This window comes from Balaenoptera borealis (genome assembly GCF_965194805.1).
Source record: "Balaenoptera borealis genome assembly, chromosome: 9".
NCBI classification, from domain to species: Eukaryota; Metazoa; Chordata; class Mammalia; order Artiodactyla; family Balaenopteridae; genus Balaenoptera; species Balaenoptera borealis.
Genome location: NC_138873.1, coordinates 15,723,983 through 15,796,071, shown reverse-complemented (window position 1 = coordinate 15,796,071; position 72,089 = coordinate 15,723,983). Strand labels below are relative to the sequence as shown.

The following is a 72,089-nucleotide window of genomic DNA, read 5'->3' as shown; positions in this document are numbered from 1 at the left end:
GGCCACGCTGAGTGAGCGTGTCTGGGGACGGGACGGAGCCTCCTGAAGTCTGGAGTGTGAGACATTCATGGTCATCCTTCCCCCAACCCTTGAAGGTGGGTCTGGGCTTTGGCCTGGCTGCTGGAGCCAAGTGGAAATGGGCCTGGGTGAGGAACGGGACTTTGCTCACAAGGTTGAGGTGCCAGGTGGATTCGAAGGGAAAGTTTGGCCACAGAGAAGATGCAAGTGAGCTGGAGCCTGGAAATATCCCGGGAGTCAAGAGCACTGGGGCAGGAAGGTGCTTTTGGAGCCTCTGTGCCAAGCCCAGGGGTGAAGAGGCAGCTGTGCGGGCACCCGGCCCACTGGGGAAAATGACTTCATTTTACCCGTGAGAATCACAGGGCTTGTTAAGAATCGATGAAAGGGCAACTTCTGCAATGCTTTTAGGATTATGCAATCCACTCATTTGGATTATTTTTTAACTGATGACCAGTTGATGCCCCCGGTCCCTTAATAATGTTTGGATAAAAGCGCTTCTACCATATGAATTGAGAATCAGGATCTACGGCTCTAAAATTTTTTCCAAAGAGCAAATAACCAATTTCTGTGTGCATGGCGCCTTTAAATATTTGCATTAAGCTGTGCAGAGTTAGGGGATTCCTGCAGGCCATGACCTTGTGGACTGTCTCGCAGGAAGAGGCTGCAGCTACAACAATGACGAGAAGAACTGCTGCCGCTCCAGCCTTGCCCTAATGGCCGGTCGCTAAGCCGGCTGCCAGGGGTGCAGGGCTCAGAGGGGCGGGGCTGGCTCGGCCCTGATTCCCGTCCACTAGGACCCACCAGCCACGCTGTGAAGGGAGATAAGCCAGTGTGAGCTGCCGTGTTATTATGCTACCCAGGCCCGCCTGATGGGTATATATGCATGACATCATGCTGCCTCACTTCTTCCAGCCCCGCTCCCTTCTGAGCACTGATGTGCAAAAGGGCTAGTTCTTTGATCCTGGATTTTTTTTTTTTTTCCCCACAATACAAATGTAGACAAGAAGGAGGGAACAGTACGCATATGTTATGTAGGTTCTTTGGAATATATGATATAGTTCACAATTTTAAAAATGTTTAAAGAGGGAAAGATGAGGGTCATGGGATGTTTACAGAGATCCCCGAGAGCAGGTTTCTCATCTTGCTCTCTGGGGGCTGCCTTCTGGGGGGGGCTCCAGCCTCAGCGTCCCCCTGTGAAATGAGGGGCTGGGCTGGATGACTTCTGAGGGCATCCCCTCCTCAGCTCTAGCCTCCTGTGAGTCTACACTCCTGGCCCCCTTTCCATAATGGGCATGCTTTTTTTTTTTTTTTCTTTTTGGCTGCGTTTTCAATTTAATCCTGAATAACACTTAGGTTTCTTCTAACAGGATCAACTGCTCAAAAGTGAGAAAGGCATCTCATTTTTTGGTCTTTCATGAGCTGTGTTCGTATAAAAGGTGCGGGGCGGGTGGGTTTGGGGGACATGGACACCCCGTGGTGGTCTTCTGGTGGTGGTTACTGTCAGGGGTCCAAGACCCTGTCCCTCTAAACCCGCCATTGCTTCCTTATCCACAGGAGGACGGCACTTCCGAAACCCATAACTCACCTGGGAAGGATTCACAGGGTCTTTAGGACTTCACTTTCCTGTCCTGAAGCCTAATGCACAGCTAGAAGTTTCCCTTCTAGAAGAAGATAAACTCTATAGCCTAACTTTATGCTTTGGCATTGTATCAATACTAAACTCAAATTTCTACCTCAAACTGAATTTAGAAAAGAAAGTATTTAAATTCCCATAAAATCTTTTTTGTTTTCAACAACAATGTAAACAAATTCAATCCTGTTTTACCTTAGGCCCTGACATTAAGCATGAAGTGGTTCAAAATGAAACCCTGCAGCCAGGAAGGGTGATGGACAAACACCTTTATTCAGGGAGAGCCACTGTGTGCAGATTTCTGTCTCCAGAAGGATTTATTGCTTAGTTTGGACCCAACCTGGAAGAGACCCACCAACAAGAGAGGTGTTTAAGAGTGCCTTATCCTGGCAAACAGAACAAGAGGAAGCTGGTTTAAGAAAGCAGCTGTTCAGATTAGAAGGGATAATTGAAGGATCATGCCCTTGTAAGAGACACCATCTCCTAGAGGTAGTTTCTGCTGGATTTATAGCAGAATTTCTTAAAAGAATCATCCATATTTGATGTTTCCAGCTCTTCATCTCCCATTCTCTTCTCAATCCCTATCAGGTTTTCACCTGCACCTCTCTGTAGACACCACCCTTGACATTGTCGTCCTGCACCATTTTTATCTGACCAAGTCCGGTGGATAGTTCTCAATCCACATTCACTTGACCTCTTAACAGCATCAAACCAGTTGATTACATCTCCTTAAACACTTGACTTCCAGGCCACCACACTTACATTATTTTCCTTTGATCTCTCTGGTCTCTTTTTCCTAGTCTTTGCCGGAATGCTCTTGAACTCAGTCCTCAGCCTTTCCAAGGCCTTTCAACCATTGCCATGGGCTTAAATGTCATATATATTGGTGGTCCCCAAGCTTACATCTGTAATTCTGACTTCTTCCTTGACCTTAGATAACTGCCAACTTGACTTCACTTCTTGGATGTCTAACAGGCATCTCAAGTTGAACATGGCAAAACCAGAACTCTCTATTCCTTTCCTCATATTCACCCTTACCCCAGCCTTCTCCATCCCCCCATAGTGCAGGCATTGCTCTCAAAAGGGATTAAAAGTGATGTGAAAACATTTCATGGATCTTTGCGTGTAGATTTCTATTTCTATTCCTGAAATTTCTATTTCCTTGTTGGTAAAAGAGTCAAAAGATGGTCTAGTTCAGAGAAAGGAGTTATTCCTAATTTTAGGAAACTCTAAAACACAGATGCCCAATTAGTATATATTTAATGAATGAATGAGAAGTAGGGAATTAAATGCCACCGAAGGGCTTCAGTGCTTCGTTTATCTGGGTAGAGTTTTACCAAAATGTCAGTTTTCAGACATTTAAGAACCTCTCTCTCTGGGTTGGTTCTGTGGATACTTCTCTGCCTGAACTCCTGTCCCTGAACACAGACATCAACAACTGGTCTGTAAAACTCTGATACTGAATAGCAGCTTAAATTTAAAATTATAGGTAGACTGCATTAGGCCCAGCATACACCAGTTTTAGCTTTATTAATCCAAAACCTTTAAAATTGACCACTTGGTTCTGTTGTCTTTCACATGACTTGAAAATGACTTCTGATGAATGTTTGGAAAAGAGTGGAGATTGTATGCCGTCAGTTTCCCCCTCCTCACAAAATTGCTTTAAAGAGACAAGTCATATGTGGAAAGATCAATTTATGTCACCTCTAGATAAGCTTAAGAAATAACATGGACAATATCAATGTCAGACAGATATTCTCTTTTTGTTTTTAATTTTTCAATTACTTGCATCCTTAATGTCATCTTCCTTGGGGCACAATCTTTTTAAACAACCCAAAACAGATCTTAATAATAAAAATAACTGATGATGACAGAAGGAGGCAGAGAAACCAATAATGAAGGAGTGGTGTGAAGTCATTAAGGTGTGAAATCATTGATTTGCCTGTAAATAAAACTCTCATTGTATGCTAGAGACCTACAGGTTCCTTTCTGACAAAGAAGAAAGGGCTGGTGACCCATGAGTCAGGCTCCGTTGACAATACATGAGGGAGGAAGTCAACTGCTTTCTTCAGTTGGGCCCACCTGGAACTAATGAGAGGCCAGAGCCAGACCGGAAGTGAAGAGGAAGAGCCAAGGACATTTATACCTATATACATAGTATGTGTGCACGTGTGTATACATACTTTTATACTATGTACATAGTAAGTGTGTGTACATGTGTATACATGCTTTCACATTGATATACATAGTAGGTATATATATGTGTGTGTATATATATAAATAAATATATACACACACATACACACACATACACATAGTTTTAAACTTCAGAAACATTACAGATTAAACAGGGTTTTTGAGCACCATCTAGGAGCAAGTCATCAGTTATTCCAAGAAGTGCCACACATACAGGAGACAACTCAATATATTGTGAGCTTTATCTTAAAACTTGGAATTATATCATGGTAGCATCTCCGGGGCCACTGGGCTGAAAAGAAGCAAAAGGGGACGTGAGATATGGCTTTGGGCTGGGGCTGGTGGATAAGACCACTGAGTCATAACTGGGGCCTTTCTCTTTCCTACTCCATCCTGAGTAGAGGAGTCTTAAAAGAGAAGGAGGAAGAAAAGTCCTATTTCCAGGAAAAGAAATCATTGTTAGTTCCTACACTGATAGACCTTATCTCAGAGAAGAACATGGCCTGGGCTGTCAGAACTGGTGGTGTGACTGTACGTGTGTCACCTCACCTCCCTGGGCCTCAGTTTCCTTGTGAGTAAACGGAAGGGGTGCTCACCCGGTAACTGTGCCCTCTCCCCTCATCTGTGGAAAACCAGTTTTGTTCTGGCCCCTGCTTTCAGCCCCAGAGCATGAATCTCATTGGTCTGAACCAAGTGTAGAAATTCCCCTTTTCCAGCCTTTGGTTTAGGGGTGTGTATGTCTTAAACTGTTTCCCCAGAAAAAGGATATGTTGGAGTCTTGACCCCCGGTACCTCAGAATGTGACCTATTGGAGATCGGGCCTTTACCGTGGGAATCAAGTGAAAATGAGGTCAGGAGGGTGGGCTCCAGTACAGTGTGACTACTGTCCTCATAAAAAGGGGGACATCTGGACACAGAGACAGACATGCAACAGAGGGAAGACAATGGGAAGAGACAGAGGCAGAAGACAGCTGTGGACAAGCCGAGGAGAGAGGCCTGGGATGGATTCTCCCTCACAGCCCTCAGAAGGAACCAACTTTGTTGACACCTTGATTTCAGACTACCGGCCTCCAGAACCGTGAGATACTACAGTGCTCTTGTTTAAGCCACTCAGTGTGTGGCCCTTTGTGATGGCAGCCCTAGGACGTGAATACAGCATGTTCTGGTCCATGCGCTCAACAAGGAAATTTACCCCCTCATAATAAAAAGAAAGGACTGTGAGAAGTCGCTTTCCCTTCTTGATGCCTTGCTCTTGATGTGTGAAGCCTTGGGACTCAGAGCTCTGGAGCCATTCTACGATGTGTCAGACACGCCCTGGGCAAAGATTCTCACAAGGATGAGAGAGTAAGTAGAGTGACAGAGCCTGGGGTGTGTAGGACACCAATCTAACCCCATGTCATCTACTTCCAGGCTTATGCTTTATGATATAATTATGTATCTTTATTGCATGAGCCCGTCTTAGATATTAGGAAACAGTTATTTAAGTGCCAACACAATATGATTCTAATTGTTTATCCTCGGATGCCCCCAAAGCTGATCTTTGTATCTCTCTCGGTAAGTTATGACTAAAAAGAAAAAAGAAGTTATTAGTTTTAATTGTACTTTTCCTGATAACAGAGGTCATTTTTAAATTTTTTCCTAACGTGATGTAAGACTACACACAAGAGGCATTAAAGTCAGAGTGCCATATCATTCATTTCCATTTTCATTTTTAAATGAGGCATACAGGATACTAAATGTAAGAAATTGAAACTTGCACTTTCCAGTAGCATTTAAAATGCCATTGACCCTAGAAACGAATCACTTGACAGTGAAGAGAGGTTGTGGGGATTGAATTAACTTTCACATTTGGATCTGAGTAGAAGATTCTAGTGCAAAGGGCCGTGAAGCCTGCATGGACCATCTAGGTGCTGCTAAAGGCTCTGACAATCTCAGCAGCATGCCATCCTCTGAGGGGGCTCATCCAGGTGGGCAGGCGGGGCCAGGAAGCAAAAGGAGCACAGACCTGGGAGGGGAGCCAAAACGACATGGAGAAAAGTGCTAGGTACCAAGAGTGCCACTTGAAGAGAAGCTGGGGAAGGGAGAGGGGGAAACTGAGTCTGAAGTGGTGAGATGAATACAGTCAGGGTAGCAGTGCTGGAGCCAATGGACAGGGCATCACTGTCTCATCCTCATATGTTTCTCACTACATAGACCGGGGGAAGTGGTGGTGAATTAAAGGAAAGTATAGAACTGGACTCATCACATGGTAGGTTGCTCTGATGCTGTTCCATGAGGGATAATCCTTCGGCACGCGATTTCCCTTGCCACCATCCAGCACAATGAGTAGACACTGTTCCCTGTGAGGAGATATGAGCAGCACTGGGGAAACTTTTTTTTTCCCTAAAGACGTCTCCTGAGTCTCCATCCAGGTTCCTGAAATCCACCCATACCAAGCCCTTTCTCTGACTGTTATTCCATACAGGTACTCAACTTCCGCTTCTGGTAATACGGCGGACTATGTTATTTGGATCAATCTTTCTGCTGACAACTAAAAATTCTGGATAAAAAGATTTTAAACCATCTCCTTAAAACTATCAAAGCATCAAGACAATAGCAAGGAATAATCAGGCCAAAGTCGTATTGAAAGCTGAAACCTGGAAAGGCCAAGGAGAAGCACCAAAGTTGCTTTTGTTCTAAGAGCATTTGCCAACCTAGGTGAACTTGAACTTCTAATTTGACATGGGGCATGGAGGATGGAAAAGATTCATCCACGTTGCCTCTGTTTCAGTCCTTTGTTCTTTTTTATTGCTGAATAGTATTCCAGTGTACGGATGTGTGACAGATAGATGATACACTCACCAGTTCGTGGACATTTGGGTTGTTTCCTGTTTTTGGCAATTAAAAAGCAAGCCACCATTGACAATCATGTACAGATTTTTGTGTGAATATAAGTTTTCATTTCACTTGGATGTATATGTAGGAGTGTGATTGCTGGGTTGTATAGGAAGTGTATGTTTAACTTTACAAGAAACTGCTGAGGGCCTGTGCCATTCTGCATCCACAGTATATGAGAGTTCCAGTTGCTTCACATACTCACCAGCAGTTAATGTCAGTTCTGTCTTGGTTTGATTTGATTTTTTGCCCTTCTAATATAGTAGTGCCTCATTGTGGTTTAAATTTGCATTTACCTAATGACTGATGATATTGAGCACCTTTTCATAGACTTATTTATCATTTGTATATCTTCTTTGATGAAGTGTCTACTCAAAGCATTTGCTATTTTTTTTAATTGAGCTTTTTGCTTAGTATTGAGTTTTAAGATTCTTTATTCTGGACACAAGTTCTTTAGCAGATCTGTGATTTTGCAAATATTTCCCCCCATATTTGGCTTGTCTTCTTTTTTTTTCATTTTTTAAAACAGTGTCTTCTTAAAGATCAGAACATTTTAATTTTGATGAAGTTCAATTTATCAATTTATGGGACATGTATGTTGTATTAGATCGAGTCCCTTCTGAACCGGTTTCATGATTCAGTGGCTGGTAGCTCCCAGGCTTTCATGCAGTTTCAGTCCTCCCTTTCCACTTACAGCACTTTCCCAAATAAATGAAAAGTAACTCATCTAAGAAATCCCACTGAGTAACTCAGAATCTATTGCATGTATAGCATCTTCATCTGTCAAAGTCTTGACAGAGACTTGGGAAGAGTAGAACAAGAAGCAGCAAAGTCACAATAGGCCCTTTGTAAAGAATAAATCTTTTTTTTATTACTTCACCCATTCTAATGTCAGTAATAAAAATGAGATAGCATGCACAATTTAGGGGACAAAATTGAACTGTAATCTAAAATAAGGAGAGCTTAGAAGAGAAGTGCTGGGTAGCCAATAATGTCGCTCACAAAGAGAAAATCACTCTGTAATGTTGATCTTTGAAGATTCACTTTAGCACCTCAACCTCCCTACCTAGCAAGAAGGGCATGGGTCTTTAAAGACATGAACGCTGATGCAGAGGAAATCGATTAGTAAATCACTCATCTGAATATCTGCTCATTTTGTTGGTCTTCTACTTTTCAAGTTCAACCATTATTTTTGTAAGGGTAACAATTTAGTCCACAAAGATTTTGCTTGTTCAACATTGTCACTTAGGATTATATCATTATTCCTAATAAATCCTAAAATTATTTTTTAACAATAAAAACTCTAATAATTCATATTGAGCTATTTATTTATTTTTTTCTAATTAGCTGTGATCATTAAATATGGTCTTGATTGTTTTAATGTATAAGGTATAATTCTTGTTATCCTCTTAAAGGGTCATCCCAGTATTTTGGTTAAAATTTTTTAGTTTGGGAATATTTTTTATCTCCTTTTAAAATCTGCTAACAACTCATTACATGTCAAAATAACACTGGACCTAGAATCTAATGAAAAATTCCATCTGATTTTAGAGCCCAGTGAAACAAAGATTAATACATAATAGGTATATAACAAGCAGGATTTAATTCTTTAATTAATCATTCCAGAAATATTTCCCAAGCACCTACAGAGGTCAAATACTGTTCTAGTTGCTGGAGGTGTAATAATGAACAGTAACTGAGGTTTTCCCTATAATCTGGAGCTTGTGGTCTGGTGTGAATACAAGCATTAAACAATAATCTCATCAGTAAATGTATAATTACAAAATGTGATAAGTGCTATAAATGATAGTTAAGTTATGACATGAGAGATCTCCTGGGAGTAGGGAAGGTTTTTCTAAGAAAATAATGTTTGGGTTGAGATCTGAATAAGAGTAAAGATTAACAGGAAAGGGGTAGTAAGGCAGGTGAACATTTCAGGCAGAAGTAACAATATATGCAAAGGTCCTGTGGCATGTTCAAAGAAGGCTCAAGATTCTGGAGCAAAGAAAGTGTAGTAGAGACTTAGGTAAAGTGAGGCCATGCAGGACCTTTTAGGTCACGTGAAAGATTTTACTTTAAGAGCAATGGGAGGTCACGTGTCAAGCCAAGAAGGGGAAGTTAGTGAGTGGGTATGATGAGCTTTTTCACTTTGACTGCGGCATGAAGAATGTTACTGAAGACAGGTAAGCATAGATTAAGGAGAACCAGTTAAGAGGCCATTGAAATAACTCCAGTGAGAGGAGATGGTGGCTTGGATTGAAGTGGTGGCTGTGGAGACCAAGGGGTATAGAGAGATCTATGAGAACCGTATAGATGGATAAAAATTGGGAGTTGAGGGGCAGGGAAGCCCTAGGCTTCTGCTTGTAGAACCAGATGGAAGAGAGTGTCAGTCAATCAGGCAAGAAACCCTGCAAGAAGAACAGGCTGATGCAGAAGATCATGAGGTCATCTTTAACACAGTTTTGGTCCTGTTGGGTGTGAAGTCACCCTAAAGGAGCTCTTGAATAAGCAGGCAGACCCATAGGTCTGGAGTGAGAAGAGGGGTTGAGCCTGGAGATACAAATTTGGGAGACCCTGGAGTATTATCATTGAAAACACAGGCAGGCATGGGATCACTGTGGGACATGAACCAGGTGAGAAGAGTGGATGTAGGCAGTGCCTTGGGGAACTCAAGATGTTAATGGCCATGAAGGGAAGATAAGCTCACAGAGGAAGGGGGTCAGCCAGAGCCTCCAGAAACAATCAGGAGCCTTACGGCAACGTGTAGTCCACTGCATTAATGCTGCTGAGAAGTCAAAAAGCTGAAACATGTTCATGGAACTTAATGACCTGGAGGTTTTTGTGGCTGGTTTTAATAGGATGATGAGGGAAACAAACAATCAGATGGTTGGGTGGTGAGCAGGGGGTGGGCAAATGGAGACGGTGGGTGAAGACAGGTCCTGTGAAGTTTGGCTCTGAACCAGAGAAAGAAGATGGGGTTGGCTGAAGGGATACATGTGGTCAAGGTTAAAATAATCAGTAAATCATATATATAATGACAGGTGAAGATATAGAAAGAATATTGTGTGTAATTTAATACCTGAAATATGTTTTATAAAATAATTCAAGTTCATGCCTCAAAATGCATACAAGTCTGCTTCTATTTCAGAGGTTTTAAAACCTATTTTTCAGGAAGCTGAATCCTTTTGTTAACTGAAGTTCCGCCTATAATCGCAGTCTGTAAAACAGATAAAAGCAGATATGGTCCTTACGACACCTGCATGAAACACTAGGTTCCTCTCAGTCCAAACTGATGCCCTTTGCAAAGGTGTGCATTTGCAAAAGTAACACCTGTTACTAACTGGGTATTCAACAATGACTTACTTTTGAAATGGATTCTTTGAGGCACCCTGCAAAGATACATAAAATACAAAAGAATCACAGCAAAGTTGGCTGCCAGAATAACATACTCAGATCTGTGCCAGCTGGTTCTGTACGGCTGCTAGACAGGTGAGAATTTTATCTCTAAGCCTCCCAATAGACGAAGCAAAGAGGTATGCAAGATGACTCACAAGAATCACAGTGTCCTTAAGGTAAGGTGCCCGGCTGTTGAGAGAAGTAACTTTTTATGATAATGAGACCGGAGAAAAATGTCTCCTGTGAATTCTCATATAGGAAGAACCAAGATGTAATGGACAACATCATCAACAATGTCTTCTTCGTTAGATACAGTGACAAATTTTGTGCACCTGTTTCTTATGTTTCTCCAGAGGCCAACGGGATAACACCAAAGTGCAGTTGAATAAAAGCAATGTTTGTGGGGTTAAGGGAGTGTGGCAGAGAGAGCAAAGCCATTTCTGAACATCCAAAGCACAGCCCTTTATTAATGTTGCTAATCTCCCCCTTCCCCCTTTCTGCCGCTTAACACACGTGCTTACCTCCTCTAGAAAAAAAAGAATAAAATAATTTCTTTATGATTTTTCATTCTTACAAAGGTAATGCATATTCAGTCAAAAGTATAAATAATTCTGAAATATAAGCACAAAATGTATAATTTCCAGAAATCCCATCCCTCAAAGATAATCACTGATTTCAGTTTAAGTGTATTCTCTTGAGATGTTTCATACATTCACAGCACTAATTTACATACATATTTACCAAATAGGATCATACCCGATTTAATGTATAGAATCTCATCTTTTAGTGATTATGGATTAGCTCATCATATGAATATAAACTAATCAATCCCCTACTGATGGATATTTACATGTTTCTATTTTTCTCACTATTAAAAATAAAGCTTCTGTGAATTTTTATAGGCCTAATTTCACAAAGTTCTTTTCAGGCTTCTCAGGAGTCCCTATCCAAACTTCCTCCTGCTAGCGGGACCTGATGTGAGCTCATTTGTTTTCTCTCTTTACCTTCAAAGTTATCTTGTGCTTCATTTTTGAAGGCCCTGGCCTCTCTCTGATGACTCATAGCTTAGAAGAAAACAATTTCCTGCTGAACGTCACTGAGTACAGCTTGGAACTTTCTTTCCCAGTTAATACATTTCCATTGCAGTAGTGTCCTTCTAGAAACGAGACGTCCTCCACAGACGTGAACTTTTTGAAAGTTATAGTCAGGTGGGCAGGGGAGGTGTAGGCCAGCTGCATAGAAACCGGGTCAGTTTTGTAAGTGTTCATACACACACACAGCTGGTGTATCTGGAAGGCTGCCTAACACAGTGCTGAAGGGTTAAGACTCCTGAAACAAGCTGCCTGGGTTTGGATCCTGGCTCCAGCAATAACTGTGTGTGACTTTGGGCAACTTATTCAGCCTTTCTTTGCCTCAGTTTCCTCATCTCTAAATTAGCTAATTAGAGCCTTATGAAGACTAAATGCATCAACAACTATAATGAACTTCGAACAGCACTGGCACAGAGTAAATTATTTAAGAATTTGAAAAATAAATAAAATCTCCTCTCAACCTGCTCCACATTGATTCAGACACTTTCCAGCACTTCCTAACCTCATGCTGCTACTCACCTGGGCCCAGGTTGAGGATTTGCAGCAATAAAGCCCAATTTTTCTATGGCTAATCAACTCATAGGTTGCTAAATTGGTTCTTCATCGTTTACACACTTGCTGTCACACCCAAAGTTTTATTTTGGTCAAATACAGACTCATAAGTGCAATTGAAAACACTTTTATTCTGGTCTTGTTAAAATTACTTTTTCTTTCCATGAAGTCATGAAAGATTAGACATTGACTTAAGAGATGGTTACTATTGGAAAGTTTGTAATCGATCAAATACTTTGGATATTAGAGAACATGGGCATTATTGAATTATATTTTATTACACTTAAATTTTTATACGAAGTTTTTAATTCCCAATTTCATTCCAAAACAGATTTGAAACAGTTTGACAAATATCACTTAAGGAAAGAAAATACTCCATCAGCAAACTTCTAAAAACAGAGAAATTTTTCAAAGTAAATCCTAACTCTGCAACAGATTTTACTAGGCTCTTTTCCAAAACAGCCTACTAAATCAGCGTTGTTATTTTTTGGTGAAGAAAGGCTCAACAATAACCAGCTTTATTCACCTACAGAAGCATATTCTAGAAACATCCTTTGGAGTACTTACAAACAATGATCTGTTTATACTTTGTGTTGTTTCCCACAGAGGTCAGTCCCAGGTGCTTCGGGAGACTAAAAACACCAAAAATGTTCACAAATAGACACATTAACAACTTCTTCTGGGAACTACTTCTGGGAATTTCTTCTGGGCCACAGTGTCTGCCTACCTTGTAACCTGAAATATAAACCAATTTCGCTCACATAACTAACTCTTGTTACAGAATTCCTTTCTAGCAATTGCCGTTATGCATATGAAATTATAATTTTTTAGAAACCACACACCAACCCTGTCACATAAAAAACCTTGGACTAATGCTTAGTTTTGCTTCTTTTCAATGGTCTCATATATGATAATCCCTCATTGTAATCTAAAACAAATAGGACTAATATAAGATGTTTACTGGTCTTCATGGTGTGACAAGAAAAGACATTTCCATCTCCTTCTTTAGGAGAAATCATATTAAAGTTTTTTATTAGTTGAGGGGTTAGATGTATGACCAAAGGTAGAATGCTTAATTTTGTGGGAGTTGCCATTTTGATAGCTAAATCAGCTGGTTGGTTAAAAAAAATTGAATGAAGAGTCAAGTTAGTACCTCAGGCCCAATTAGGAAAATTTTCTGAAAGTGTTTGTTTGTTCTGAAAGATTCCCTAAAGAAGGTGTTTGTGCTCAACTGAAGGCTGTAACTTATTAATTTCTGTCCTCCTTATCACAACCAAAACATGGTAGGTGCTCAGAAACTGCTGAATTAAATTGACTGTTAAGATTTAGTGAACATTTTGTTTTGGATGCTTGGCATAAAAGCAAGAACATGGGTTTTGGCGTCAAGCATGTCTCAGTTGAAAATACGTCTGTCCTGCTTCCTTGCCAAAAGACCAGTCTGTTTAACTGTCAGATGATCTCCAGTCTTCTCATGGATAAAAGGAGAATAAGATGACCCATGTCTCTGGGCTGCTGGGAAGAACAGTGATAATGGATGTCAAGTACCCTATGCAGTGAAAAGTGGGCTATGATTATGATGATTATGAGAATAAGATCTTGACCATACTCATCAGAAAATGAGTTTTTCCCTAAGAATGCCAGTCATTCCCTCTTTCTTTGCCATTCATTCTGTTAGTTGATATTTATTTCTAAAAACTTAGTTTGATTTCCTAATTTAAGGTAAAATATTGAATCCAATAGTGCTGTCTGATGTTTGATGAGGGGCCCCAGTGTACCTGTTTATTCTAAACATCGGGTAGGATTATTGAGTTAATGTAGCAAGTGTAAGAAACCAGGTTAAATCTGTATTAGAACCAACTCATTCTGGAAGATGTTTTGCTGTTTGCTTATTTTTTCAAAAGCCATGAGATGTTTGCTTCCTTAGATTGCCTGGTTTCTTTACCCTAAAAGCAGAGTGCAGAAAATATTTAAATGGGTGATCTTATTGGTTAGTTCCAATGAGTATTTTAACAAGCAGAGCAGACATAACAGCTGGACATGCAGAACTCAGGAACAAGCTGTTGCATTAAGAGAAAGGAAAAAGACACCTCACCCTGCCCAGATGTCTAAGAGGCAGAATCTCAGATGAGGATGGGCCAGGCAAACAGGTGCTACCCACACACATCACAGGATAAGCCCAAGGATGTGAAGTGTGAAAAGAACTGTTCACCACCCACGGGCTTTATCAGTGACAGCCGTATGCTTGCACACAGGACTCTTTGTGGGCCACCTATGGGGGTGTCTTTGAATGACCCAGGCACTGGCAGAGGGACTCTGTAAACAGCTTCTGCATTCATAGAACCAGGTTAGACGATGAGAGAGTCAGAGGCGGTTGAGGGGATGAGGTATCCAGCTAGAGAGGAGTTAGGAAGGTTTCATCATTTTATTACTTTAGGAAGGCTTTGTCAAACGTGAACGAGGGATGTTTGCCCACACAACTGAGTTCCTTCTTGCTTGACATAAAGTTGAGCTACACCTGTCATCAGAGAGCTAATGAAGTGTAACAGCAGGTCCCTGGGCAGCTGCGTGGATGAGTCAAGGGCAACTGGCACCGTTTCATCTTTGGAGACTGTTTTTCCAATGGAGGTGTTTGACATATTTCTTACACAGTGGAACATTAGGAATGTTTTTTTTTTTTTTAATTATTATTTATTTATTTACTTATGGCTGTGTTGGGTCTTCGTTCCTGTGCGAGGGCTTTCTCTAGTTGTGGCAAGCGGGGGCCACTCTTCACTGTGGTGCGCGGGCCTCTCACCGTCGTGGCCTCTCTTGTTGCGGAGCACAGGCTCCAGACGCGCAGGCTCAGTAATTGTGGCTCACGGGCCCAGCTGCTCCGCGGCATGTGGGATCTTCCCAGACCAGGGCTCAAACCCGTGTCCCCTGCGCCGGCAGGCAGACTCTCAACCACTGCGCCACCAGGGAAGCCCAGGAATGTTTTGAAAGCAAAGACAGGAGCTGTTTCTCCAGCTCAGGACCCGATACTGGTTTCAAGGGCATTTCCTATGATCCTCAGTGGGCAGGCACATTGACTTCTGGGAATTTTCTCCTTGTTTTATTTCCATCTCCTGGAAATTACGTGGCTATGGGGGCCTGTTCTCTTCCTGCTGAAAATGTGGTCCTCAGACCAGCAGCTCCAACAAGAGAAGCATCGCTCCAAGCAGTGGAGCTAGAGGAAACACTTCTGAAAGCCCTACAGAACATTGCTGCATCTTCAGCTAGACAGGCCCATAAGGAAGGCTGGCTTCCAGGTCACACACTTGCTTGGTACTGGAGTCACTGAAGACTTCTCTTTCTGGTGCTGTGTTCCTTCCTTTAAGCCATGCTGTGTCCACACCTATGACCCAATGCTAAATGCAGGGCCACGTGTTACCGTGTGGGCTATGGAAAATAAAGTAGCCACCCAGCTTTTTGGATGGTTTCCCAGTGTTCCTGATTCTTGGCAACTGAAAAGTGCTTCCAGGGACAGGACTTATGGTGGGGCGGAAGAGGGAGGAGAGGAAAGTGAGGTGAATACTGCTGACACCGTGGAAAAGGCAGCCTGGGAGGGCCCCTGAATCAGCGGGAGTTCACCTTCCTTCCCGTCCTGCTCTCCTGGCCCCAGTGCCAGGGTCAGTAGTTCATGCGTAAGAAATCAGGATTCTTTGGAGCAATTCATGCTCCAAATCTACACTGACAGTCCAAGCCAATATCCCCACCTCGCCCCCCGCCCCAGTATTTGAAGGTCACTTGCACTGTGTCAAGCACGCTTGACAATTGCTCAAAGGGAAGTGAGGGAGTTGTGTATAAATGAATCAACTCACCTTCAGTTAACACGACTCAAAATGAACCTTTCAATGATAGACAAGTTTGCATGGCTTTACCTGAATGTTATCATAAAATATAACACATATTATGAACTTCCCAGCTTACGGTTGTACACCAGGTTTTGGGAAGAAATTACTTTGGACATGATCTATAATCCAGGTAATTTCAGCAAGACTGGAGGTAGCATGTTAAGAACGTGTGTTCACATTTTAATGTGAATCTTAATTAGCAACAATGAGGAAGGAGAAATAATGAAACTAGTCCCGGGTGGCGGGTACCCCCGCTTCTTCCATCCCTCCACATCCTAACGCTTTATATCACCCTCTCTGTAGGGGTGGCTGGCTCTTTGGGAAAGTATGTACATCCAACATCCGACATGTGGTTGGACTGCAAGGGGGCTTTGGGCCGACTGAGGGGACAAAGAGATGCCCGGCAGAGCCCAGTTAACCTGCATCGTGGATAACAGAGAGTTGGCTCTGCAGATACCTGGATGAATGTTGGAAAACACATTTAGTTGATACAGTATTTACTGCTGCCAGTATTTGTTGATATTGGCAAAGGGCTGAGTCCAGGCTGTGGGAGGCAAAAAAAGAATCATACATACTTTATGTTTAGACAAGAGAGGAATGGGGCAAACCTTTTTCATTTAAGAGAAAATTGGGGTTTCTCCATCTTTTCCAACTTCTGCTATGTGGTGTTGCTGGGAGAAAAACTTAATTCATGGTGGCATCCACTACTCTGTTTGGAGGCAAGAGGCAAAGTTCACTGTAGAAACTCTTTCAACACTTTTATGATCCATGTTAAATAAATCCATTTCTGAAATTGTTGCGTGCGCAGAGGGATTTGCCGTGCTCCCTGGGTTCTCAAAAACTTAAGCCATTTGGACAAAACGTTTCAGCTACAGCCATATTACATAGGTATACGCTCAAAAGAAGGGAAAGACCTTCACAGTCAGTACCCTACTCATCCCCCCACTCATATTGGGTAGGAGGGCAGGAAGAATACCTGCAGAGAAGCCCCAAGTGCTACCAGACGCCCTTGAGGTTGGCTGTTGCAGTCACCGATGTGCTCAGTCTCAGGGCCACCACCTGACCCAGAAAAGGATGCTGCTGGCATCTCCTTGTCCTCCCCCTCCTGCCTGCTATGCTCAAGACTTCGGGGGGAAAATATGTTCTCACCTCACAGAGGATTCATGGCAGAGACCACGCCTCACCTAAAAACCGGGAGAGAGAGAGAGAGAGTCATGGGGAGGGTCCATTTCTCTTGACTTCTACCGTTTAGCCATCCTGCTCAATGCTTGTGCGTTGGAAATCATTCCTTGGGTTATGCTAGATACTCACAAGACTGTGTGCACTGCATGTGTGTGTGTGTGTGTTTGTGTGCACATGTATGTTGGGGGAAGTGATACTTACCCTAGAGATGCTGAGGAAAGAGATTCTACATCCTTCCTGGTGTCACCCTGTTGTAAAGAACTAGTCAGAGCCATCGGGCAGCTAAGACTAAGTGCCGACTTGATTGTAGGAGAGGAGTTTTCTTCTAAAATATTGAACTTTTGTGGAAATGAGGGGAGAGTATAGACACAGTCCTGGCTTTCAAAGTTCCGTAGAGAAATTGCTCAAAACCTACACGTGTTGAGAACAAGGCTCACAGCCCCTTCCCCTCGAACCAATCTGGGAGAAAACCATGGAAATTAGAGGTCATAGATCTGAAGAATTAACAGAAAAACTGAGAGAAGTTCTGGGGTGAAGCGAAAGCTGTCACGTCCAGGCACATGTTGCGGGGGGGAGGAGGGTCCTGGCCGCTTTCCAGGGCACCGCGTACAGATTCAGTGAGGGTGGAACAGCTTGGGAGCAACTTTTCAAGCGCTGTTCTACCCTCAGCTCCTCACCTCCTTGCTAAAGTCTCAAAAAACAAGCAAGAACAAATAAAAAAAGAAAATGTATAGAATATCTAAACATTCAGTTACTAGGCTTAAGAGAAGAGGGGCTCTAGCAGCTGGTGGTCTGGCGCTCTACCCCATGCCAGCCTCCCACGCCCTAGTCCCACCTTTGACCCTGACGTGACAACCACCTCATCACCTCCGCAACCTCCGTTCCGGGCACCCCACAGTCTGCCCACCACTTCCCATGGTCACAGACTAGGACCACTCTGCTGACAATTCTCTAACTTTATCAGGATCTACAATCCACTGTCGTCACCCTCTTTTCTAGGTCACCCCTCCAATGTTGTCACTTCCTTCTGTATCCAGCAAAGGTCCCTCATCATCATAATCGCCCCCCTTCTTCTACCCCTTTAACCTCTTTCCCTCCAGCCTACTCTCCTAGAAATAGCTCCAATCTTGGCTAATCCAGTCCCCAGCCCGAGTAGCTTATGTGGCCAGAGAGCATCAGCCCACACTGTCTAGAAGTCTCACCAAATTTCCTTACAACAGTCGTGCTCTGACTCTCCCAGCCAAATATTTCACACCCCTCCTTCCTCCCCAGCATCCAGCACTCCTCCCCCTCCCTACTGGAGAAGCTTTATTTAATGACTGGTAGCACAGAAACACCCAGAAGGATCCTTATCCTCCCACTCCCAAGTGCCCCAGCCTCACCAGACACCCTGCCTTCCCTCCCATCCATAGGACACCACCCTGCTGTCCGCTCAGGCCAGCCCCTTCCTCCTGCTTGGGTTCCTCAGAAGCAGACCCTCAGACAAGGATTTGGGTGAAGCAGTTTCTTAAGATGCCCCCAGGAGAAACCAGGAGAGGGGTGGGGAAGGCGGAACAGGGAGGGAGAGAAGCCAACCACGGCGCAATCTCAGACAGAACCCCGTGGAGCGTTGCTGTGGTTTGATCCTGTAGAACTCCGGAGTGTCACTTGCGTCTTGGATTTGTCCTGCCTGAAGCCCTGGGAGCTGGACTCTCACAGCCCTGACTTATCAGCCACCGGCCAAGGCTGCCCAGGGGGTGCAAGCTCTGCTGGTGCCCACAGAGGGGCCCTGCAGCTGGGAGGCAGGCTCTGCAGAAGGACCATAAGTGCGGGCCTTTGGAAGCAAAGCACTCTGATGAATACACAGGATACATTCATTATGGGATACGCTGGACCACGATAAGTTACGGATGACCTGGGCTTTGTCTGCACCCACCAGAAGAGCAGAGGTAAGGAGGGAAATTCCACATCTAACAAAACATAAAAGCAGAAAGAACGCTACAGGAGAACTGAAGTTGCTCCAGAGCGGCCCAGCTCCCTTCACTTTCAGGGCTTCCTGAGTCAGTGAGGGGCCTGCCTCGTCCACGCAGCTGCATCTGCATCCCGCTTACAAAGCCCAGCATCCGACTTCTAGCGAGAGAGGGTGACCAAGAACAGGGGAAGAGCAGAGCTGGCGGCTGCAACCACATGAGTGCAAGCAAAGCACCACACTTTTTTTTTAACGTCTTTATTGGAGTATAATTGCTTTACAGTGTTGAGTTAGTTTCTGCTGTATAACAAAGAGAACCAGTTATACATATACCTACATCCCCATATCTCTTCCCTCTTGCGTCTCCCTCCCACCCTCCCTATCCCACCCCTCTAAGTAGTCACAAAGCACCAAGCTGATCTCCCTGTGCTATGCGGCTGCTTCCCACTAGCTACTTATTTTACATTTGGTAGTGTATATATGTCATGCCACTCTCTCACTTCGTCCCAGCTTCCCCCTCCCCTTCCCCGTGTCCTCAAGTCCATTCTCTACGTCTGCGTCTTTATTCCTGTCCTGCCCCTAGGTTCATCAGAACCTTTTTTTTTTTCTTTTTTAGATTCCATATATATGTGTGAGCATACGGTATTTGTTTTTCTCTTTCTGACTTCACTCTGTATGATAGACTCTAGGTCCATCCACCTCACTACAAATAACTCAATTTCGTTTCTTTTTATGGCTGAGTAATACTCCATTGTATAGATTTGCCACAACTTCTTTATCCATTCATCTGTCGATGGACACTTAGGTTGCTTCCATGTCCTGGCTATTGTAAATACAGCTGCAATGAACATTTTGGTACATGACTCTTTTTGAATTATGGTTTTCTCAGGGTATATGCCCAGTAGTGGGATTGCTGGGCTGTATAGTAGTTCTATTTTTAGTTTTTTAAGGAACCTTCATACTGTTCTCCATAGTGGCTCTATCAGTTTACATTCCCACCAACAGTGCAAGAGGGTCCCCTTTTCTCCACACCCTCTCCAGCATTTATTGTTTGTAGATTTTTTGATGATGGCCATTCTGACTGGTGTGAGGTGATACCTCATTGTAGTTTTGATTTGCATTTCTCTAATGATTAGTGATGTTGAGCATCCTTTCATGTGTTTGTTGGCAATCTGTATATCTTCTTTGGAGAAATGTCTATTTAGATCTTCTGCCCATTTTTGGATTGGGTTGTTTGTTTTTTTGATATTGAGCTGCATGAGCTGCTTGTATATTTTGAAGATTAATCCTTTGTCAGTTGCTTCGTTTGCAAATATTTTCTCCCATTCTGAGGGTTGTCTTTTCGTCTTGTTTATGGTCTCCTCTGCTGAAAGCACCATACTTGAAAGCCTGGTCCACAGGGAGTGGACACTGCAACCTATGTTGTGTGGTGTTGAGAGCAAGGAGGCCCCAAGCCAGACCTCTGGGTTCGAGTCCCAACTCTCCCACTTGGGAGCTGTGTGATCTGCAGTGAGTTACTGAACCTCTCTGTGCCTCAGTTTTATCATTTATCAAAGGGCAATAAAAATAAAACAGTATCCACCTCCTGAGATGGCTGTGGGTAAAATGAGTTAAAGTAAAGCACTAAGAATAGCCCCTGGCATTTACTAAGCACTATTTTTGTTATATGTACACACGAATTTTTACCAAATTTTAAAAACTAGAATTCATTACTTCTCTTTGATAGTCTCAACATAGATTTATCATGGGATTCTGGTTTAATAAGCTGTCAGACCTGATATTCTTGATGCATCTTTTGCCAACTTAAATGAAAATACTATTGCTTCACCCTCACACCCTCAAAATAATACAAGCTTGCACATTTCCTGAATGTTAAATGTAAGAAAAGGCCACATACCAAAAGCAGATGGAACTGCAAACAACATCATCAGTACCAATGAGGTGAGAAGTACCTTCTTGATATTTCCATCCTGGGGCTGTGGCCAGAAATGGAATGAACTAGAGGAAGCAAATAAAACATGTTTAATATGTGTATGTACTAATTATAAAATCAGAGAAATTAATATTAGAAAATTAACAGTGCAACCAGACTATTAGGCTAGATTAATAGTTGGAAATAATTAATATTTGGATGTGGGCAAATTTTACTAAAGAAGGAAAGATACAGTTGGGAGTAAGATTGACCAATAATAAAATCATCCCCTGTTCTCCTCGGTGTATCTCCTTTGGATTCATAGAGAAGTGGTGTAAATAAACTGTCCTCAAAGTACCCTTGATGGAGCAAAGTACCACTTTTATTGCTCAAATGCAGTGTCTTTGACAAACATCTAGTGCCTTGGCTACTTAAGGATTGAAGGACTGTGGCTAGAAATATACTTTCTGTTCATTTCAGGAACAGAAACATTCTTTCAGAGGTTTAGACCAGCAACATAATGCATCTCAACATGAAACTTTTGTTTGATTTTGAAAATCTTATGTTTTTCTGCTACATACATTTTGGAAGAGTATGTATCCTGCTAGGAGCTTCAAATATGACCCTCATACACAATGTTTCCAACCACTTTTGTGATTTTGATGTTTCTTTGAGAACATCATATTAAGCGAGAATCCCATGATAAATCTAGGTCGAGGATATCAAAGAGAAGTAATGAATTCCAGTGTTTTAATTAGGTAAAAACTTTAGTTTTAAAAATTAGGTTAAAAAATTAGGTAAAAAATTCTAGTTTTTAAAATTAGGTAAAAAAATGGCTTAGTAAATGCCAGCACTATTCTAAGTGCTTTACTTGAACTCATTTTACCCCTCAGCCATCTCAGGAGGTGGACACTATTTTTATCCCCCTTTGATAGATGATAAAACTGAGGCACAGAGAGGTTCAGTAACTCACTGCAGATCACACAGCTCCCAAGTGGCAGAGCTGGGACTAGAGACCCTGGTGGTCTGGCTTGGGACCACGTGCTCTCGACACCACACAACATAGGTTGCAGTGTCCACTCGCTGTGGGCCGGGCTTTCAAGTGTGGTGCTTTGCTAGCGCTCACCGTGGTTGCAGCCGCCAGCCCTGCTCTTCACCTGTTCTTGGTCACCCTCTCTCTCTAGAATTCAGATGCTGGGCTTTGTAAGCGGGATGCAGATGCAGCTGCGTGGACGAGGCAGGCCCCTCACTGACTCAGGAAGCCCTGAAAGTGAAGGGAGCTGGGCCGCTCTGGAGAAACCTCAGTTCTCCTGTAATGTTCGTTCTGATTTTACGTTTTGTTTGTTATTGAATTTCCCCCCCTTATCTCTGCTCTTCTGGTGGGTGAAGACAAACCCCAGGTTTTCCTCTATTTAAAAAAATCTGGATGTGAAGTTAGTAAACAATTTACGTGAGTGAGCATATGTTACGGAAGTGGAAACAGCTGGCTCTGGGGAGGCTGGTGGTCATGGGTTGTTTTCATGTGGGGAGTCATTGGAACTGCTCCCAGACCAGGCCTGGAGTGTCCCTGTCCTGCGAGCTCTCCTGCCTCCCCTCTGCTTCCCGCCCTTCCCCCCTCCTCCTCTTCCCTCCCCTCCTCCCCCATCCCTTCTCTCCTCTCCCCTTCCCTCTTCCCCCTCCCCTTCCCTCCCATCCCCCTCCATCCAGGCCCCTACCTCCCCCCATCCCTCCTTCCCTCTTCTCGCCTCCCCACCCATCCTTTCTTCACCCCTTCTGTCCCCTCCTCTAGCTCCTCTCTCCATTCCATTCCTTTCTGTTTGTGCTTTAATGTTGAAAAGCAAAAAGTCTCCCTTCCCAAACTCCCCTCCCTCCTTTTGGAGGGGGTGGTTATGACCCTTATTTTTGCCCCCAGTCCTGCAGGACACAGGGTGGTGGAAAGGAGTGCAGTGGGCTCTGTGGCCCAGGGAGACTACCTCCCAAACAGCAGTGACCAGCACCTCTGCCTGGGGTGGCCGCTGACAGGGGAGGCCCAGCGAGGTCAGGGTCAGGGCCATGAGAGCCCCTCGTAGGGTGGTGCGCTTGGGGGATTGATTGGAATTACAATGACAGTGTGGAACCAAACTAAATGATTCCCTTTTATTAATAATAACTGTGACAGTATTAACACGGTGATGGTAGCAAACACTTATACAGCATGTATGACACTCCAGAAACTATCCGAAGTACTTTATATATACTCTTTTCTTCCTCATGACAGCCCTCTGGAGTAGGTGTTACTATTATTATCTCTGTTTTACAAATGAGGAAACTGAGACGCAGCGAGGTTAAGTAACTTGCCCAAGGTCACACAGCTAGTAAGTAGCAGAGTTGGGATTCAGACCCAGGCAATTGGGCTCCAGAGTTTGAGCAGCAGAGTTTTAAGATAGCCCTTTCCTGTGCCTCACGTCGTGGAAAGACAAACAACCCAACAAACTGGCACGCTTGCTCCATATGAGTGCTTGTGTATAACACATCTAAGAAGTGGTGCATAATGAGATTTTGATGTTCTCTAATTCCTCTGACAGTTTCACACATGATCATGTGGCTGGTTGTAGGACTCTGTTAGTGAACACATTTTGTCTACACGTGTGTATCCCCTGGGTGGTCTGCCAGCCTCAGCCAAGAAAGAATATGGGAAAAGCAAATTACCTATTCATTTATTCAATCATTTATTAATTGTCTACTGTGTGTCAGACACAGGGTCTGGCTGTAGGGATACAGAAAGAAAAGACTTGGTCCAGTTGAAACATAAATGGTATTCATCTATTATATTGAATAAATATAAAGCACCTGTAAGCATAGTAATACAGTGTGATAAGAACCATCAGAAGAGATAAGCGCTACATGACAGATACTGGGAGAACTTACCCACCTCTCTGGCAGGCATGGCTGAGGCTGGAGAAGGGAGCTATCGGGGGTGTCTTTTCACGAAGAGATGGTGTTTGCGCCTCATCTTGGAGAGTGGGAAGGTATAGAGTTAGTGAAAATAGGAACATTTCCTCTCCCAGGATGGAGCCCCAGGGCATGCTGTGGTCCTTGTGGGACACATTTGATTGGTCATGCTTCTTGGCTTGTCATCTGTACAGGGGATGAATTGGTACATTAATTTTCCTCATTTGACACAAACCCTACCCCCTCTACCCCTGCCCAGGTGGCAAGTGAGAAGTGTACTGGACAGCGTTGTGCAATGCTTCTCAAGGTCAGTTAATGAAAAAATCCCAGTTACTGCCTGTTTTGGGCTGAGTTGCATCCCCCTGAAATTCATACATTGAAGCCCTGATCCCCATTCCCGCGGAATGTATTTGGAGATAGGGTCTTTAAAGAGGTGATTAAGTTAAAGTCAGGTCAGTAGGGTGAACCCTAATCCAATAGGACTGGTGTCCTTATAAGAAGAGGAGATTAGGACACAGACATGCAAGAGGAAAGACCATGTGAAGACAAAGGAGAAGGTGACCATGTACAAGCCAAGGAGAGAGGCATCAGAATGAAACCAACCCTGCCAACCCCTTGATCTTGGACTTGTAGCCTTCAGAAAGGTGAGGAGATAAATTTCTGTTCTTGAAGCCACCACTCTGTGGTATTGATGATGGTGGTCCTCAGAAACGAATTCACTGTCTTATCCTCACTAGCCTGTGCTGAATGAAAGTGTCCTTCATTGGATCAGTGGCCATGGAGAAACTTCTGGTTGAAAGCACCAAGGTTGGTAAATGGGAAATTCAGAGAAGAGAACGGCACACAGTTCCTTATCTGAAGGAGCTCTGTGGCTTGCAACAGCACACAGAGAAGGGACATTTCCCAGCAGGCCTGGCCTCCTGGCGTGATGTCCCGTCCAGAATGCTATAAGCCAGGTCTTCCTCTTAGCCCTTACTCAGTGGAAAGTTAAAACAAGACGAGATTTCACAAATGCATATACACAGTACACGTGTACTGTCAAACTTGGGATTTCATAGGTAGCAGGATTCCAAGCCCTTCAATTTGTATACAAGTTAAATTTGATGAGCTTTAATTTCACATTCCACCAAAAATATTTTTCCAGAGTTGGACTTTAATTTCCTTATGAAGAGCAGATAGATGGGCGCTTGGAATCGGAGAAGTTTCCTAGAGCAGGGGTCCCCAACCCCCAGGTCCGTGGGCTGTGCAGCAGGAGGTGAGCGGCAGGCGAGCTAGCAAAGCCTCACCTGCCGCTCCCCATCGCTCCCCATCGTTCGCACTACAGCCTGAACCATCCCCCACCCCCTGCATCTGTGGAGAAACTGTCTTCCACGAAACCGGTCCCTGGTGCCAAAAAGGCCGGGGACCACTGTCCTAAAGCATTGTTTCAAGATAATCCTCTAGCAAATTGAGCAACTGAGTCAGCTTTTTATTTTCTAAAGCAGTAAAGGAGAGAATTGTGCTCTTTTTTCTAGTCTAGCATGATTTATAAGTTGATTACAAGCCATTTGCCCCAAATGCCCCCCTAACTTATTTCCAGTAATAAAAAATTAGCAGATAGAACAGGGCTGCTTATTAGCTAGAAATCCCATGTAATCACAGTGGTAATATAATGTCTCTTTCAAACATTTTTCAGAGTGGAAGAAGACACTATTAAAAATTATGCCAGGATAAAGTCAGAATCCAGTGTTATTCTAAGCAAACATACAATGATTGTACCAGACACACAAATATTTTTGTCCTAGTTACAGCTGTCACTGAGGAACCTTCCAGGGCATTAGCTCATTGTTTGTTAAATCTTAAAAATCACAGCATATTTATTTATTTAGACAAAGCCATTTGTATCAACTCATGATATCATGTATTTTCAATATTTCTGACAGCTATGGCGTGTGAAGAGCTGCGCATTTGGGCACCCACCTCTGAACGCCTAGCGTGAGCTGCAGTTCTGCTGACCAATGAAGCAGCGAGTGTCTAGGAATAGAGTGCAGCCCAGGGGTTAGGGGTCTGAAATTCTAGTTCCAGGCCAGCCACTACCAGCTGCTTGACTACAGTCTTCTAACCTATAAAACACGCAAGTTGGAGCACGTGATTTCTAAGATCAACCATGGCTCTAGCATTTCCATGTAGGAGTAGCTTCGGGACATTAATCAGGTTGGGGGCGGTGGTTCCTGTCCTGAAGCTGCATTTATATAACACTCTTCATAAGACTGAGGAAACAGCAATTGTCCGTGTCAAAAAATGGTGGTGTGGGGAGGGAGCTGATAGGAGGTACTTGGGCTAAAGCAACCCTGCCGTGATCCTTCCCTGATTTTGCTCTGAAGTTCTGCCATGAATCTAAGACGTGGGAAGAATAAGCGTAGCGACAAAAGATAAAAGACAATCATTGACAATAAGATCAGAATGAAGCTGAAATGTTGAAATTCTTAGAGAATAATGGAATATTAGGATAATTCTTTACAAATGAAAATATGAGAAAGTGTAAATGATCGCCCTAGTGAGTCTCGTTAGTAATAGCTTCATTTGCAATGACTTTTAGCATAGAACTCTCTAGTGTGGTGTTTGTTCATGGATGCCTATTGCATAATCCACAGAAGTTTACCTCAAAAGTTGGAAATTACACTTTTCACCCACCAGAATGGTAAAAAATTAAAGCTGCAATCATAACTAGTGATACAGAGGCTATCAAAAAATGTCACCTATACGTTGTTGGTAGGAGTATGAACTGTTTCAACTATGTTTTAAAAAATAAACTTTAAAATCGAGATATGGTTTACTTAGGAAAAAAACACACCCATTTGAAGTGTACACTGTGATGAGTTTTGACTAATGCATTCACAAGTCACCACCAAAATCATATACAGCATTTCTCTTACTCCAAAAATGTCCCCTGTGGCCTATCTAGTTAATTCTCCCAATCCCCCACCCCAGGTAATCATTGGTTCATTTTCTGTCCCCATAGACTAAATGTATGTTTTCTAGAATTTCATATAAATGGAGCCATATTTCATGCCTTGCTTCTTTCACTCACTATCTCAGTCTAATGTTTTTAAGATTCTTCTATGTTACTGCCTGTACCATTGCTTTTCATTAGTGAGTAATGGTCTACTGCACAGGTAAGTCACAATTTGCTTATCCGCTTACCTGGTGATAGACATTTGGTTTGTTTCTAGTCTTTGCGTATTATGATCAAAGCTGCTATGAACATCTGTGTACAAGCCTTTGTGTGGAATGAACTTTTCATTTCTCTTGGGTAAACACTTGCGAAGGTCAATCGTTTGTGATGGTTAGTTTTATGCGTCAACTTGACTGGCTACAAGGTGCCCAGATTAAACATTATTTCTGGGTTGTCTGTGAGGGTGTTTCTGGGTGACATTAGCATTTGAATTGGTGGACTCATAAAACAGATTATCCTCCCCAATAGGAGCGGACATCGTCCAGTCTGTTGAGGGCCTGAATAGAACAAAAGGCAGAGGAAGGAGGAATTCAAACCTTTTTTCTGCCTCAGTGATTGAGCTGTGACATCTCATCTCATCTTCTCCTGCCCTCTGGACTGCCATTGGCTTTCCTGGTTCTCAGGCCTTTGAACTCATACTGAATTATACCACTGGCTTTTCTGGGTCTCCAGCTTGCCAACAGCAGATGGTGGGACTTAGCCTCTATAATTGCATGAGCCAATTCCTTATAATGAATATATATGTCTCCTATTCTGTTTCTCTGTATAACCCTGACTAATACAACACTTAAGAGTGGAATTTGCTGGGTTATATGATAAGCGTATGATTAACTGTATAAGAAATTACCAAACTGTAGTCCAATCTGATCTTCCCATTTCACATTCCCACCAGCAATTCTAATGACGCGTAGTAGGGTCCCATTGTGGTTGTAATGTGCATTTACCTGATGACTAATGATGTTGAGCATCTTTTCATGTGCTTATTAGCCATTCGTACATCTTCTTTTGTGAAGCATCAGTTCAGTAAGAGTTCTTTATATATTCTGGATGGAAACTATTTTGGATGATATATATACTGAGAATATTTTCTCTTGGTCTGTGACGTGTTTCCATTAAATAAATTTTTTTTTGAGGAACATAAATTTTAAATTTGATTAATTTAATAAAAATTAATATATAATTAATATATTATATATAATATATATATTATATATATATTATATAAAAAATGGTTTATATCCTGTACTTTCTTTTCTTTTATTGTTTTACGTTTTACCATTAGGATTGTGACCACCTGGAGTTGATTTTTGTGTATGGTGTGAATTAGGGGTCGAAGTTCCCCTTTTTTTCCTTAAGAATATCTAACAAACCTAGAACCATTTATTGAAAAGACCGTTCATTTCCTCCCACTAAATTAGTGTTTATTTTCTTATCGTTGAGTTGCAAAAGCTCTTTATATATTCTAGATGCAAATGCGTTGCTAGTTATACGTATTGAGAGCATTTTCCCCCAGTCTGTCACTTACCATTTCATTTCCTTAACAATGTCTTTTGAAAAGCAGGAGATTTCACTTTGATGAAGTTCAATTTATCAATTTTTTTCTTCTATGATTTGTGTTTTTTGTATCCTAAGAAATCTTTTCCTAACCCCTGGTCATAAAGATTTCCTCCTCTGTTTTTTTTTTTTTGGAACTTTTATAGTTTTAGGTTTTCTATGTAGTTCTATGATCCATTTTGAGTTGATTTTTGTGTCTGGTGTGAAATGAGTCAAAGTTTAATATTTTTATTGTTATATCTTTTTTATTAATAGACAATTTTTAGAATAGCTTTAAGTTTACAGAAAAATTGAGTAGATAGTAGAAAATTCCCATATATCCCATGTCCAATTTCCCGTTATTAACATCTTACATTCCTATGTTATGTTTGTTACAATTAATGAACCAATATTAACACATTATTATTAACTGAAGTCCACGGTTTATTCAGATAGCCTTAGTTTTCACCAAGTGTATTTTTCTGATCCTGGATTGGATCAGTCCAGGATCCCATCCACCCTATTACACTGAGTTGTCGTGTCTGTTTGGTTTCCTCTTGGCTGCGATAGTTTCTTAGACTTTCCTGTTTTTGATGACTTTGGCCTGCAGTTTATTTATACCCTTTGGCCCTGATCACTTCCAGTCCTGAGTGTACTCCATCTAACAATGGGTTGCTGTTGGGTCTACCCAACATTTTGACTTGTCGATTCAGACAGAACCTCATTCATGATGGGCAGCTCTAAACACCTGGACACTTGATGGCTTATGGTCAAATGCTCTATCTTTACCTGAGGCAAGTAGCACACCAAGCTTTCCAAAGCTGTAGAATTCTCTCCTATAGGAGGCATGGTCTTTCTCCAAAACTCTAGGGTCTACATTGAGATTCTCCTACTGGGGCTCCCCATCAACTCCACAAAGTGGCTTTCCATCAGTATCTGGTGTCTGCTGGATCAAGTGGCCTGAGCATTAAGGGTGCTTGTACTTCAGTCTGGACTTACACAAAGCCCTTTCCTGCTCTGGGACTGACTCAAGTCTTGCAGCTTTCATAGCAGTTATTAAATGGGTCAAAGAGCATTCTCAAGTGTGAAATATGCTGGTTCCAGAGCCAGAAGCCACCTACCAAGAATTGTGCTACCTTCTTAGTGCTGAGAAGCAACAGATGAATCATTTGTCCTTTAATGTGATGGGATGTCCTGGCATGCCCCTCCACACTTCACTGATGTGACAGGCCCCTGAATCTTCAAAGAGTTTACTTCCCACTTTTATGGCGCACACGATGGCCTCCAATCTGCTAGGCACTTCTTGCTCATCTGGTTAACATAATGTCATTGGTGTAATGGACTAGTGAGTTATTCTATGGAATGTCCAGGTAGTTCAGGTCCTTATGAATATATCATGACAGATGGCAGGAGAGTTAACATAGCTCTGGGGCAACACTGTAAATATATACTCTTGTCTGTCCCATATGAATAAGAACAGTTTCTGATCCTCTTGTCTAACAGGAGTGGAAAAGAAACCATTCACCAAATCATGGGCTGCGTACCGTAGGCCTGAGACTGTGCTAATCTGCTCTAGCAAAGACACTACACCTGGCATTGCAGCTGCAGTTAAGGCATGGAGAGAGAGTGTGACGGAAGATGAGACTGGAAATGTAAATTGGTGCCAGATTGCAAATGGGCCTGAAGGGGCCACGATGGACTTGGACTTTAGCCGGAATGCATTGAGGAGTCCTTACAGGTTCGTAAGCAATATATGCTCTCCGCTTGCTACTTGCAACCAGAAAGCTGTGTTTTCTAACATTTAATAGCGTCCAAATGAACTGTCTCATTAGGTAGAGTGGGTGCTGTGTGCTGTGATCAGGTCTCCTATCTGGTTGGAAATATCTACTCTCCTGGCTGCCAGAGTGTTGGCTGCTGAAGCCCCCCAGCTGTGTCCCAGCCACCATTATTTCCCGAATATAACGTGCACTTTCAACCCTCTATTCCTTTGTATTTGCTATTCTTTCTCTGGAATATCTCCCCCACTTCCTATGCCTGGAGAAATTCTATTTATTCCACAAGACTTCCTTAGATGTCTCCTCTCACCCCAGATAGGATTAACTGCTTCCTTCTCCTTCTAGAGTGTTTTGTTCATTATGTGAGTTTAGGACTTGCAGAGATTCTGGGTATCACAAATGGCGATGCATGTCCTTGGCTCCCCTATGAACTGTGTCCTCGGGACAGCAGTCCAGACCATGTCTCATTATCTTCAGGTCACCAGAGGTTTGCATAGAGCCTGACACATGTAGGCATTCAAGGAATGGTTACTGAATTAAATTTGTTATCTAATTGAACCTGATTCTGGCGTTAAGAAAGGAAAAAAATCCAGGCTTACATGCACACATTTATTCTTTCATAAAGTATGTATTTGTTGTCATGTAACAGTGGGCCCGAAGTAGACTTTTTGTGCTAATATCATGTATCATTCTGAATTTGTAAAGTAAAACTGTCATAAACTTAAAGCTTTTCTTTTTCCTTCCATCTGAACTGGAACTATTTAACCAGGAATGAACATGACTCTAATACCTTTAAAAACTACTTGATTTCATGTGTGTGTGTGTGTGTGAGCTTATATTGTGTTTGGAAACTGCCAGACACTCTTTGATTTATCTTTTATCTTCAAGCACTGACCTCATAATAATTAAAGCAACAAAATAGTGCTGAGAGCAAAGATACTTTTGTTTATAGTTTCAAAATTACAACCTGATTATTAGTTTAACACAAACCCTAATTTTTAAAAAAATTTTGATTGAGGCATAAAGTATTTACTGCCATGGAGACTATGAGTTTGACACGTGTTCACATTTTTTCGGGCGCAAATATTTGGTGGAAGGATTTCCAGACTAAAGTTCCCAGCCCTTGACCATTTTTTTAAAAAATGTGAACCACAGATTGACCTACATGTATCCTCTGCCTTCCATTGTCTGCATTATGCAGCAAGTGCGTGCATTTTAGACAATAAACAAGACATTTAACCAAGCTAGAAAACTGCTCACTGTATTAGTCAGACCAACTTACCACTAACTTTAAGGTCCCAAATCACAGTGGCTTAAACATAATAAGAGGGTATAGAGTGCATATCTCCCTCATGCAAAACTCTGAGTGTAGACAGTTCAAGGCTGTTATGGCAGTTCTAGGATCATCTGGGCCCCAGTACTTCCAACTTTGTATTCCACCAACCCAAGGGTCTGGTCCTCATCCTTATGGTCCAAGGTGGAGCACTGACCATCATATCTCCGTCAGAATGCTGAGTGGGTAATGAAGAGAAGAAGAATCCCCTATCCTTTCTAAGGACATTTCCTGGAACCTGTAGATATCACCTTTTCTCATATCCCATGAGATGGATATGACTGGAACTTAGCTCTGTGGCTACAAACAGCTGCCTAATGAGACTGGAAAATACAGTCTTTATTTAGTATGGCCATGTGCCCAGCTAAGTATTGGTGGTTACTATCACTGAAGAAAAAGGGGAAAATATACATTGGGGACCACTGTATCTCTGCTATATGAACGCATACCAAAGAGAGAACTCAATGCTCAGATGATGTTTTGCAAACTAATAAATTGGAGGATTCCAGCTTTGAGGAAGCCGTCTTTGTTTGTCTTCATTTCTTCCACATGCCCAAACATAAGTCTCCCACTTCCATTTCCTGTTTTCCTGTGTGAGGCCATGTGTTCATCAGGGCCTCTATGGCTTGGCAAGCTCATTTCACAGAGGGCCTTGGAGCTGGCTTTGGTTATTCAGGAATGTATCTCATTTGCCCTACATGAGCTCAGATTTGAGCATCAGAATCATTTGGCAGCAATCATTTATTTATAAACAATCATTAACCTTTTCTTAAGTGTTCTGTTTTGCTTTTGGTTTGCTAAAACTAAACCACTGACTTTCTGAAGGTTTAGAAAAATAACACTAGCAAGTTGAGAAAAAGAACTGGGGTCATGAGGTGGGAGTAGGAAATTGAAGTTAAAAATTACTTAAATAGTGCTCTTGGAGCTGCTTCCTCTGTCAGAGGAGTGAATTTTTCTATCTCTTTCTCTACAGTCTAGAATTTTCATCATTCTCATAAACCACATCAACGCCAAAAACTTTTCTGGGGAGAAAACTGCTCTATAAGCTTAACATTATCCTAATGCTGCAGGAAATACAGAAGAAATTTATGTCCTGGACTTTGGGAGGTAGAGTACTGTCATGGGAAGGACAAGGGTATGGATTTAGTCAGGATAAAATAGGCTACACTGCAGTAACAAATACGTTGTGAAATGTCAGTGCTTGACCACAGTAAACATTCATCTCTTACTCAGCTTTCAGTCTCAGGCAGGGCTGGCACCCATCTTCCATCTCATAGGACTGTTCTTTGGAGCTCACATCCTTCAAACTTGCTATGAAAGGAGAAGAAAGGACTGGGGTCTAAGCAGGATGTTTTTAAGGGCCAGGACTGGACATGTCTTTCGTATAGGTCAGAGGTGCCTAGGCCAGAGTTCAGGCACAGGGCAGGAACCGAACTGCAAGGTCGACTGAGGCTAAACGCCTAGTCTCCCTGTGTGCCCAACAACAGGAAATGGTGTAGCAAACACATCACAATGTCTCTGTCACACTGGACTTAACAACTCCCAGTTTTTCTGCTTTATATCTTTATGATCATGGGTAAGTCACACAGTTTTTCAGCCTCGGTTGTCTTATATGTAAAATACTACACATAATAACAACTGTTTGGGTGAAAGTTAAGCTCCTGACATCTAAGTATTCATTAAATGCTAATTCCCATCTTTTTTTAAAGAGGCATCTACAGTCTTGGAGGCAACATTTTACATACATGCAAAAACTAGAAGCATCTCCAAATTTGTCCAGAAGACTACCTGCCTCCGAAACCCTGGGAGTGATAATTAAGAAGACGTTTCCTCCCCGCCTCCCACCCAGACAAAAACACCAAAAATATGAATCTTGCGGCTGGGCCTAGAGACTGTCATTTTATATTTTATATTCTCTTCCCAGATTTTAAAAAAATTGTGGTAAAATATACATAACATCTTAGCCATTTTTAAGTGTACAGTTCAGTGGTGTTAAGTACATTCACATTGTTCTGCAATCACTCTCCAGAACTCTTTTTGTCTTGCAATCTAAACTCTGAACCCATTCTACAGCAACTTACCATCCTCCCTCCTCCGGCCCCTGGCAACCACCCTTCTAGCTTCTATGAATTTGACTATACAGGTACTTCATGTAAGTGGATTCGTACAGTATTCAGCTTTTTGTGACTGGCTTATTTCACTTACAATCATGTCCTTAAGTTTCATCCATGTTGTGGCATGTGTTGAAATTTCCTTACTTTTGAAAGTTGAATAATATACCAGTGTGTGTGTGTGTGTGTGTGTGTGTGTGTGTGTGTAGATATAGACAAAGATGTAGATACACCACATTTTGCTCATCTATTCATTCATCTATGTACACTTGGGTTGTTTTCATCTTTTGGCTATTGTGAATAATGCTGCTATAAACGTGGGTGTATAAATATCTTTTTGACAGCCTCTTCAATAAGTGGTGCTGGGAAAACTGGATAGCTACATGGAAAAGAACAAAGTTAGAACATTCCCTAACACCATACACGAAAATAAACTCAAAATGGATTAAAGACCTAAATGTAAGGCCAGACACTATAAAACTCTTAGAGGAAAACATAGGCAGAACACTCTATGACATAAATCACAGCAAGATCCTTTTTGCCCCACCTCCTAGAGAAATGGAAATAAAAAAAAAAAAAACAAATGGGACCTAATGAAACTTAAAAGCTTTTGCACAGCAAAGGAAACCATAAACAAGAAGAAAAGACAACCCTCAAATGGGAGAAAATATTTACAAATGAAGCAACTGACAAAGGATTAATCTCCAAAATATACAAGCAGCTCATGCAGCTCAATATCAAAAAAACAAACAACCCAATCCAAAAATGGGCAGAAGATCTAAATAGACATTTCTCCAAAGAAGATATACAGATTGCCAACAAACACATGAAAGGATGCTCAACATTACTAATCATTAGAGAAATGCAAATCAAAACTACAATGAGGTATCACCTCACACTGGTCAGAATAGCCATTATCAAAAAATCTACAGACAATAAATGCTGGAGAGGGTGTGGAGAAAAGGGAACCCTCTTGCACTGTTGGTGGGAATGTAAACTGATACAGCCACTGTGGAGAACAGTATGGAGGCTCCTTAAAAAACTAAATATCGAACTACCATGCAACCCAGCAATCCTACTGCTGCACATATACCCTGAGAAAACCATAATTCAAAAAGAGTCATGTACCACAATGTTCATTGCAGCACTACTTACAATAGCCAGGACATGGAAGCAACCTAAGTGTCCATCGACAGATGAATGGATAAAGAAGATGTGGCACATACATACAATGGAATATTACTCAGCCATAAAAAGAAACGAAATTGAGTTATTTGTAGTGAGGTGGATGGATCTAGAGACTGTCATACAGAGTGAAGTAAGTCAGAAAGAGAAAAACAAATGCTGTATGCTAACACATATATATGGAATCTAAAAAAAAAAAAAGGTTCTGAGGAACCTAGGGGCAGGACAGGAATAAAGACGCAGACCTAGAGAATGGACTTGAGGACACGGGGAGGGGGAAGGGTAAGCTGGGACGAAGTGAGAGAGTGGCATGGACATATATACACTACAAAATGTAAGATAGATAGCTAGTGGGAAGCAGCCACATAGCACAGGGAGATCAGCTCGGTGCTTTGTGACCACCTAGAGGGGTGGGATAGGGAGGGCAGGAGGGAGACGCAAGAGGAAGGAGATATGGGGATATATGTATATGTATAGCTGATTCACTTCATTGTACAGCAGAAACTAACACACCATTGTAAAGCAATTATACTCCAATAAAGATGTTGAAAAAAAAAATTAAATAAATAAATAAATATCTCTTTGAGATCCTGCTTTCAATTCTTTTGGGTGTATACCTAGAAGTGGAATAGTTGGATTATATGGCAATTTTATTTTTAGTATTTTAAATCAGATGATTCTTCTGCCCATCAAAGTTTGAAATGCACTAGACTAGAGTCCAAGAAAGGATATAATTGAGGGCTCAATTTGAGCAATAAGGCAATACATACTATGGGAGGCTAGGAAGGGAGAGGAGAGAGTAGGAAAGACTAGCATGGGAGGGAGTGCTCCAGAGAAAGGAAGAGCATTGCGAGCAGCCTCGAAGCAGAGGTTTGAATAAAATGAAATGCAAGGAGAAGGCAACCTAGGTGGGAAACCACAGAAGCAAGTCAAGGAGACCATGAGAGCAGCAGGTAGCAGGAGAGAAGAGTTATGCTGAAGCCTCATGGGGAATGAGGTTGTCAGGAGGAGCGGGGTTAGGTTATCGCAAGCCTTGCCAACCAGGCCAGTGGATTCCGATTTAACGCAACAGACAATAGGCAACTCCTGAAGGCTCTGAAAGAGAAGAGTCATATGACAATTGCCGTGTCATCATCCAGGAAAATTAATAATGTCAACAAAATGGTATTAAAAGTACAGTTCTATATAAATTCCACTGTAGTGAGGATCCTAATAAAATTGTATAAATGGTTACTGTGGTGTTATAAATTAAAATGAACCTAACTAGATAATGACAAGGTCCTCCTCTACCCACTAGAAATTTCTAACCAGCATCTTCCACAATACCTAGCAAATTTTAGGTATTTTATAAACAATGCAAAATGCAAAAAAAACCTAGCAAATGCCAAAAAATCTTTGTCAGAATGGGCTAAATAATATTAAACAATGTGTAAGAAAGTGCTGTGTCTTTGGGTTTTTTACAAAAGCTAGTCAGAGTTGTGGTATTTGAAAAATTTTGATGTTATAGATCTACCGTCTATTAGTTGCAACTTTACTTAACCTCCTTATGTTGTAGTTTCTCATCTCTGAAGTGGGGATAATGGACCTAACTCATAGAGTTTTTGTCATGATTTAATGTATGTAAAGCACTTAACACAGGGTCTGGTGCTGAATAATGAATAAATACTATATTAATATTATTCTCTGTACTCTTTAAAGAAATAAATGAAGGTTAATCAAATAATTTCCTGTTCTAACAAGAAATCATCAAGCATCAGAAGCTTTCAAACTCTTACTTTCCCTCTATTGATCTAGAAGATATTCTCCACGTGAACTTTCTAATTTGGAGCAAAGCAAACTAAGGCATTTTTTATAAAACCCACATTTTAATAGTTCTCAATAGGTCTTCAAAGACTTCACTTTTTTTTCTTATTGGTCCAATTTTCCATTTTTTAATCCTTTTTTTCCCTGAATTTTCTGTCATCCTTCTTAAAATGTAAGATATTAAACAGTAAGGACCTGACCAGGAGTGGGAATTGAAGGAAGACTGGCTGGGCTGATAAGTCTTGGGGACAGGGACCAAATCTGTTTTGTTCAGTGCTGAGTCATATGCCTCAGGCACACCTGACGTGTAGCACCAGGAAACCCATCAAAGACACAATGACTTGTAGCCTCCCAGGCCATCCTTCATCACAGCCCATCAGTTGTTGCTCTAACTAATTCCAAGGAACACATAACAATGTGATGAAAGACAGCAGATCATTGCATATGGCGGCACTGACAGTGATGACCTCAGGAAAAATTTTTAGGGAAAAGTCTGAATTGAAAGAATATTATTGCACCTCCAATAACTACAGAGTTGAATCATTGATGAGCCAAACCAAGCCTGGGAAAACAACGTGGAAATAAAAAGAAAGGGAGCAAGACAGAAAGGAAAAAAAGGAAGAAGAAAAAACACAAAATAAAAACGATAAACTATTTTTTGAATATATGTCTAGGCAAACGCACCCATAGAATGGCAGCAGTTAATCAGGAAGAACTACTCGCTAAGTACTGGTCATAGATGTTTCTCGGAAGTAGCCATCATTAGGAAATATTTTGAAAGTTTATAATCAAGCAGAGACAAGACAAGGTAGTCTTGATGTGACCAGTGTTCTTGGGGCCATATGTTCACTGTATTAAATCACTGACCCGCTTCAACCCCCTCTGAGCTCCTAGAGGTCGTCAGAGCATGAGGCCCCATGAAATCAGGACTCTCTGAATTGTGTTCATTAGTGAGTGTTTACGAAAGAAAAGCACTGTAGGAGCAGCACGATGATCCTCAGAACCAATTAATGCTTATGGGCTGTGATCGTCGAGGCTCCCATTTGGGTCAGTGATAGAAAACTTGAAGAGCTGTGGATTCATTTATGAGTCAAATCAAACCCCTGAAAAGGTAGTGAGAGTAAAATACTAGGAGACCTGCAAACTCTCAAACAACTCAAGCTAAGGAGCCTAGGACTTGGCTGGACCCCAGGTCACCAAAATATACCCAAGCTGTGACTAGGGAACATTGCTCACATTGAGTGGCATGGAGCCAAATAACTTTCCTGACCCTGAAGAGAACCCTGGGTATCATAAAAGAGCTTGGCTTTTTTTGATTTCCTGGCCAAAATTTCTTTGATTTTTCTTTGATTATCTTTGTATTATAAAACAGAGTTATGCAAGTTTGGGAGGTTTGGTGGTTAGTTTTATATGTCAACTTGGCTAGGCTATAGTACCTAATTATTCAACTAATCACTAATCTACATGTTTCTCTGAAGGTATTCTGTAGGTCTGGTTAACACCTATAATCAGTTAACTTTAAGTAGAGGAATTACCCTCAGACTGTGGTGGGCCTCATCTAATCAGTTGAAGGCCTTAAGACCAAAATTGAGTTTTCCCCCAAGGAAGAAGAAATTCCACTTGTGGATGACATCATCAGCTCCAAAACAAAACTATGTGCTCCTGAGATGATTCACAGAGGAGTTCCACTCTGGCCATCTCAATCAAAATATACTGAGCTGTAGTTCCCTTATCTGTAAGTTTTTAAAAAAATTAAGTAAATGACTAGTTAGATGAAATGATCTGTTTAGCATGTGTAGTAAAGAGAGTAGCACTTGATAGGTATAATAAATATAAGTTCCTTTCTCTTCTCCCTCTGAATTGTTTCTCCCCAAAAAAGACTTTCAACTGTTTTCTCCATTCAAATGACCTCATGTAGAAATTGAGCCAATAGGCACCCTGGATGTCTATGATACTTTTTTGTTTTGATTGCTTTGCTTGTTGATTTGAGGTCTTCCTCTGGTATACACTTGAGATGAATAAATCAAGAAAATTCAAACGATGGACCCACACTCGTGCATTTCCTTCCATAATTAATAACAAAATCAGGCTCTCAGATGTTCACAGAAATACATATATGAGCACCAAAGTCCAGCTAAAGTATATAAATGTTCACTTCTCCCGCCTTGCTGGTCTGAACACATTTCCATTGGAAAACAGAATTCTTTTCTAATACACAGTTTCAACATAACGACACGAAAGAGGCAGAAATATTTTTAACCTGTCAGCTTTGCCATTCTCTCCCTAATCCTCCCATGCTCTGTTGTGAGACCCGGCCATGCCTTCAGGCCCATCCTACAAACTCTGTCTAGTTTTACTCCACACATATTTTCTGTTCTAGTTGGTTCTACCTCCTCCCTCATGAACCAGACTTACATCCCAGGTGGAAAGCTGGTGGCATGAGGTCCTCATATGGCCCCAACACCCATCTTGCGTGAACTTTGCATCCAGCCCACACAGGAGCTTAAGGTACTAAGCTTGGATACCGTGGCAGCAGCCTGGCCTGCTTCCTACCTGACCCATAACTTCACTTCCCACAGGCTTTGAGTTTGCCATCTTTGCTGTCTACCTGTATTCAGATTGTTCCATTTGTTTGGTCTACCCTTTCCGCTCATACCCGAAGTGTCCCTCAAAACCTTGTTGTTCTCCCCTGCTTTCCTTGTCAACCCTCTCTGTTGTTCTTAAGTACAATTCTGGTCACCTTGGATGGGAATGGCCATTATGGCTTAGTCCTGGATTTTTTTTTTTTTTTTAATTCTTGTCACAGATTATCCTTGGCTTTTGGTAGTTCTGGCTCCCTTACAAAGAAGCCAGTCTTTACAAATTTTGACATAAATAGCCACACAAATGCAAAAAGTTCCTTTAATTCTTTGAACTCACAAGATGAGTACAAATAGCTACAATTACAAATATAAAACTAGTATCATTGTTTTTCTAACAGCAATGATGGGTTGTGGAGGCAATCTACCCATCTAGCCAGGCTCTTGGGTAAGCCAAGGTGCAACGTGAGCTTGAAGCCAAAGAATTTAATTTTGAATCAAGTTGCTAAATGAGAAACAAGTAAACCATAGAGTAGCTCTTCCTGTCTACCCAGTGACTCAATCTGGACAAAAAGACAAGCTCAGATGCCCCTGCCCGATCCAATCCTGGACTCAACAACATTTTCTTTTGTTCAATGTCAGGAATTTTCTCCAGTTTCTGAACGGTTGCTCACCTCCTTGACAGAATGCAGAATGACTCCTGTTTCCCTGTTGTTTCCTGAAGGATAAACACTGACCTAAAATCCCTTTTGTCAGTAAGTCTGGAAGGAACCCATCTTCACGTGAGTGCTTTTTCCGGTCCTGCTGCAGTTGTTTGTAGCCTCAAAGGCCACGGCAGGATGTTTCTCTCCTAAATTCCTCAGGGCTTCTTATCCCTCCGATGTCCTTGAACAAGTAAACACGAATGATGTAATGCCAGAGGTCTCCTAACCTACATTCATCAGAATAAAACACCTCCCTGGGCCTGACCACATAGCTTTGTCTTAGTAAATGGAGAACTTTGTACGTGTGTGTATAGATGCATGTGTATTTATATGTGTTTGTATCCATACATGTGTACATATAACATATACATATATTCACACATGTGCATATACACCTGTGTATGTATATATGAATGTGTGTCTTTGGAGTTTTATCTATCTCTACAGCCCTACCCAAACATTTTGACAAAACTATTCAGCTCACTGCTGAGGGCAACTTAACATCTTTGTTTAACTTAACATTTTTGAATGTCTGCTGTGTACCAAGTAACATGCCTGTGTCATATAAGCCTGTGTACTATTTTACAAATGAGTAAACTATTTTACAGATCACACAACTAATAAATGCCTGCGCTGAGACGTGAACTCAGGTCCATCTGGCTCACAGCCTTTCTCTCCGTGGCCTCTCCAGCTCCTTACTCAGGATGCTTCCTGTGGAAGGCTTTTCCCGTTCCTCCTGCATCTGCCATCCTTTAAAAGCGCCCAAGGTTCTGTTCCTTACTGAAACCTCCCTTTCCCCAGCTCTCCGAGTTCTCCCCCTCGGTGGGGTGCTGCAGCCAGCTGCCCTGACTCACGCTGATTCCCAGGGGCCGACCCTTAGCGTCCTTTCCGGCCCCGTATTCACTGACATCACACTGGGAGCTTGAAACTTGCGCGGTCGGAGTATCTACTCCACAGATGTTGTCAGTGCTTTCTCTTTGGAAAGCCGGTTGTTAAAGACTCAGCAGCCCAACAAACACCTTCCTCCTTTAAACTTTCAACTTAAATTATGCAGCTGTATTTATTCCTTTCAAGATTAGGTATTCTTCACATACGCAGGCCCCCTCTCTCAATTATATTTCATGAACCACTTGAGGGGAGGGATTTCCTTCCTCTACCTCTTTATCAGCCCGAGAGCCCCAGGGCTGTGGAACCAGCCGCGTCCGTGAACACGTGGTTGGCGGATGGTGGTGCACACAAAGTGCGCTGATTCGGCTTATGAGAACGTGAGCGTCCCCTCGTAGAGTCAATCTGTGCTGACGCCCCTCCCCTGCTGTGCCCACCTATGCCTAAAGCCTGGTGAGTTCAAACCGGGCGTCCCGTCCTTTCTAGCCCTCCAAATACCCTTCCCCATCTTTAGCGTCTCTAGCAACACCATTCTCCAGCTCTCAGACCTGAAACTAGTTTTGTCTTCACTTTTGTCTCTCACCATCTGTACTACTCGCCTAGGGCTACCACAACAATTACCACAAACTGGGAGCTTAAAACAACAGGAATGTGTTCTCACTGTTCCTGAAGCTGGAAGTCCAAAATCAAGGTGTGGGCAGGGCCGTGCTCTCTCCGAAGACGCGAGGGAAGAACCCTTCCTTGCTTCTTTCCGCTTCTGGTACTTTCAGGCATGCTTGGTCTTCCTTGGCCTGAAGCTGCATCACTCCAATCTCTGCCTCTGTTGTCTCTTGGCCTTCTTTCCTATGTGTCTGTGTGTCTCTGTATCTCAATATCCAAATTTCTCTCCTCTTAGACACCACGCATACTGGATTTAGGGTCTGCTATAATCTGGTATGACTTAGTTTTTAACTTGATTACATCTGCAAAGACCCTGTTTCCAAATAAGGTCACATTCACAGGTACCAGGGGTTAAGACTTGAACACGTATTGTTAGGGGACATAATTCAACCCACCACGCCATCCCAGCTGTCAGCATTTAGTTTTTGCTCCCTTGCCTTTGATCTTCTGCTTCCATAACATCAAGAATGCAGACACTTCTAAGGAACTTTCTTGGACTCTTTAAGGATTGGTGGGAGCACACAGCTTCCCCCACGGGTTGTCTACCACGTGGACAACCTTCCTGGTCACTGACCACTTTCTGGATGGGTTTCTGACCTCACTCCACACTGCTGCATGCGTCCACTGATTCCCTTGGGGCCCCCCCAAACAACTCTAGCGGTCCCTCCCCAGTGGCCTTTGCTAGAACATGAAATGCCAGAAAATATTTATTAATTAAGTGGAACTGAACGGTAAGAACAAATGCCAATAAAATAATGTAGGAGAAATATCATTTAAGACCATCTTTCCCAATGCGTGTTTCTTAGTTCATCCACCTCCAAATCTATATGAAAATACAGAATTCTCAGCCCCACCCTAGAACCAGTTAATTAGAATTGGCAGAAGGGGATTTGAAAATACATAGTACTAAACTGTTTTATTGAATAGCTGAGAGTTTACATGGTTCAAAAATCAGTGTATAAAAGTATATACACAGCAAAGCATTTAGACTGCTTCCCTCAGTCTGTATCCCAGATCACCCTCTTTCCCCCTCATCCCCTATATTGTTCATTATTTTTTGCTTGTTTCTTTATGGTAATCACACAAATATTAACATATAGTTTTATTTCCACCTTTCTTGCAAAATTAAATATATACATAGATACACATACACATATACATATATGTGCAATCTGTTTTTAATTTTCTAAATTTGACACCATATCCTAAAGGTCTCTTCATATTTGGAGTATGTAAAGAGATATTCCCATTATTCTTTTTTATACTACATAATATTCCATTGTGTGGATCTACCACAGTTTAATAACCAATCTTTTATTGCTTTCTACTTGGGTTATTTCCAATCTTTTGCTGTTCCAAACAATGCCACAATAAATGATTTGTCTGCATACATCTTTTATTACGTGTACAGGTATCTCTGTGGGACATATTATCAAAAGTGGAGTTTCTGGGTCAAAGGGTAAATGTGCCTGTAGTTTTGTTAGCTATTGCCAGATACCTCTCCACAGGGACAAGACCAACAATGTATGAGAGTCTATTTCTACTATAGTGTTACCAACAGCGTCAGATATTTGCCATTTTGATAGGTTAGAGATGGTATCTTGCTGTAGTTTCAATTTGTACTTCTCTTATTGTAAATGAAGTTGAGCATCTTTTCATGTTTAAGGGAAGTTAATCTACATTTTAAACAGAATCTTTGGGCAATCCTTATGCATATGGCTCTCTTAAAGATCCTGGCCCAAAGCCAACGAACTTGAAGGAAAAAAAATGGTAAAATGGATGTTAATGCTGAGAAGAAGCTTCCTATCCTGCTGACCTCTGTTAGCAGCCCCGCAAGGAAGGGTCTCCCATGGGCACATGCTCCCCAAACGACTTTGTACTCAAAGAGTTTCCCTTACTTCATCGTAAGCAGATAAACTAGCAGGTTTTGTAAGATGTAGCCCATTACCCACTTCTAGGCTCGATAAGAAGATGTGAGGGGACATCGAAGTGCTGGTAGAAGACAGGTCTTCTTTGGGGCATTAGCTGTCATGTTTTGTTCCCCTACTTCAAGGGGGATGGGAGGGGGCACCTCCCCTGTGACTCAAGCACAGGGTAGAGGCTTCATGGGGCCCAGTAGGAAGGCTTGGCATCAGTCACTGGAGTTTGATGGCCATGGCAACTGATATCTGATTCACACTGGAAACACCTAGAGGTGTGACACTGTATTGGAAGCATGAGATATGGCTGCTTTGGGTCCATCTGTTCTACGGTGACCCACATCCCCGTTTGTCCAGGACTGAAAGATCTCTTGGGATGTGAGACTTTCAGTGCTAAATCCAGGACAAAACCATCATGGTTGGTCACCAAGAGTGAGGCAAAGAGACAATTTTCTGAAGAACAGGACGTGGACTCTGGGGACATTATCTAGCCGAGAGTCATCCTGAAAAGATTCCCATTCTAAAGGAGCAGCTGGAAGGGCCAGGGATCCCAACAGAAAGGTGAACAACCAAATGCCAGACTTACACGGGAACCACAAGCTGCCAGACTGAGAAGCATTGTCAGTGCAAAGAACTGCAAGGAGGGCTTCCAGAGGGCCTCTTCAAGGGAACCCAAAGACACGCCACCACGGATGAGCTGGCATTGCACGTCCGACAGAGGTACCAATCCTACCCCAGCTAAGGACTGTGCTCTTTTCCTCCAGCTCTCTGTGGTGGACGCCAGGATGCCCTGACGCAGGATGAAGGACTTAGTCCCAGCTCCTGGAGTGCTACCGACAGACCCCCCTCAGCTATTTGCTGCCCAGAGGGCTGGGCTGTGCCACGAGCCACCTGCTCGAGGCCACACCCGCTTCTTGGGGAGGCCAGTATTCAATGGCTGATCGACATGGGAGAATAAAGGCCTGATCCCCCGGCCTCAACTGGACGACTCTGAAGAGTCATCCCAGCTTCAAAACTCTCTGGGGTCCGCAAAGGCCCCATCAAGACAGCGTCACAGCTCAGCCCTCTCCACCCGTCCTCCTGTCCTCCCCCTCCCCCTCGTCCCCTCCTTTCCCCTCCTCTTCCACAGGTGATGATGGCCAGGTTTTGTGCAGAGGCAGGTAAAACAACTGGTACAGAGTGAGTTGACTGGGGCCAAGGGGGTTTTGGCTCACACACTGAATCAGGTCATTCAATATACCACTCTTATAGTAGCTTCTGGGGACTATTTCACTATCCACAAAGATGGGTAAAATCGTGCTATATCTGCTCCTTATTTCACAAAGACCTCGAAAAGAAACAAAAGGTGATTCAAACTCTGAGACAGAGGCAGTCAAAGGTCTAAAGGTACTGTTTTAAGACCAAACATAGCCCTCAGAACAGCACTGCTAAGGTGACCACAAGCAAGATGTGGGGATTTTATCTGAGTCACTTAACTCAGTGAGTCATTAACTTAGTTTGCCAAGTGAGTTTAAACTATCTCCCTAACGGAACCGATGTGGGCCATGTGTTAGCCCTGAACATATGTGAAAGTTTAAACTCTTAACCTGGACCTTTTCTGAAACTTTGAAGACCCCCGCAGTCATGTTTTATCGGGGGCATACATGATTTTTGAAAAAGTACTTTACATGTTCAGCTGACATCATGTCACTAGTGGCTCAAGAAGAGAAACCTCGGCCTGTCTTTTCAGGGGTGTGGAAGTCATGGGACCGCAGGTGGCAGTCCCTTCCCTCCAATTCTCAACAGGTGTTCCAGGCACTGGTGTGTTTGAGGGGTTTAGAGAGCCTAAGAAATGAATGTGCATCCAGTTATGTTTTCACATCAGGGGTCAAACTAAAAACACCACAGGTCAAAAGGAATCAGGAAAAGGAAAAACAAAATACACTTTATCCACAAAATGTATTTTTAAACATCTTTTTCCTGTGCAGCCTGATTCCTCCATTGAAGAGGAAAAAGTTAAAAAATAATAACAATTAAAAATAAATTCTTTTCTTTTTCAACTCACCTCAGGATTAGAATATTTGAGGAATGGAAAGGATCTTATAGTATTTCATTGAATCAAACCCTTATTGTATGTAGGTGAAGAAATGGTACCAGAAGGGTGACCTGCTAGTTAGTGAGGGGACCCAATTCTGCTGATACAGAGCTCCCCATTGTAATCATCACTTATGTGTATATTTATTGTATTCTGCGACTAATAATCTCACTTAAGAATTTCCAGGTTCTCCAGGTTTTCCTCCAGATAACAAGAGTATTAGAAACGTTAGGTAACTTGTTTCATATCTCACAGCTAATAACTTGTCACACTCCTGTTTAAAATTCTTCAGTTATTCTCCATACACTTTGAGACAGCGCTTCCTGGCCCCGCCTCTCACTGGCACCACCCCCTCAGTCGCTCCGCCCTCTCACTGGCTCCACCTTCTTTCTGGTCCCTCACATCCTTCCAGCCCCTTTCTCAGCCCTGGTGTGGTTTCCTACCTGGTGCCTTTCTGCACCTGCCGTGCCTCTGATGGCATCCCCTCCCACGCAGAGGCTTCTGGGGCGAACAGCAGAGGCCTGCAGGTCAGGGCTGGGGTCTCAGCTCCAACGCTAGCTGTGCTGGGTGAGCTGTGTGGCCCCCTGAGATGCGGCTTCCTCACCTGTGGAAAGGGAAGCTGGGACTAACGTCTAGAGCTGCCTCCTAGACGTCTGGCCACTGGCTTTGACACCAGATCCACAGCATGGCTCAGCCAATGCAACGCCCAAGGCCCCATTGCCTTCTTAGCTCACCTCCCTGACTCTCCTTTACTCCCTTTTTCTAATAACATGTCAGCAGAAACTAAAACCAGGTTCCTGGGGAAAGACATTCCCATCAACAGTCCCTTCAAAGTTGACACCAAGAGATTGGTGGGCACTTTTTAAAGCTTAAGGGCATTTCATGAAGGTTATTTGCAATGCAGAGATTTTATTTTCTTCAACGGGGATTGTGAATGAATGAATGAAAAATATGTTTCCCTAGGACCTTAGTTGAAATGTCACTTTCTCAGGGATGCATTCCTTGGTATCCTTAGGTCCCTTGTTATTTGCTGACATGATATCCAGTCATTTTCCTCATCAGGACTGTAATTAAATAATTATGTATGCAACTATTTCCCATCCACGCGTCCAGCTAGACTGTAAACTCCATTTCTCTTTTCATTGTTTGATCCCAGCACCTAGTGCAGCATGTGACACAGAGTAGAACCAAAAATATTCAGCAAATATTTGTTGAATGAATGAATAGCCAGCCTCATCCTGGCTCTCAGAGTGTGTTGGTCTGTAGATTGGCAGCGGCCTCCTCACCTGGGAACCTTCTAGAAATGCAAATTCTAGGGCCTCACTGCAGCCTTATTGAATCAGAATTGGTGGGGTTCGGGGGGGAGCCCAGCAATCTATGTTTTAATAAGTCTTCCAGGTGACTCTGATGCACACTTAAGGGTTCTGGTGAAATAGGTGAAGGTTCAGCACAAGACTCTATCCCACAGGGATCTAAACAGTAGGCGGGTGGGGAGGCAGAAACCTAAACCCATGGCTTTGGAAGCACAGCAGGGATGGGGAGGAGGATGTGAGAGTGTGTGTGTGTGTGTGTGTGTGTGTGCACGTGTAAACTGGGGCTGCAGCTGCATGGGCAAGAAGGACCCCCGCCTGCCACATACTAACTCCACATTTGAGGACAAATTCCGCCCCCAACAAGCTAATAGTGTTGAGGTGCACTGTCCCTATGCACCCTGAGTGGGCTCTTCCCCTAGTAACAGGCTCCCTGGCCTCTGATGTTCTGTTTTTTGGAGTAGCTAAGGGTGGTGGGTCCAGACTTGTGACCCCCTTGGTGGGAGAGATTGCTGGCCCTGAAAAAGTATCCCAGAAATTGCTTCCTTCAACCTGGAAAATAAGTCATCTATTTTTGAGTGCGGGTTGGCTATAGGCTGACTGTTAGTAATTTTAAAATCCGTTTCCTACCTCAGAAGCTCTTAGATGCCTTCCCACAAGTCCTGTTCAACTGTCTGGGGACTCCAGGCTCAGGATTGTCCTTTTTTCCCGAATTAGTTATCTTAAAAATTATTCAGAAATTTTGACTTAGAAATCATACATTCTTAATGCCTCAGATTATTTAAAAGACCATATGATTAAGAAAGAGTGAATGGATTAAACATAGAGGAGACTTGGACTCAACCACTTGCGTGACTGTCCCCAGATGGACCAGATTCAAGTTCACCACCTCCCAAGGGACTTGAGGGTTTGGACGGCTGGCCCCTCCTGGAGAGCGCCTGCCTTTCTGTTCCAGTTAGTGTTCCCCCTTCCGCCACCATCCCCTCACCTGCTCCTTCAACTGCATCCTCATTTATTACGCTGAGCCTGGTCTCCCGTCCTGCCTGGAACTCCCAGCATGCCACGGGTTGGGGCTCTGCCCACCACAGCCCTGCTAATGACTAGCTCACAGTTCAATAAACTACTTTATTGATCATCCCCACCACCTCATAAAAACATTCAGCTTACTCTGCCCAGCCAAATTTGTGTATCTTTTTATTGTTCCTTTCATAAGAAAAAAGGGCAACGGCCATATTTGTTTAGAAAACAGATTCATATTGGATGCAGAGATTTCGAAGGGTCCTAGTAAAGAGAGGTGCCCAATCATGAGCTGGGCATTGTCAAGGCCACCAAATCATAAGGTCCTATGACGCAGCAGCAACATATCATACTGTGGAAATGGTATACTTGAGATCAGGCTGAAGAAGAGGGAGCCTGTCAAATAAGTTACATGAGTAGGGGGCCCAGACCGGCACATCACTTGCCTCTGAAGCACTGCAGCCTCTATGTTTGCTCATGACTATGGCCACGGGAGTTTTCCCTATAACCCACTTGGTGAGAGCAAGGAGAATTTTAAATGAGGTAGAAGAGCAAAGCGCCAAATATCTTTTTATTTATAGGAATACTACCCGTTGATTAAAATACACAAAGTATCCTTAATGCCTTTGGAACAAATGTCAAACTTCATTACTTTGTCTTTCTAGTCTCCTTTCACTGTCTGAACTGCTCTGTTTTATTCTTCCAGATTATTCCCAATAGTAAAAATGTTCTTCCCAAAATGCTAAGTCTATTTCCAGTGAGTAAGAAAAAAAATGAGCAAAAGAAAAGTCAGGGCCTGAGCCAGCCTGTGGGCCTTTCTAGCCCACTCTTATAATAAATAATCTTTTCTTCATGTGTGGATTTATTCCCTATGGGTGTATCCTGGATTCCACTGCAAACATCTTTAATGACCATAGCAATGTCTTCTGATGAAGACCCAAGCTTTATCTTAAACATCCCCGCCAACTCAGCTCAGCCAACAGGATGAATCACGCCTGAAACAGATGTTTTGCCTTCCCCTAGCCAAGCAGTTCAGTCCCCTCCCAGCAGATGAGACGCTTCATCCCTTGGATGTCAGAAGCATCTTCCTAATTTCATCAGATGAGATGAGATACTGGTTTGGGGGATGACCTGAGCTTTGGCTTAAGCAAACAAATCAAATGTGTGACCTTAGTTAAAAGCATGGACCTGATGTGTAAAATATAGTATTAAGTAAATTCTACTGACCTGAAAATAGCACATTCTTCTCCTGGTGAGCCAGCAACTGCCCAAGATGATTTTGTAAAAGGAAGGATAAAATGATCTCAGTAAGAAATCTTCATCATATTCTGGAGAAGGTAACCAAATTGGAGAATTCTGGGCAGCATATAATATTTCTCAATAAGAACTTTAAAATTTAATCAAAGCCTCAAAGCAATGATAAAGCCCTCACTAAAATATATGGTCGACGTATTTCCTCTGTGTGATCCAATCATCGTTTCTTAAACTGTAATATGCACATGAATCGCCTGGTGATCTTGTTGCTAGGCAGATTCTAATTCAGAAGTTCCCAGGTGGGACGGTAGATTCTGCACTTCTGACCAGCTCCATACACTGCAGATGCTACTGGTCTGTGCCCACCCTCTGCACCACCTGCCATCTCCACCACTTTGAGTAGCAAGGATGTACACTATTATTAAAGCAGAGTATTTCTCCAAGGGTGGTCATTAGATCACTTGGATGAGAATCTCCCAGGTAATCTGTTAAAAAAAAAACAACCAACATAGTCTCATGCTCCACCACAGTTTACTAAATCCAGTGTCTAGAGCTGAAGCCCAGGATTCTGTATTTAACAAACTGCCCACATGATTCTTATCGAAGCTACGAGAATGGGCACTGTCTAATGGATAAACAGTGAATTGGGGATAAGTAGGAAACTTGTGTGGGGAAGGCTTTGCCCTCAGTAAAGAGGCTTCTGTGCTGTCAACAGGAAGGAAAGATGGAGCCTCTGGGGCTCCCATAGCTCGGCAGGTGCAAGCAGTGCAGGGAGTCTAGATGGTAGGGATGGAGGTTGTACAAGCCTTCATTGTGATACGATACTGTACTAATTTCTGTTGCTAAAACAAACATTAACGTTCAGTATTGAGCAGAGCCTCCTGACTTTAAAACATAATTATGATTTGAGAAAAGTTGCATAAAATTTTTATTTTTTTATCTTACTGACTTACATGATAATTTTAGATGGGTTTATCATCGTTTTTGTGGATCCTTCACTTGGTGCTGTGTCCTCGGTTTTAAGCTTTTAGGTATTTCCAGTCCTCAGTTTCCATCTCTTTGATGGCGGAGAAAACAATTTGTAAACAAATGCTAATTTTTGCCAAGGACATTGCTTTCTCAAAAATAAATGAATGAATGAATAAACAAATAAATAAAGAAATGTTTAGAGAGCATACTTGTTTGGTAATAATAACAGCTAATCTGTTATTATGCACTTGGAACTGTGACAAGTAAATTAAATTTATAATTGTGGGGGGTGGTGGGATGAACGGGGAGATTGGGATTGACATGGATACATTAATATGTATAAAATAGATAACTAATAAGAACCTGCTGTATAAAAACTGAATAAATAAAATAAAGTTCAAAAAAATTAAGAAAATAAATTTATCATTGCAATTAATTCTAAATATGAGATGTGTGCCATTATTATCCCCGAGGGCAGATGAGCTTCAAAGGGTTTAGTGAGCTGAGGGAGCCACCGTTCCCGGCTGGCCCTTGGTCAGTGCCTCACACTGCAGGGTTCTCTCCTTTTTTCCTTTCATAAAAACTTCCCAGGTTGCCAGAGCCAAGTGTGGCCTGCTCTCCGTGGCTTTGACCAAACCCAGACGTGCCTGGTCCAAAGAGAGCGTCTTGTGTTTGGCAACATTGCCCTGCACTACATAGGAAAGTCTTATTGAGGAGAAACGAAATGTGATCCCTTGGTGTTACAGCTTCTCGTATAGAATCGTGGCCGTATCACCTTGGAAGAGGTGAAATTGGTAGAAGCAACAGCTTTATTTGGTGTCACCTTAGAGGTGAACAGCTCCATCCTTCCCAAATCAATTATTTATGATGGAGGAGAAATCAGCAGATAGACAACATTACAAAATTTTTTTTTACATAATCATAGTACTTACTAATTTCTGGGGACTGTTTGAAGGGTGGGTGGGTGGGTCCAAATGAGGGTGTGACATCCCTATCCCTAAAGAAACAGTTCCCTTGGGAAGATTGGGTTCAAAATTGCCAAACAGAGAAAGACAGTGGAGGTAGAGATTAAGAGAGGGAATTTCACTTTTGTCGGGCATTAATATAGCTATGCCCACTGTCTTTCAATATTTATCTCCTAACTTTTTTCATCTTTTTAGTTTTAACCTTTCTGTATGCTCATATTTTATATGCTGTTGGCAACAGTACATTGCTGAGGATATCTTTTGTAATCCAAGCCAACAATCTCTGCCTTTTGAACGGCAAGTTTATTGTATTTACATTCATTATCACTGCTGAGATATTTGTTCAGGCCAAAACCTTTGGCGATGTCCTTGACTCATCTCTTTCACATGTAATCTATCAGCGTATCTTGTGGACTCCACCTTCAAAATCTCTCCAGACTCCCCAGCCCTTCTCACCACCTTCACTTGTTCAAGTTGCAGCTGCAGTAGCCACCCAACCAGTCTCTGCTTTTTCCTCTTTTAGTCTGTTTGCATCACAGCATCTAGATTGACCCTCCTAAAAAAAATAAATAAATAAACCAGATCATCTGCCTCTTCTCAAAAAATCCTCCAGCTACCCATTTCACTCAGCGTAAAAGCCAAGTCTTTCAGGTGGCCCCCAAGGTCCTGTCTGACCCAGTCCTGCTTCACCTCTGCTCTCCCCTCTGCTCTATGTGGCCTCCACAAGCACATGCTAACCTCAGGATATCTGCACTTGCTGTTCCTTTGTCTGAGATGCTGTTCCTTCCATACATCCACATGGTTCAATTCCTTACCTCCCTCATAATGTCTTGAATACTACCTTCCCAGGGAGGCCATCCCTGACAAGCCTTCTTCCATCCTTAACATATCCACTGCACTTATTTGTCTTGTGCTTACTGGCCTAAGATGTGCCACAGGTGATTTATTCATTTATCTGGTCTATGTATTTCCCCCCATTAGGATAGAAGGTTCATGAGAGCAGGTCTTTTTCTATGTTTTGTTTACTGCCGTATCCCTGTTTCCTAAAACAGTATTTCGCTTTTAGTAGGCACTCCATCGTATAATTGTTGAATGAATGAATTTGGACTTTTTCTACCGTCTTAAACTTTGTACTCTCTATGCTTTTTTTCTCCTTTCTTGCCTTTTTTGGATTGAGTTTTTGTTTGTTTTAGTCTTTCATTTGTTCTCTTCTACTTATTTGGAAGATGTATTACTCTATCAACTCTATTTCTGTTCTTAGAGTGTCTAACCTTTCAATTTTAATTTTTAATTTTGCTGTGCATAGTGAACTGAATCAAATCAGAATCCTAACCCTGCAGAACAATATCATTCTTACCTTTAAGTGACTCATTTCAAAGCGGCTTCCTGAATCATCTCAGTACTGAATTATTTTTATAATATAATATTTTATATTTTGTTCAACAAAAATGTAAGTAGTAGTTACAAAAAAAAAAGCAAAAAAAATGCTCTCATCTCTCCAGATGTTCACATTTGCTGCCATAGGGTTGCTGCTCAACATTCTATCATTTTTCTTGACCTGGGAGTTTTTAACCATAAATTCTACCTTGCTTGATACAAATAAGAAGGAAGTAGGAGTGGCAATTGAGTAGTTGCTATATAATATATTTATTCATTCCTTTATTTTCTCTTTCCTTAAACTTTATGGGTAGTCTTTATAAATTAAAAAATGCCAGTCATAGTCTTTTAATGGAGAATTCAGCCCATTCATATTTAATAAACTTAATTTTATTCCTTCTGTCTGGCTTTATGACTTTTATTTATTCACTTTTTTGTTCTTTCTTCCTTTTTTTCCTGTTTCACTTAAGTTATTATTTCTTCCCTATTTCCCCCTATTTTCAGAAGTCCTATCCTGCTTTACCATTGGGTAAATTTAGGTCATCTCCTCTGTCTCTATACTCACAATCCCACGCTTCTTTTTCTACCGTAACAATAAAATGAGTGTGGCCAGATAGCGTCAACACCCACCACTTGTTCACACTTAGGCAATAGGAAGCCTGAGGAGCAGAAATAGGAATAAGGAACAAACCTGGATTCTTTCTATACCTTCCAAACTTCTTCATCAGCTGTTTATTATCTAATGCTTTTTCTTATAAAATTCCTCCATTGATCTGTTTCCAGTCTTTATAAAGGTAATGACTAGAGGGTAGTCCAAAGGTAGGATACCAGGCAGGAGTGGAATGGTCCACTGAAAAGTACACACAGAAGAGAATAACAGAGCAGGCTGTCTAATAATATGGCAGAATGGAGAATGGATCTCACTGCCATCTCCTAGCTTGGTAACTGACCCAGCCAGCCTGGTGAAGAGAAAGCTATCTACTATTTTACTGAAGAATTCACACTAGATTCCAACGATAGAAGGGTCATCTTTTAAAGACTTATTTGTACTTTATTATTATAATATTTATATTATGCTTACTAAAATAATATGTGCTCCTTGCAGGAAAGTTGGGCAACAGAAAAATTAATAAGAATATGGACATTGTCATGATCCTACTGTCCAGAGAAAACAACTGCTAACCTTTAGGTGTATTTTCTTTCTGTGGTTTTGGGTTTTTTCCCCTGTATTCACATTCATTTAGAATTTTGACTCTGTCATTTACTGTGTGACTTTGATCTAGTTATTCAACTTCTCTGAATTTTACCTTATCTTCTGAAAACTGGATTTATAAATAGTACTAACCTCATAGAGTTGTTATGAGAGTTAAATAAGGTAAGACATTTATAGTATTTAGTATAGACCCTAACGCAGAGTAAACATTCAGTAAATGTTAGCTTTCTCTCCCTCCTCCTCCTCTTCTTCTTCTCTTCCTTCTCCATCGTCCTTCATCACCATGAGGAACCTTTCTCAGGTTGCTAACCTTACAGCTTATAGAGTTGTGAGGATAAAAGAAATAATGACCGTAAATGTCATCTTTGTAAACCACAAGCTCCCAAATTTATTTCTAGCATATTGAATGCCACAGATTTACAATACAGAAGACCAAATGTTTCCTCTTTCAAAAAATATTTTGCAGTCACCTCCATGTCCACAGAGTTAGCTGGAATCTAGGGGAAATACAAAAGTATTTAAGACAGTATCCCTCCCCTTGAGTTCTAATAATTGGTTTCCTATGTTACTTCCTAGGAGCATTCCAGATATCAAGTCATACTCTAAAATTAAGAAATTAAACGTTGTATTATTGGCACAGATATAAGAAAATAAATCAGTGGAACATGTTAGAGAGCCCAGAAACAAATCCTTGTGCACATGGGAATTTAGTTAATGAAAACCATGGCATTTCAAATCGGTGGTGAAAGAAATTTCAATAAACAGAGTTGAGAAAATCGGCTATCCATTTAGTAAAAGAAATAAAGACCCCTTACCTACCTCACACTGTACATAAACTTTATATGGATTAAAGAGTTAAGAACAGAAAATTCCAAAACTAAACCTAGTGTTAGAAGAAAATACAGGAGAATCAGTTATTTACTGCCTCATTGCAAACTGCCCCAGATCGTAGTGCTTTAAAGCTACAGTTATACAATTAAAGCAGGTCATCTGGGCAGTTCTGCTGATCTGGGCCCAGTGTGGCTGATCTCAGTTGGGCTTGTTCATGAGGCTGTAGTCAGCAGGCAGGTGGGCTGGGGGCTGGCTGTCTAGCATGGTCTTACCCCCATGTCTGCTGGTTTGGCTGGATACCAGCATGTGAGGACAACTAGACCACACATCTCTTATCTTCCAGTAAGCCAGCCGGGATTTCTCACACGGCAGGGATGGGGTTTCAAGACAGAGATCAAATGGTGTGCATTGTCACTTCTGCTGCTCTCCATTGGCCAATGCAGGTCACAAGTGGGGAAATAGATGTCATCTCTTGGTGGGAGAAGCAGCAAAGTTGCAGAGGGCAGGGATACAAGGAATGAAAAACAGGCCATTTTGGCAATCTTCTACAACAGGAAGTTATTTTTTATTTTTATGCTGTGAGGATTGATTTCATAAAAATTTAAAACAGGTGCAGCAAGAGAGTCTACATACAAAGTTAAAAGAGAAATGTCAAATTGAGAAAGATATGAGCAGCATATTATATGGCAGATAAAATATTCCCATTAAACAATAAAAAAGACAATATTCTAATCTAAAAATAAGCAAATTTCCAAAATGGTAATAAATTCTCTAAAAGAAGAACACAAACATGCAATCAACATGTAAAAAGATGTAGTCTCACTAGTAATCTTGAAAAGCAAATTTAAAGAAAAAAAGATCATCATTGAAATGACTGGCAAACCTGAAAATGATTCGAAGCATTCAGAGTTGCAAGCATGCAAAGAAATGGCCTCTCATATTCCATTGGGGGTATAAATTCATATACCTTTCTGGAAGACAACTGCCAATATATAAAAAAATATATTTAGCATGAGTATTCTGCGTCCCAGAAGGGATATTTCTTAAGAGAATGATTGGGCAATTGTTTATAACAACTGAAAACAACCTAAAAATCTAGCAAGAGAGAACAGGATACCTAAATTTTGGTGGCATGTCCATGCAGTGCAATGATGTGTGTCTTAGTCCATTCAAGGTTGCTGTAACAAAATACCAGAGACTGGGTAGCCTATAAAGAACAGAAATTTACTTCTCACAATTCTGGAGGCTGGAAGTCTGAGATCAGGGTGCCAGCAGGGTCAAGTGAGTGCTCCCTTCCTGGTGGCAGACTTCTTGTTGTGTCTTCATATGGCAGAAGGGGCTCAGGAGCTCTGTAGGGGTCTCTCTCATAAAGGCTCCAATCCCATTCCTGAGGGCTCCACCTTCATGACCTACACACCTCCCCCAAACTCCACCTCCTCGTACCATCACCTTAGGTGTTAGGACTTCAACATATGAATTTGTAGTGGACACAAACATTCAGACCATAGCAATGGGCAACCATTAAAAAGAATGGGATAGATCTACACGACCTGTTGGATAAAGACACCATGACACATTGTTGAGGGATAAAAAATGACAATATGTATCATATGATCTTATTTTAGTGAAGGCCACCTTGTCTCAACCTCTAGGACTCTACCCATGCTCTTCCTTCTGACTGGAAATATTTTTCTCAACCACCCACGATTCAAAACACAACATGAGAATCCATCCTGAGCAGCCCCCAGATGACACATCTTTCCCTGCCAGGCGAATTGACAATCTCCTCCTTTGTACTCCCTGTACCAGGGTGCAATTCCACAAAAGTGTTTTGTATTTATCTTTCTACTAGCCAATCTACTTCTTTCTCCCCTGCCCTCCCCCTCCCCCATCACACACACACTCTGGATTTGGCTTTAAGAGGATGAGAAATAAGTAGTAAGAAATTTTGTTAATAGAGGAGACTGGGGTTAATAATAGAAATTTTTGATCAGTGTTAAAAGAGACTAGGGTAGGCAGGGAATACCTTCAGTTTTTGTTTGGATTTTTTTGTTTCTTTGTTTGGTGGAGTTTTTCCTTTGTTTTATGTGGGAATCATACCCTAGCCTGGCGGTGGGGTAGGCACCTCCTAGCTGAAGGCCTGACTGAGCGCGGGGACCTCCCAGCATGTTGGTCTGCAGGAAGCGGGCCTGCACGATGCTGCGGTGTTGTCTCGAGTCCGCTCACCTGCTGTATAGGTCTGAGCCCCTTCAGAACAGAAATGGATTTATCTGGCACATGACCTTTATTTATTTTTATTTATATGAGTTAGTTTACTGAAGCTTTATTTAAATTCCCACATAAAAATTAGAAGCCACAGAGTTAGAGAGAAAAGGAGTCTGTTTGCTTGAACTATGCCCAGAAAGGTGGAGTGGAAAGAAAGTTAAAATTCCACGGGAATAGAGAGAACATGTTTTCTGCCCCCCAGAAAGCATGATTGAAAAAGAAGAGATCATTTTTGTGAGATGAGGTCATTTTGTGTGAAAGGAAGGAAGGAAGGGAGGGAGGGAGGGAGGGAGGGGAAAAAGAAAGAAAGAACGAGAAAGAAAGAAAGAAAGAAAGAAAGAAAGAAAGAAAGAAAGGAGGAAGGAAAGAAAGAAAGAAGTAAAGAAAGAAAGAAGGAAAGAAAGAAAGAAAGAAAAAAAAGAAAGAAAGAAAGAAAAAGAAAGGAAGGAAGGAAGGAAGAAAGAAAGAAAGAAAGGGAAGGAGGGAGGGAGGAAGGAAGGAAGGAAGGGAGAGAAAAAAGAAAAGGGCCACACTACTTAGGGAAAAATTACACTTCACTCACTATATGTTAAAGTACAGAATTCTTGGTGCATTACAATATACATGCTTGTCTAGCTTTTGAGTCAAAATATGTGTATTTACATTTTGTAAAAGTGCAACCATCTAGTAGTATTCTTTCCATATGCCTTCCACCTTGAAACACAATGTAATGATTAAATTTTAAACCATGTATTTCTCTCTTCTCCCACTAGCACAAATCCAAGAAAATACAGTTAAGTGACTTTTTAAAAGTACGATCATGTAGGAATTTGTGTCAATTTCCAGACATGAAACAATATTTTAAAGCCACTAAAGGCAGAATACCTATCCAATATGGCACTGGTTTGGATGACAATTAGAATAATGACAATATATGTCAACTCTACAGTCTTTACTTGGTATAAAAATAACAGAAAACTTTTACTTGGTATAAAAATTACAGAAAACTCACAACTAAAACTATGCCAGCATTCTTTAAATTTTCTGAAAGCATGAGATTTCATATTAACCCAGGAATGAACTCCTCCAAATGAAAGCTCCTCCAATCTTACACATCAATGTAAGCTCACTGGGTTACTTACAAAACAGGTACATTTTACAGTTAAATGTTACAGATTAGCTTTTGGCTTTCTGCTTTTAATGACTCCCAAAGCATGAAGTTGGGCTATTTTTTCTTCCCTAAATCCATATTTTCTTTTTTTAAATTTATTTTATTGAAGTATAGTTGATTTACAATGTTGTGTTAATTTCTGCTGTACAACAAAATGATTCAGTTACACATATATATACATTCTTTTTCATGTTCTTCTCCATTATGGTTTATTACAGGGTATTGAATACAGTTCCCTGTGCTATACAGTAGGACCTTGTTGTTTATCCATTCTGTATATAATAGTTTGCATCTGCAAATCCCAAACTCCCAATCCAACCCTCCCCCAACGCCCCCCCTTGGCAACCAAATCTGTTCTCTATATCTATGAGTCTGTTTCCGTTTTGTAGATAAATTCATTTGTGTCATATTTAGATTCCACATATAAGTGATATCATATGGTATTTGTCTTTCTCTTTCTGACTTACTTCATTTAGTATGATAATCTCTAGGTCCATCTATGTTGCTGCAAATGGCATTATTTCATTCCCTTGTATGGTTGAGTAGTATTCTATTGTATATATGTGCCCCATCTTCTTTATCCATTCGTCTGTGGATGGACATTGTTTCCATGTCTTGGCTGTTGTAAATAGTGCTGCTATGAACATGGGGGAGCGTATATCTTTTCAAATTATAGTTTTCTCTGTAAATCCATATTTTCTGAGTATTTCTTCTGAGTGTTCTCTTAGGACTCAATCCATGTGGAAGGGACAGAAGCTGGAGGTTTTGAAAGAAATGGAACTGGCATTGAGTCTATCACCTTCTATCGATCCATGATAAAAGAAGACTGCTCCTTATTCTTCAGGAGTTGAGAAATATCCTCAAACATCAGAACAGGGGTCACAAACGCGTCCAGTTTCACAAAGATCTTGCACCATTCTGCTTGCCTCTTCTTAGAGATGTGTGCAAAAAGCGTCTTCAGCCTCAGCCAGTCTGACGAACTCAGCTGCTTGGGAAGTTTTAAGGATCGAGACTGAGTCCTTTTAGAAATTTCTCATCGATGGGGACTTCAAAAGCCCCCACGGCCATGAACTTCCCTTCGAGGTCTGATAGGTTTCGCAGAGGAGTACGCCACCATCTTGTAGATTTTCTCCCTTTGTTTTGTTAAAACTGTCCTTGTTGTGCAGGTACCACAGCACGGAAATAACATGTGCTACACTTTCTATCACATTTGCATCAACTGCTTGTCCTTTCCCAGACTGGGCACGTTCAAAAAGAGCCATCACAACACCCATTGCCCCAAGAACCCCTCAGATTGAGGAAGCCAGGAAATTTGGTGATGGTACGGTTTCTCGTTTTTCTGACCAAATTTTGACAACACACCAGATAAAGCCAAATAGTTAACATCGTGCTTGCACTGAGAATACCTACTGGATAAGTTCATGCCAGTAGAGATCGCAGCATAGTTGAACCTCAGATTCTTCTGTCATATGTCCTCCTTTTCAAATATGAAAAGTTTGCCCTTTCCTCAGAGCCCCTTTGGGGAAAGGATCAATAAACACATCAGTCTGAAGACAAGATTTTCTCAAGGATGCCTCACCTTCTGGAGTTTTCAGGTTTAGAGCCAGTGACTGCTTACGTCCATTCACAAACTCAAACATGTCTTTTTGGTCCCAAGCCATGTGAAACACCTTGGCTCCAAAGTTAGCTAGAATCATGCCACAGATGGAAGACGGAAATTTTCCAGCCAACTCTAACACTAGCACTATGCTCCAGGCCATGTCAGGTTTACACACAGAAAACTGGGAATATCTGGGATGCGCCTGAAACTTTGTTTTTAAATGTAAGCTCAGGACTTTCTGGGGACACACTAAAAAAAAGAAAAAAGCCCCATCCATCAAAAAGTCAATGAATAACTTTTAAAATTTATTGGCTGTCTTCCATCTTCCACTGCTTTTGTAGCCCATCTCCTTTAAACTATTAAGTATAATTACTAAATAAAGGCAAGTATTTCTCTCCTTAAGATCTTTATTTGAAACTGTTCTACAGGATTAAAAATAGTCACATAAGTGGCCCTTTTCTAGGATCACAATAATTATTTATCAGTCAGAAGCGTAAAAATAAATCAGATAGAAGGGAAGCCTTTTATTGGCTAAAAGCAACCACTGGCTCCCTTTGCAGGGATGTGACCCTCTGAGAAGGAGGTTAGTATCTGGTAATGGGCATTACAGTAAGAGAGAAACACAGCACAAAACTTCTTCCCCTACCAGTGCCAGCAGCCCGAGAGTGTAAAATTTTGAAAATACTCAAATGTTCTCCAATTTGCAGGAATATGCAAAGAAAAATGTGCTGCCATTGAGGTTTGTCAAGTCAATTTCTGCTTAGTGAAAAGTTGGAATCTATCTGAAGAATAACAATTTAGTTATTACTGTTAGGGTTCTAAGCACTAGTGATATGTTTAGACTTCTGAAGTGGCCACAGCATCCTGGATTTCGGGTTTGGTGGGGAAGACGAGCAGTGAGTCTGCTCTATCAGTCAGAAAGTAGACGGTGTCAGCAGAGGCTACCAGGAAGAGTCAGGAGGACGCTCAGGGAGGTGACTTCTTGATTCTCCCAGTTCCTAGCAGGAGATACACTGGATGAAGGTGATGGCCACCGTAAAGTCTTGCCCAGGTTTGGGAAGGGCCAAGACTCTAATTTCCCAACTACATCTCCCTGGATTCGCAACATACTTACCATACTTTCTTAGAAGGTTGCAAAATCTGCCTTCAGGCAAGCCAGTTTGGTATTTTGTGGGAACATTATCTTCCTCTGCCACAGGTTATTCAACAATGAGTAGTCTTTGTCCCCACACAGTCCCCCTGCAATGACATTATGGTGGCCCCTCTGTAGCAGGTATAATCCATTCCAGGCAGAGAAGGGACTGAGCTCAGAAGGAATGATTTACCAGCGTCACAGAGGCAAATCTAGAACTACTCCTCCCAGTAGTTTATTTAGAAATTACCCTATTAAGACTGTCTTTGCATATATACACTACCAAACGTAAAATAGATAGCTAGTGGGAAGCAGCTGCATAGCACAGGGAGATCAGCTCCGTGCTTTGTGACCACCTAGAGGGGTGGGATAGGGAGGGTGGGAGGGAGGGAGACGCCAGAGGGAAGAGATATGGAGACATATGTATATGTATAACTGATTCACTTTGTTATAAAGCAGAAACTAACACACCGTTGTAAAGCAATTATACTCCAATAAAGATGTTAAAAAAAAAAGAAGACTGTTTTTGAGTTGTTTCTGAATGGTGAGAAACAATGAGAAGAGAACTTGCAAAATACAAGTCTAAATGTCCTCATTTTATCCCTTTTATTGGTAAACAGTTTGAGAGTCATGGCCACAAATGAACTTCTTTCATATCCCTTGCATGATAGGCATAGAATCTCAAAAGTTTTAAGGTCTAAAGGGTCTCTACAATATACGGACAAAAACAGAAATGACCTTTGTATAATGACATTTGCTATTCATTGTAAAACTATCTGTAAAAGCAAAAGGCTGAAAACAACCTAAGTCTCATTAATAAGAAACTGCTTAAAATGGAACATCTAGGCAATGGAGTACTATGCAGCCATAAAGAAGAATGAAGATCTCTATAGATGGCAATGAAGTGATCTCCACATAAATGAAGTTCAAGAGCTAGATGCAGAACAACATGCTAATATGCCAACTTTTATCAAAGAACGGCGGGGGGAATATAAATGGTTGTAAATATTTGCTTATACATTTTTTTAAAGTAATGGCAGGATGAAACAAAGACTAATAAAGATGTAAAATATCTCAATAATTTTTTATATTGATTATATGTTGAAATGCTAATATTGGGGGTATATTGAGTTAAACAAAATATATTATTAAAATTAGTCCCATCCATTTCCTTTTATTTTCCTTTAACGTGGCTACTAGGAAGTTTAATTATATATGTGGCTCTCATATTTCTGTTGGGCAGCAGAGATTTGGAGGCCGTGCCCTTCACCACTATATACAGTACTTCTCCAACAAAAAGGACATTGAATCTTGGGTGAGAAGATATTGGTTATATGAGTTAATAGGAATATTTAAGAGAATTCCCTGGTGGTCCAGCAGTTAGGACTCCGCGCTCTCACTGCTGAGGGCCCAAGTTCGATCCCTGGTCAGGGAAATAAAATCCCACAAGCCAAAAAAACAAAAACAAACCCTCAATGGTGTAAAACAAAAATGATTTATAAAAAAAAAAAAAGAATATTTGAAACAAAAATCTGATATTCTAATAGGTTATCTCACTCTTCCTAGATCTACTTAGTCCCCAGACTAGACTTACAGAGTCACACTCTTTTAAAATACAAATCAGGAGTTGTGAATCAGAAAAATAAAAACCGCGAATGAAAGAGCTGCCTCTTCTTCAGAACTTAGAATTTATGTTTAATGGTATTAGGCTTGACAATGCAGCTTTCAACCCACACAGCAATCTGAATCTGGGAGAAAATGGACATACCTGCTAATATCTTATGAGTTCAGCAGGTTTTGTTTATGAATGCAAGCCCATGGGGCACCCACTGTCCACACGCGCTGAATGTCATCTATAGACGAACCCACTCTCTGTTACTAATGTCGTCATCAGGAAAAATACAGGAAGGTATCAATCACTGCTAATGGCAAAAATTAGAGAGGTTCATCTAGACACTAGGATTTTCCCTAAAAAGTGATCATTCCTATATTTATCTAAATATCTTTGACGCTTTTTTTTGGTTGTTTTTTCTTTTGTATGTAGCTTTTGTTTGATTATAAAAATAACATAAACTCACCGGAAATTTTTATAAAATACTAAAAAGTATTTTAAAAAATTCTTAAAGTCTACCACCCAGCCTCTGTTAACATTTAGAAATATTTTCTTCCAGGTAATTTGCTCTGCATATTGTAGGATACAGAATCCCATAATTTTTTAAATAAAAATGGTATTATGTCACACATTCTGCTTTATATTTTGTCCTTATGCTCAATAATATGTTGTGGATATCTTTTCATGACATTAAATTTTAATCCTACATCACAACTTTAGTAGTTGTATACTATTTATGGAACCAATTACCTTTATTTGAAGCCTCTTGTATTTGGACTAATTCCATTTTTTTTCTTGTTATAAACAACACTACGATGAATATCCTTTTACACTGGCATTTTCCTATTCTCTCAAGTAAAATTACTGTATGAATTTTACTGTTTTAAGACTGGATATAATTACATCCCAGAAAGTTTTAACAATTATACCAGTAGGATATGCTTATGTTTGTTTTCTAACACTTTTACCAAAATTAGATATTTTTATATTTTGGATAGACAGCGAATGGTACAAAATTGCTGCTCCTCAACACTTGTTGACCTATAAATGACCATTTTGTATGGATAAACCTAACAGAAATTTCTATAAACACATTGTATTAACTTACTTTTACATATCATATTTTGTTAATGTAAAGAAAGGAATTCAATCAGTCCCCAAAGTCTCACAGATTAACCTTCTTAAGCGCCACCCACTCACCTCTCCTCTCAGCTCTAAAAATCCTGAGCCCTCACTGTTGCCAGGATGATGTACCTATTAGTCGATAAAGCTGGCCATGTCATTCTCTGATAAAAACTCTTCAATGTCTCCTTGGGATATGGTGGTGCCATCTGCTGAAATGGGAAAAAATGGGGAGGATCACGCTGGAGATGGGAGAATGAAATCAAAAGGTCCATTTTGGTTGTGGTAAGTTTGAAACAGTGTGAAATATCCAAGCAGACATGTCAAATATCCATTTAGGTATGTGATCCCAGAGTTCAGAGCAGAAGTCTTAGCTGAATATAAAAATTTGGGTAACATCAGTCTAGGAATGGCGTTTATACCTATAAATATACCTCTCCTTACAGAGCAGTTTGAGTGACTTCGTCCTAAGCAGGATGATGAAAGGCTTTCTCCCAGACTGTCAAAAAGCATAATTTATTAAGGAACATTTATGTCCACAGAGGAAAGAGAACACGTGTCTCCTTCCCACCCTGACGAAGACGCAGCAAAAGGAATCACAAAGATCAGTTAAGAAGTTGGCTAAATTTGCAAGAAAAATCCTTTTAGGAATGTTCCTCTTTTTCAACCTTTGTCACTACTTCATCTTAAGAGCCTCTGTTTGTTGTTTAAGTTGGTTTGGAAATGACTCCATCCTGATTTATGAGAGGTGAGGCAATGCTATGTATTGGGAAATGGAAGAGTTTCTAACTGGAGAGTCAATGTGAATTCTCCACCACCCTTTCCCAGCACCGTGGCTTTGGACATTCTTAACTTCTCTGTATCTCCTCACTTGTAAACTCAGGATAACAATGCCCATTCTTGTGAGAGTTAGAGGTTAAACATGTTCACAGCATAACCCACAGCAGACCCGCAGTGACTGTCGAGTGTTGTTATGACTGAGAAAGGTATAAAACACTTTTTAGCACAGAGTTTTTCACCTGGAATGTGGCAGCACATTTGTGTGACATCAATGGCTAGTTTATATGTCTGCACTCAGCCTGGAAGTAAAGGGGTGGAGGGACACAGGGGATGGCATGGAGAGCTTGCCATGTGTGAGGGGGGCTGAATATTTCCTAAGGGGTCTCCACCATGTCTGTATCCACCATCCATATTGATTACTTCTTTCTTTGCTGTTGAGATTCAAGACAATCTAGGGACACTAGAAGTAAACATGTATGTGTGCTAGTGATGGAATGAGAAAAAGGCTCAACCTTTGTCTCCTGGTGCCTGGAGTAGTGAGGAAAAACTGCACATGTGAAAGCGTCTGGTCCCCCCAAGTGAGTATCTTAAAAAAAACCTTGCCATTTGGGGGTGAGGGTTACAAGTGATTCTGCATTTTGGAGCGGAGGCTGAACTATTTTCCCTCCCTTTGTTCTAGAAGGAAACCTATGTTGTCTTTGTCATTAGGGTATTAGGCAAGAATGTGCTCTATTCTTGGGAAAGACTTAAATCAGGGAAATGGTCTAAACACAGGTGTTTCAGGCAGTGAGTGTTGACATGTGGGCAGAGCTAGAAATCTGCAGAGATTAGGAAGATGCTGAGTGTCCCCTCCACCTCTGATTGAAACTGAGGAGGGACAGAGACTCAGGACAGGGACAAGGGACTCCCATTGGAGAGTCCGCTTTAGAGAAAGACAGCCAGTAGGAGACTCCCAGGGGAAGTCAACTCATGGATTTTGGGAGTGTTATCTGATTCTGACTTGTCTTTCTTTTCACCAGTTCTACTACCACGACCACCATCAACAGTCATAATAATAAAGGCTAACACTTTTAAAGTGCTGTTCTAAGCACTTTACATAAACAAGCACACATAATCCTCACAACTCTATGCGGAAAGTACTCTTATTATGCCCACTTTTCAGATGAGGAAACCAAGGCACAGAGGGATTAAGTAACTTGCTCAAGGTCATTCAGATAAGAGATGTCTTTCCTGCATTATAATCTCCAAATATGTTAGAGTCAAGCCTTTGTTAAACTTTTATCGAATACTTGAGTCTAAAGCTAGCTGAGTTTCAGGGAATTGAGGTAGGAGCTATTCGTACACTTTGTGTAAATCAGTGGAGGTCAAAGAGCAGAAGTAAAAAGGAGATGATGAAATAGGGTGAGTATAGAATATAGAATATTCTTTGAAGAAACTTGGCTGAGAAGGAAATGGGAGAGATGGGGCTATAGCTAGAGGGAGACAAAGGTCAACTGGTATCTTTTTAGGTTAGGAAGTACTTGTGAATATTTAGAAGCTAAAAAGAGATACTAAAATGGGAGAAGGGCTGAGGATTTAAGATCCTCCCATTGAAGGTGGGAGGAAGTGGAATTAAGAGTGTAGGTGATGTAGCCCTTGGACAGGAAGTGACATGATTCACCTGGAGTGCCTGGGGGAGGAGGGAAGGAGGTATGCAGGTAATCAGTAAGTTGATGTGTTTTTTAAAAAGTTGGTTTAATTCATACCTGATGACTTTCAGTTTCTTTATGAAAAAAGGACCTACCTTGGTCGAGTGTAAAGACTGTGGAGTTTGGGTAGGGCATTGGAGGAGAGAAGATTTGAAACAGTTGCCGAGTGGGAAGGGGGCTGACTAAGAACAAGAAAAAGGATTTTTGAAAGGTATTGAGGATCCAACTTGGGAGGGGACCAGGAGTTTGTAGTGGATCCAACATAATCTGTTGTGTGATTTGCTCCAGCTATAGCCAGCAGCGTTAGTGACAGATTATCAGACTGATCCAGGGGTTTTGTTGGGCTGGGCAAGGGAAGAATAAGGGTTTAATGAGCTGAGAATGTTTATGAGAAAATGTGGTTTAGGGGATCAGTCATGTGGCCCTAGTTGGATCAAGAAGTTAGACCAGGAAAGGGCTGCGAGCTTGGGAGAAGTGAAGGGATGTGTAGCAGGTATAGTCAAGAGCCGGAGGAAGAGGGACCTAGCTGAGAGGATGTGAGGTTTTGGCCAGAGACGGGGACATTAGAGCTTAAGATTTCAGAGGTGAAACCATTCTGGGTGATGACAAGGCCTGGGCGGTGGAGATACAAGTAAGTAGGAGAAATGGAAAGAAGAAACCTCTGGAGAGAAGGATATTAAGACCCTGAGGATGGAGCTCTGTGTGTGCTGTTCACATGGACACTGCAGTGACCCAAGACTTGGTGGCAGGACAGGAGACAGAGAGGAAGGCTATGGTCTTCATGCCCAGTTCCTCCGGGAAGATGGGGAGTGACCAGTATGTCAACAGAGGGCAGGGATGAGCCAGGTGGCATGAGCCTTAGCTATGGAAAAGGGAGAAGCCTTGTGGTTAAGGGCACAGGTTTTGGAGTTAAATAAACATGATTCCAATCCCAGTTCTGCCACTTAGAAGTTGTGGGACTTGGGCCAAGTTACATAGTCTTGTGGTTCTTGGTTTTCTCATCCACAAAGTCAGGATAATAATACCTATTCTGACACCCAATGAGTAGAGCACACAGCACAGTACTGACACGTGATAAGCACCTGATATAAGGCCGCTTCTCTCTGCCTGGCATGCCCTTATTTTCTCATTTATTGAAATTCCTGCTTTTCTATTAGGATTCTGATCAAACAGCAACTCAACACCATGCAGTTTTCTGTACTCCTTGAGGTCAAACTGCTCTTTCCTTTCGCTAAATCCCATAGAAAGTTTTTGACTTTTCTCCTGCAGTTATAGTTCTTATAGTTTTCTACATTATAGTTCTTTTTGGACGTGTCTTTTACCCCTACTAGATTACAAACTAGATTATGGAGAGAGGGAATAATGGCTTGCTTGTTGGTGTTTCAACCAAATGATCAATAAATATTTGTTGAATTTTTCCCATTTCCTTCTCAACATTATTCTAATAATTTACATTAAAATTACATTATAAAGCCTTATAATTGATCAGAAGAAAGAAAACCTTTTTAAATTGATAACAAAAAGTCTTGGTACCAGAAACTCTAAACACAAAGCCTAGGGACTTGAAGAGAAAGATTGTGAGATCATACCCACAATTTATATAGCATTTAGTAGTTCTGGGATCAAAAGATTTCATGTGAAAGAGTCAGTCATTCATAACCTTAACTGACAGTAAATATGTGTTCTAAAATCAGTGCATTATAATTCAACACGTATGTCATATTTTAAGCCAATGCTTTCATTTGTTTTCCACTGTACCTTAAGCCATATAGAAATCTCCATTCGTTTCAGGCAATGGAGACATTAAAGAATTTTATTGTCTCACCAGGATATGCAGGAATACCCTGAAAGACAGACATCAAACCCAAACCGTCATTAAAATCTCTTCAACAGTAAGTATATGGCTGCACAAGGAAGACTCTTTCTCCCTCTAAGTACATGAAAAGGAAGTAAAGGAAGGAACTACTGACGCTCACAACATGGATGAATCTCAAAAACAGTGTGTTGAACAAACGGAGCCAGACACAAAAGAGTATAAGCAGTTACGATTGCATTTATATAAGATTCTAGTAAGGCAAAACTAGTCTCCAGTGACAGAAAGCATTGCTTGTTTGGGGGCTGGAGAATGATTGCCAAGGGGCAAATGAACATTTGGGGATGATAGAAGTGATCTATACCTCGATAGGAGTGTGGGTGACCTGGGTATGTGCATTTGTCAAAATTCACAGAGCTGTACATTGAAAATGAGTGCATTTTATTTTAAATAAGTTATACCTCAATAAAGGTGACTTTTTTGTTTGTTTGACCGTGGCGCACAGCTTACAGGATCTTAGTTTCCCTGACTAGGGATTGAACCTGGGTCTACCACAATGAAAGCGCCGAGTTCTTACCACTGGACTGCCAGGGAACAATAAAGGTGATTTTAAAATAAATTTTATAACTCTAATATAAATCAGGTTAATCTGCCCAATTCTGTACGCACCAGGACACTTTTGAGAGCTGGTGTTATCAGCAATGTTTCTAGATAGTTGATGGGATGGAGGAGGCTTACAATGAATTAATTAAGAGGTGGTAAAATGTTTGTTTTAAGCAGTCATAACAACAAAATAGAAGGTTTTTTCCAAGACCGGAATTCTCCTTTCTCTTCTTGTTGGATCAAAAGAGATGGAGGAAGCAAACAGCCAAGAATGGATCAAGGCTTTTCCCTGACAAGGTCACACATACGGGTCCTTCCTGATTCATGGCAAGCACAGGCCAATGGAAGGCTTCTGTGAGTGCTTTGAGAGCAAAGTCGCATGCAGGACCCACACATTCAGGAGCTAGGAACAAATCCCAGGACATTCTCTAACACATTAAACACACTTAAGAGTGGTTATACTGAGCAGTGATTGATAACAGCTGAAAATTAGAAAGCTAGTTCATAACTTATCTTTGATGGGTGTTCCTTAAAATTCTTTTACACATGGATCATCTAGCTAAATATAATTAGAAACATTATCAAATTTTGTACTTAGTTGTTTCAACAAAGTTTTGTTGATTTTTTAAAATCGTATCTCATCGGTGGAAAAATTCTCCAGTCCTGTGTCTGGAAGGAATCCATCTGTTTGGACCAGAAGGCTTTGCCCAGGCACCACCAAGAGTTGCAAACCAACTGATATAGACCAGGGTGGAGAGGTTTTGGAAAGCTAACCTGGCAGGCTTTAATCAAGAAAAGATAATCACCAAACACATATCTGGCATTTTATAAAATGCTGTTTTCTGTGCTCCTCCAATGGGTCTCATTTGTCTTTTATTAGTTTTGTCTCCCGAACTAGGGGACAGGGATCCTAGTTCATGGCGCTCGGGATACTTACCATGCTCAAATTTGGCCCGCGGTCCCATAGGGCTTTCTTTCTAATGAGTATTTTTTTCGTGGTCTTGACTCATGTCCCCTACCTGAAGCTTAAAGCTTGTCCCCACTTACCTGGCTCCAACCTATGTTGGTTTCTAACATCCTGAGTACACACGTCTCCTTGGCTAACCCAGCCCTAGGGCTCCAAGTTTCTGCACAGTCCCCTGATGGGCACGCACTCCCCCTCTTCTTGCCCACCCCCAGCCAGATGGCCTGAGGCCCCATAGACTTTCCTTGATGCTGCTAATATCTCCTGTATGCATCTTCATTCTCTAAAGAGATTTTGCTGTGGTAGTCAGCAGAAACAGGGAAGGTAAGTTCCCTGTGGCCCTATGCAGGTATACGTAGTTGCAAACACCAGGAGGTGTCCCAGAATACAAACATACAGATTTAATTCTTTTAAAAAAGTAATTCTGAGTATAACAAGTGTCTGTGACCTTACCTATATCTGGCATCCACACCCAAGTGGGTTTGGTGATTCTTTACATGCACTCAAGTCCCCACACAATATAAAGAAGTTATACCTGGATTTTTTTTTCCGGAAAAGAACTTTCTCTTTCCTAATGGAATTTATTCAGAAAATTGATGCTGATTCTCAATTCTATACTGTCAGTCCTACACTACAAAGCATATGTAGTCATTTTCTTTCCCCCAAATGCTCATTTCCACTAATTCTAAAGACTTGAGTAGTTGATACACATTCTGAGAGAAGTGTTGAAGACATCATTCCTGTTGAAGACGTTTTCTTTCTATAAAAGCTAGAGAACATCAAATATTCTTCCTGCTCTATTAAGAATGACACATAAAATACAGCCCTGAAATAACTGCTATTTTAAAACAGAAGAGACAATCTAGAATTCTCTGGCTCCCAAATACAGTTGGGAGGCAGAAATAAAGTGGGAAAATCTCAAAAAAGAGCAGGATTATTTCTTTATAACGTTTGACAATGAGCAAATGCTTACAAAGAGAGATCAGCAGAAATTAATCATCAGGGCAGAGACCTTTGCCATATCATTTAAACCATAATATTTGGTGATTATTTCATAGGATGGAAGACTTTGAATGAGATGTCACATCATTTTATGATTATCTTGGTTAGCAGACATAAAACAAGAAAGCAGAGTCTGAAACAATCATTGTAACCTCCCACTTCCTCTAGCGGAGGACGTCTAACGGATTTTTCGTGGGGTTTTTAGAGGCCAGTTTGGCCATTTTCATCAGTTCACTTTACATGCAATTCACCACAAACTGGACAGATGGGAAAGCTGCACAGCTGCTTAGCAGAGTAGAAAAGAGAAAATATTTCTCTCTCCATGTGAGATGGCAAAAGCATGTGATCATTCTGAAAGAAAAGCGACTTTCAGTTGTTTCTGTTGTCTCTCCAGGGAAGGAAGCATGAGTATAGGGGGTTGAAATAAATGCAGAGCCAAATAATTTTGAATAATTTCAAAGATTTTTCTGTCTCTATTCAAATAAAGGAGTACCTTAGGTTCTAGGATTTGCCGTTTCTGGTTACCATGATAATTTCCGTACATGCACAGAGCCTTGTTTAATCCAATTCAGGGCTTGGGGTCTGACAAAGGCTACAAGTGACACCTTTAGAAAGACATGATTATCATCTCTCAAATATTAGGACTGTAAATGGAAAGTACTCATTTTCCTTAATAATCCTACATGGCCCTCATATTCTCTATACACTGTCCTTTCAGCCACTACATCCATAAAGGAGAGCTAGAGGCTGTGAACTTAGTCCTGAACTGTTGTCCTTGATCCAAACTGCTCTGACTTCCTCTCATCCTCCAGCCCTGGCTGCATCTTCTCACCCTTTCCATTCTCACTTTATCCGTCTAATTTGACCCTCGACACAATTTTCCTACCCATGTCTTGTCTCCTCCCAACAGCAATTCTGTTTCTCCATCACTGGTGCCCTCCCTCAAGAAGCACCCCTTCCAAACTGTCTTTGCTGTAGATCTTCCTGTCCCAGGTTTATTATTGCCTTTTCTGCAGAAATCAATCAAAACAAATTGTAAAAATGTATGTATATGCTTATTCTGATCTTTTCTGGAAGTAATGAGTACAGTTTATTCATTGTAGCATTTCAAGCATGGACAAAATTACATAGACTAGAACATTCATTCTGTTTTTCCAGCACCCTTCCTAGTAATGTTTACTATTTGGCTGTTTGTTCTGGTTCCAGAGTTCAATGGGTTGAACATTCTATCGGTGACTCCTAAACCCTTTCTTAGGTTGTGACAATTATTTCAGCACTTATCACTTATGAGACAGAGTCATTTCCCTGCACGGATTTGCACATACCCACATGCAAACTCAACATTGCTCTTCTGGCCACTCTGTGAGTCTCTGGTGATCTTTTGGTTCACTAACATCAGATCAACATTTGGCTCTATAAACATGATTAGTACCATCTGCAGACTTTGAAAATTCATTGTGCACTTTCTCTTTTATTTCTAATAAATATATGAAGAAGCCTTAGGTTCTGTTCCAATCTCATTTTGATTTTGAAAATCTAGCTTGTGCTTAGAAAAGATTCCAGTCATTTGGTCAACTAGTCAATCAACCAGACTTTGTTGAGAATGAGCATTAACGGGCAGGGGCTTGTGGAGATCAGGAGAATATTTATGTCTGACCAGTTTGTCGAGACTGAAAGTTTGAGTCATAGTTTCTGGCTCACAGGGTGCCCCTGAGTGCCTGCCTAGGAATATAAATAACACTGACTGTTCAGCAGTTTTCTATGAAGAACAGTGTTCCTATAAAATTAAAGTTGCATAATTTGGTCAATAAATCCACGTTTTAATTCCACCCCTTCCTAATGGCTAAGCTTCACCTCTTCTGTTAATAGGTTACTATATCCTGTTTATCCACTTACCCATTTCAAAGAACAATTTGGGAGTTGGAACCTCCCTCCAGCTTTTCCTCCAAGGGTAATTCTGGAGAAGGGCACATTCTTCCTTGCCTTAAAAAGAAAGAAAAATCAGAAAATGAACAATTAGCAACACCAAGTGCCAGCATTGAGTAGCTTCTATTCTTCGAACAGCCTCTTAGTATTGTATTTGGATTCCCCACAAAGGAGCTCTCCCTTTGCTTGGGAAGCTCGTCTGATTTGGGGTTGTTCTTGACCTGGAACATTTTCAGAAGTTCTTCTTGCTTGAGCCAACCAAGCATGACCTCCAGCCTCCCAGGAGCCCCTGATGCTGCCGGGAGAGCTCTTTGTATTTTCTCAGAAGGCCTCTTACT

The 72,089-nt window shown here is 41.5% G+C and overlaps 1 long non-coding RNA gene across 1 annotated transcript; it reads left to right on the top strand.

The window, feature by feature from the left end:
• The first annotated feature begins 18,751 nt into the window (after positions 1 to 18,751).
• On the top strand, positions 18,752 to 34,719 carry LOC309634951. The gene is made up of 2 exons (XR_014248521.1): positions 18,752 to 24,246; positions 27,066 to 34,719. It is a non-coding gene; the product is annotated as an uncharacterized lncRNA (long non-coding RNA).
• Positions 34,720 to 72,089: the final 37,370 nt, after the last annotated feature.